Consider the following 70,996-nt stretch of genomic DNA (forward strand, 5'->3'; position numbering starts at 1 on the left):
TAAAAGATAAGAAAGCGCTAAGAGGTGCCCAATGCCCAGCAAAGCATAAGCATAACAGCAGCGAGTACACCAGAACTTTGCGATATCGGCGCAGGATGCCGGCGCATACTCGTACCGCGCTGCGGATGGGCTTGATAACTGCCTAATCGTAAACACGTGGTGCATTTCCTGCAAAGTTACTCACCGTTCTTTATAAATACCGGTTCGTCAGCCATTTTCTTCTTGGGCTCCTTGGACTCGCTTGAAATGCTGCTGGGCCCGCACGGTAGCAACTGCCGAGCGCGAGCACTTCTTCTTCACCCGATCGCCTCGTGCCGTGTGTCTCCGGCTCGTGATATGTAATAGGAAGCCTTGCAACTGAAATGAATAAACTAGCACATTTTTTCGCGCTTACTCTTTTATGCAGCGCTGCAGCAATATGCAAAATAGAAAAAAAAATTGGAGGCGACATTTAAGCTCCGGCTTAACGGTATGACGCGATAGCGTTAAGGGGTCAATAGCCCATATATGCGGAATTGGTCACTGTCTAGTTTACATTCGTAGATATCTGGGAGTCTTCATACCCCTGCTGGCCTCAAGATCTCTCAAAATTCGTGATTTTCTTTTTACCTCAGATTCCTATATATTTATGAGCCGCTTGAGTAAAACTGGATGAGTTTTTTCCTGCTTCGATCTGCACCAAACCGTGGCCAATCTCCCACTGTGGGTATGTGCCATCGTTCTTGAAACAACAACAACAACAACAACAACAACAACAACAACAACAACAACAACAACAACAACAACAACAACAACAACAACAACAACAACAACAACAACAACAACAACAACAACAACAACAACAACAACAACAACAACAACAACAACAACAACAACAACAACAACAACAACAACAACAACAACAACAACAACAACAACAACAACAACAACAACAACAACAACAACAACAACAACAACAACAACAACAACAACAACAACAACAACAACAACAACAACAACAACAACAACAACAACAACAACAACAACAACAACAACAACAACAACAACAACAACAACAACAACAACAACAACAACAACAACAACAACAACAACAACAACAACAACAACAACAACAACAACAACAACAACAACAACAACAACAACAACAACAACAACAACAACAACAACAACAACAACAACAACAACAACAACAACAACAACAACAACAACAACAACAACAACAACAACAACAACAACAACAACAACAACAACAACAACAACAACAACAACAACAACAACAACAACAACAACAACAACAACAACAACAACAACAACAACAACAACAACAACAACAACAACAACAACAACAACAACAACAACAACAACAACAACAACAACAACAACAACAACAACAACAACAACAACAACAACAACAACAACAACAACAACAACAACAACAACAACAACAACAACAACAACAACAACAACAACAACAACAACAACAACAACAACAACAACAACAACAACAACAACAACAACAACAACAACAACAACAACAACAACAACAACAACAACAACAACAACAACAACAACAACAACAACAACAACAACAACAACAACAACAACCTCTGCTGGCGTAGTGGTGCAGCGGTTAAGCGATGCGCCACTGCCCAGCGATGTCAGGTGCTGTCACCAGCGGTGGTGCTTGTGCGATCCGAATCGCACTTCCCGAGCAACTACTAGTGACCAATCAATAATTTAACTGCCACCAGGGTGACACTCAGGTACCCCGGCTCATTTTTTTTTTGCTTACAACCCCGCCGACGACGACGATGCCAGATTTTCTGCTGAACGGGAGCCTTGACGCTTTCGCGTTAAAATATTTCCCGGAAGGCAAATCTTTTCGGCGTGGAATTCCAGCTTCCGCATGCAGTGCAAAAGGGCGAGAAAGAAACGAAGTGCAAAAGACAGCGCTCGTCTTGTTTCTTTGTTCTTATCTCCTCGCCCATCCCGAATTTCTGCGCGGTATAATACCAGGCTTTCATTTCTTCCCTTTGTGGCCGGTGCCACAAAGGGAATGGTGTGCGAATTTTATTAAGAGAATATGGATGTCTTTCAACTCGTGCGATCTTCCACGTTGCCTCAGTTCCAGCTTCATTTCCTCATATTACTATCGCCGAATACCGTCCATAGAACTTGCGACGACACCGTTCAGGAGAACACGTATTGGGCCAGATATGTCGTAACTGATATTGTGCAGCATCTGTGTTAAATAAGTTTGGGCTTACAAATTATCGTAACTGCTCGGTAACAGTCACCTCCATCCGAAATATGTTCCTTTAGAGTGTTGTTTTTTATTTTTTTTGCTTGCCTGTGTATTGTGTGAATTGCTTTTGTTGTTTTTTGTTTAATCACTATAAGTACTTGGTTTCTTAGTTTTTAGTAATTATTTCGCTGTGAATGGCCTTCGAGTTTTTATTATAAGGAGCCATGACTGCTTACCGCTGTATTTGTCGTGCAATGTCCACTTGCCACCTAACCGCTAACCGAAGCTACATAGGGGTTGGGAGCTTTGTCAAGCCGCAATTGCGGCTTTTTTCCCTTCTCCTCAGCCATGTATCTGACTGCAAAATTAACGTTAAGCTTGACCTTAACTGACTAGAGCTATTTGGGAAGCATACAAATGCGACTGCGTGGCGGGATTGCAGCGGGCAGAACCGATGCCTCGTAATGCAAGTAGAGCTCATTTGCAGGATGCGCCAGTAGCTGCACTGACACTTGCGCGTTGTTGCTATTTCGTGGAATATCGGCGTCGGCAACGACATCAATAGTAGTCTGTAGGGGCTGCATGACGCGTTTTCTTATCCACAAGCTAGCAACGGTGACAGCCAGAGCCGAATATTCCCTTCAGAGTTTCTGGTGGCAAGGAAGGCGGTATTCCCCGCAACTTGGATGAAAGGCAGATCATTTATACCTAAATTTTCTTTATTTCGGCATCCTGGCTGCACTGCCACAGCAAATACGATTACGTGTAATTTCAAGGTCATTTCTATAGATCATTCAGTGACGGCTGCCGGCAGTGTACGTGTCAATTAAATTAGTGTGTGTGGCTAGCCACACGCTATCGGATCCGTGTGCCCAGGCGCGGTATCAGGAGCGCCTATTTAACGGTAAGGTAGCGATGATTACTTGATACTAATGAGCACAAGAACTGCTTGGCTAAAGTGCGACATGGCTACTTGGTTTAGCGTTGTTGTGCTCGCGCTCCCTTCCTGCTGTTGAGTTCGGCGAATTTGGGCATGGGGAGGATTCCCTGAAAACCACCGCGAAGTTGAATGAGCCCTCTGGAAGAAACGTGGCTGCAGGAATGTCGGAAGCAGCGACGACAATGGCACCCCCACGTGTTCGAGCATGCCATCGGGTCGACGAATAAAGTGTTGTCCTCTTCAGTCACGCTGGGGTTGAACAATTGCCCGAGAGCTGCGCCTTCGACAGAGGTTCCGCGTTCCGGTCATCAGTACAAGATCTTTCAACCCCTGCTGGGAGACAGCCCGCATTCCTGTGTCACGCAGGCGCCTTCCTGTTCCACATGGGCGCAGTCCGGACACACGTGCGCGCCCACCTGGAGGCCGCGTGGACGACAACGTGACCGGGTCCTGTTCCCTTTCCCTCGACCAAGCTGCGAGAGAACATCAGGACCGCCCCGCCGAGGGTGGTACCATCAGTGCCGTCGTTTGATTGGACATCATTCTTCGAACTGTATTCCCCAGCTAGGGATCTGGGGAATACGAAGAGTATTTAACGAGCTGCTGGTCTGGTACCAGAGGAGGGCCCCTCCCCCTTTCCTTAGAGATACCCTTTGCTGGGAGAGACTCCCGACTGCTAAGGAGCTCCCTTTACTGAGAGGAACTCTCAGTTGCCCTTACTTGTACATTATGTAAATAGTCTTTGCATAAAATTTTCCAAGTTTTCTTCCTCCGATCGTCCTCGTCTCTTCCCCGGCCCAGTCACGCTACCTGAATCCCAACAGCCTGCACGGGAGGGGGGGGGGGTGGGGGGGGGGGGGAAGGGGGGTGTCGATGGGTTACTTTACAAGCATTTCGCTCCATGCAGAGGAAAGAAGCAACAGTCCTGGGTTACGCGTATACCCATTGGGCAACTGGTGCGTACCCGGCGGCACTGGGCATCAAACACCGCGCCTCCCGAGTACAAGGACAATTAAGCCAATTAAGACAATTAAGCCATCACGGCTTTTTTCTCCTTCATATAATACTAAGCCACCACAGCTGTCAATTTTGAGTTACGATTAAGTGTGGTAAGAAATGCAGGTGACCAGCACACGGTACTTGGAAACATGAGAAAAATAACATTGATAAATGGTACGGCACGTTGCGTTACGTTACGGTACGGAACAGTACGGCATGGTATGGTAAGTTATGGTATGGTTGGTATGGTATGATATCGTATGAAACGGAATGAAATGGTATGATATGGTGTGGTATGGTATCGTATGGCATGATATGGAATGGTATGTTGGGATATGGTATGATATGGTATAGCGTGATGTGGTATGGTATGATGTTGTATGGTGCGGTATGAATGATATGCTACGACATGGTTTGTAATGGTTAACGACATTTAAGAATCCGAAGCCGTGCGTCGTCTACGATGGACGCCGCAGTGGACACCGCAGTGGAGATCATAATTACAATAATTAATATCGTCCATGGGTATTTTCTGAACGCGCAGACACACCTCGCACCCCAAAATTTTGAGTGCAGTCATGCCTTGGCTATATAGCCACTTTTGACTCCGAGCAAACCTGCCAATAGAGTGAGTTGCCCTAAACAACAAATCGCGACGAAAAATAAAAAGTATGTTATTAACTCTCGCTGATTAAGGAGTGCTTAAGAGCATAGCCGTGTGCAATGGGATGGAAATCACTATATTTTGGGAGCTCCAGGTGTATTATTCTGTCTGCCATTAAATTAAAGGAGGTAGGGAAAATTTGAAGCTCCTAGCGTTGCACGAGACATGTCTTTAAGACATCTCTTTTACTACGACTGCTCGCTGGACGTGGATTTAACTGTAGCATAAGCAGCACTTCTGCAATGAGCTTTCTTCAAGGCATTCATGCATTACGACAAACGGAAAGGGGGCGCAATAAATCATGGAATCAGAAAACAAAACAAAAAAGACGTTACTAAGTTACTGGTACTTTCCCGATGTCTGTGGCCAGAATCGGTGGTGTTGTCAGGACGCTTTTATTTAATGCATTAGAATTGCAAGGTTCTGTGGAAGCGGCAGAATGACTCGATACAGCTTTCCTTTTGCGGAGAACGCTACACTGGGCAGAAAGGTTCTGTAATTAAATTTGCACTAAGAGTTCGATGTCTGGAAGCAGTATTGAACGCTATCATATGTTTAAAAAACGAAAATACTGATTTCCGCAAAAATACTCTGATGTGGTTAAGTGGGCCTGTGCTTCAAAATGGCGGAGCAGTCATCATCCTACCAAAGCAAGCTGCATTGAGGCACCCTATGGGAAGCGGAAATGGCGAGCGCCTTCTGGCAGTCACCAGTAGCATATGGCCCACCGGACTACGAACGAACTTAGTAATTGCTGCCTCTACGAACTTAGTATGCTACTCTTGGATACAACGAACCTTAGTATGCCACCTCGCATACAACGAGTTTTGATACGTTTACCTCGGATATACCAAACCTAACTTTGCCACTTGGGAAAAAACGAACTGTCATGTTTGCCTCGCATATATAACGAACTTATGTGCGTTATCTTGAATATAACGAACCTAAGTGTACCACCTCGAATATAATCAACTCGAGTGTGTCAGCCTAGAATATAACGACGTTTGACTGCTAAAGCCTTTACACGATCCACATAGGATAGCTAAAAATAGTTTCTTTTCTTTCTCTTTCTAGCCTTTCCTAACGTATGTCTTCGGCTAAAACCCGCGATACACCAGTGGTGAATGGCCCTCACGTTCGGCCTTACCGTATTATCTATTTGGCTGGTGTCCTGCACTCAAAACGTAGGAGAAAAAAGATCTGGTTGTGACAGCCAAGGTTCTCTTCTTATCGCAGTCCATATTAACACGTCAAAGATACACGAGCCGCAGTGTGCTCGGTGAATTTTCGCGCTGTCTATTGTCCACACCGCGAGCTTCCATATTAATGATCTGTAAACACTCTGAAAAAGTTTGGTCCCGAGAAAAAGTGTCCATAATTCGAGTCATTCATTTAGCGAGGGCCGCATTAATGAGGCACGGCTGTACACGGCGAATGGCCTGATCGAACGACACAATAACCGGTATAAGCTCATTAACAAAACTTTTTCAGAGCTCCTGCGTTCTGTACCTAATAAGCTGAGAAGCGCTTCATACAGCACTGGTCGTACGAATGAACGTCGATTACAACTGCCTGAAACTCAGCGCAATTTTATCTCGAGATGGTACTAATTTAAGGCAACAGTTACGTCGAGTTAAATTATGCCTCACCCACCTATTTGTTGAGAGAGTGTGTGATGACATTCCTTTAAACTAGAGACTATATGAACAATACAATAACGAAAAAAAGAGAGCGGTTTCGGCGGGAAATGAGAATACAGAAAATCCGTTACGCAATTAAAATTTTCACTAGAGTTGCAGAGTTCGCAGGAATCTGAAGGCTTTGAAGAAAATAAAAGTGTTCTATCCAGTTGGTATTTGACCAGGGGGAGAAATGCTGCGTTTATATAAAAAAATGTTGCATTTCTTTAGAAGATGGATTTGGGCTGATCAAACCATGCTATATTCGTTTCCTTAAAGCGAAAACTTGATTTCTTGTGCGGATAAAAAATCAACATACATTTCCGCCAAGCCATTTTTCTGCTTCCAAATAATTTATGGCGTAGTATTTCTGAGCACCAGAAACCAACCGCCCGCGTCCTGGCCAGTCCCCCATAGCTGGTATGGGCCATTTTTAACTTCACTACAGCAGCCGTTGTCTTGATGAAAGCTCGTTGAGTTTGCTCTCCGGCAGTGCATAGTTATAAAATGGGGTCACTTGCCTTTCTTACGCATCGAATACAGATGCCGTTTGTGTGTTCGACGATAAAGAATAAGTTGACTTTTCCGCGACGAAACCACGCGCAGAGGCGATATTTGGTAAATAATCAATGCGGAAAGGCCAGCTCTTCGAGCTTTCAAATGCGGATTTTTGATTTCAGATATTTAAAACCGAATTGCCGATCAAGAAAATTTAAAAACCGGGCTCACCTTCGATGTTGAATAAAATTGAATTGAATTGAATGTTGGCGGTCTTCAATTCTGCAATATAATTTGTCTCCTAAACCGAAAATAAAAAAACTCATTTAACTTTAGTCAAATATTCGTCCAATTATATAGATGTGTCACGTACATAATGTCCGCCTTGCTGTACAATCCACTTGCAAAGACCACACCAACGTTCGTCTAACAGGTATTGAAATAAATATGTGTAAAATAAAAAATTGGCGGTGGTTTAGCTCTGGTTAAACCTGGAGTGACGCGATAGCTACAGCTGGGCGAGTGGAACTTGGTCACGTGACCAACCACGTGATCAGGCTCGAAATGCTACCGGAATGCAGCTATCGCTACAAAAAAACTACCCGATAGATCTTGAGTTGCGGTCTCTGATAATCATCATGTTAGGAGTCGTTTAACGCTTAAATTGATTCCAGTGACTTGGATTAACCTGAAGATAAGTTCAAAAAGTATGTTTTAGAGGCGAGAAAGCAGAATACAGGTACTGTCAGAGGTTCTCAGTACTTTTGTACGAACACTTACTCCACTAATGACGTCCTGCTCAAAATCTTCGAGAGAGCACAATTAGAGAGGAAGAGGAAAGAATGACAGTTTCTCCAAGCTGCTGTGCGTTTAAAATGGCAGCTGATTGTGAATTAATGCTTTTGCAGTGCACAAGCAAAGACCGGTAGGCCTAGCACATATTCAGTGGATAGCTACACTAAATTAGGATAAAATATCAATGTCGAATACGGTAGATAGTTACTTACGGTGAACAGTTATTTGATGGAACTGGTTATTATAGGCACAAGGCATTTATGGAGTTCTTGTGTGGTGCTTTTGGCTTTGTTCTCTGGAAAATTGCATTCTTGAAGGAGCATTTTTAGGAAGAAATTGCGTTTAACCCGACTTTTCAAGAAATATCCTGGCATATGGTGTGCATAGTAAGGCGCATTATGTTATTGCATGGTATCGTAAAGTATGGTGACACCAGCACCGGATGAACCCGGGTTTTACCCCATAACCAAGAGCCCTAGTTAAGTACTACACTCCAAATGCCGTTGAATATCTTCTGTGAAGTGTGTTTTCGCCCGGATATGCCTGGTGATTTATACTTCAAATGTATTTATGTAATTTGAACGTGCATGTGTATGTATGTGTGTGTGCGCGTCCGTGCATAGACTTTAATGTATTGGTACAATTTTAAGGCGTAAGCCTTACCGGCCACATTGAGCGAAAGCCCATACATGTGTGTGTGTGCGTGTGCGTGCGTGCGTGCGTGCAGGCATGCGTGTGCGGTGGTGCGTAGCATAGGCTATGTAGAGCCATGCACAGGTAGAATTGCCAGCTGCGTGGAATCTGTTAGATCGCGCCGCAGCACGCGGCGACAGCGTTCACAAAGTGAGCGGGTGGGCTTACGCCTTCTCACACGTAAGCAGTGTTAAGTGTCTCTGCCAACTTTTTTTTCCGTAACAAGAATATGGCTTCGTATATATTTATCTCGAAGTTATAAGTAGACATAGTGAGTGTCGGAGACGGAACACAACTAGAACGGGAAATTTAGCTGTGCATACAGCAGATGTCAGGCGTGCCGCTAAACAAAAACTGAATTTATACAGCAAGCCTCCATAAGAATTTCTGAAGATGTCAATTGGACGCAGATTTCACGTTGTGATAGTGCTCAGTAAATTATGATGTGCGTTAACATGCAGCGGTGGCCTAGTGTTCTGAACATTTCTCGTATGCAGAAGGTGCAGGGTTCGATTCCCAGTGCTGCCCGGTACCCATCGGTTTCAAGTCAGTACAAGCTTTTCCCTTGCTTGGTGCTCGACGCGTTCGTTTTTCGCGCTATTATCATGCTGTAATCAGGTTCCGTCTCGACTGAAGGCTCTTATATATATTGACCAGCATTCATAAATATAACGAGGAAAGGTCCGTTTACTGCAGGAAATCCCTTCACCGCTCCAGCCATTGAAAGCTAGAGTAGTTTCTGTCATGTGAAGCATGCAAACGCACGAAAGAACGTCAATGCCCCAGGCAATCACAAGAACCCTCCTCCCCCCTCCTTAAGAGAGAGGGGGAGCAAAGTTTATTGCAGTACCTTTATTGCCTGTGTTCATGGTAGCAGCGGAAAATATAGAGCCTAGAATATTGAATATGAAATACACAATACTGCACCAGGGGCCACTGTCGCCTTCACTACGTATCCCTTCCCTCATGCACAGCACTGGCTGGTGCAGAAAAGGAACCAAATAATCCAAGACCAAATCCATCGATAGGCCTGTCAAAGAACGCATAAGGGCCCATTCACACTTGAGAGTCGCAGAGGTCGCGCGACTGTTCTGGTCGAAAAGCGACAGTCGCAAACGGTCGCGTTGGTCGAAAAGTGACGGTCACGGGCCAGTCGCTCGCTGCTAGATTTTGCAGCCTCGCGACTGCGAGTCGCAAACCGCTGAACCAATCAGCGAGCGAGCCGAGCTTTCGGCAACGACGCCGCTCGCGGGCGCGCCAAGCTGCCGTAGTCGTCACTAAGCCTAGCCGGTTTCACATCGATGCCGCAGCTGAGGGTGTTTCGGAACTGACCAGCGCTGTAACCAAGATGCTACTTTCGTTACGGATTTATTGTGAACCCCGCCTCATGATAATATAAAAATATGCTCGATTTCTGCGACGCCTTCAGCAGCGGAGAAACAGACGCCAGGCGATCGAGCCGCTTTGGGCAACAGCAGCAAAGCAGCTATGAGAAGAAATTTGCTTGTATCCAGCTGGTCGGTATTGGCCAACGACCCTCAAAACTGATTCATTTTTGAATTTCGACTTCGCAGAGCATCGTATGAACGCGAACAAACAACATACTAGCGCATTTTTCTGACGCCTGCGGCCGGCATCCAGGCTGGCTGGCAGGCCGCTTGTACGGCCGCGGTACACATTTCCGCTATATCTTCCTCTCCGCTCAGGTCGTCGCAGCCAATCGCTAATATCGAGTGACCAGAGCTCTTTCGAGGGTCAAGCGCGAGCGCAGGAGACGCGGCCAAAGCAGACGAAACTCTCGAAAGCGCGCGAACGGCGTCATTCCCAAGAGTTCTCATTTCAAACGAGAAGGTCGCCTTTGCAAGTGTGAACATCGGTGTTGTCGAACTGCGGTGTAGTCGCACGCGACTGCTCGTCGCGCGACCTCTGCGACTCTCAAGTGTGAATGAGCCCTAAAGCGGTGCTTGGGGTGCATCGAGGCACCCTAGCGGTGCTTGAAGCGTCGCGCCATCTGTGGAGGGCTCGAGAAAACGTAGTTAGAGCCGGAAAATACCGGCAATTTGGATGAGCCCAGACACGGCCAACACAAAGTAGGGCTTGGATCAATCGATAACTGAGTCCGCTGTTAGCAGCCCCGCGGCAAGCAGCAGCGTTTCGATACAAAGCATAGTTGCACGCCTCTGTATTTCTCAGTCACTCTGAGATGGCGGTAGTTGTCCGTTTCGTGCACAGAAAGCTACAGTACGCTGGCTCAGCCCGCTAACTTGCGCAGCGTAGTAGCAGTTGTAATAGTGGTGGTAGTAGTTGTTGTATTAGGTGCATTAATACTAGCAGTAATAGTAATTGTAGCTCTTCTAATTGCCTTTGTTGCGGTATTATGCCTGGATTATGATGACCTCAGGCTTAATGGCACATGCCAACGCCGGCGGATGGGCCAGGGTGTAATGCCTGGATTGCTTTAGGTCTTTATTGCCATTTTTTTGCGCTGTGGTGCCACGTTCCAACTAACCGCGCGCGAAATATTTTAGAAATCACCGACATGTGCAAAAAACAAACTAGCAAGGAGCTAGGCTTTACGTTATGGCAGAGGGTTGAATTTACTTCGCGAGCTCGTTATTTATTTGTTGGATGAAAGAGCGCTTAAAAAGTAGCTTTGTTGGCGACATTCACGAAATCGACGCCACGCTGTAGCGGCGCCGCGAACTAGTCTAACAAGGATCGGTGCGCGGAGAAACGTGGTTTTCCTCCGTTGCCTGACAGTTTCGCTGGCACATTCAGGCGTTGTTGCCGAAGTTCTGCTGTAAATGTATTCCTTTAGAGCGCTGCTACATGAATGTCTCCAAGCTAACGAGATAAAAGAGCCGCCGGGGACCACTGCGTAATTTTTCTGGTGCCAACAATATAGAGAGGGCATGCAAACATGAGGTTACCCCGCTGCAGTGAAGCACTCGCAGTACCATGACCGCACAGTTCTTACCTGGTTGCCAGTCTATATATACAAAAAAGATGTGTTGTCTGGACTACAAGTTTTTTGCAAATGTGAAGCGCTATGTGTAAAAAAAAAAAACGGCGAAACACACGAGTAACAGGCTGTCCAAATTTTTAGGGAAATCTCCCCAAGGTGGAGTATTCGCAATAAGAGAGTAATTACTCATTGACAGCCACCCGAGCGAAGCCATACGGCTGCAAAGGAAGCTATACAGCTTCCTCACAGGCCCATTTCAAGTGCGGAGAGTTTCGTGCCATACTGCCTGTACGAAGGTGACATTATGGCTTCTTATACACAGAGGAGTGTGATGTAAATATATCATTCGAATTTCATATCATTCTGTTTATTGTTGCATTTCTATTGCCCTTTACTCGCTGTCGCTGGAATCAGTCGGATAGGTGGGTCGATGAAAATAATCGAATTGAATGAATGTCAAGGTATCATAGCGGCCTTATATCCATTACGTGCCTTCCTTTCACTGCATAAGTCTTGTTGCCATAGGTAGCATATATAAGAGGGTTCTCGCACAGCTTCCACCCTCACCGTTCGACCACGTTCCTACGTGGCACTCGCGGTAATACAGGACGTTCTGCGTCCACCGCTATCGACGAGGGTGGCGCTGGTGAACACTCTCAAGGTTCGGATACACTACAGATTAATACCCCCGTAAGCAGAAGATTGTACAGGCGTAGCTATAGCTCAAATTATTAACTCCCAGTATTATAACTCAGTATTATAAATCACATTTTTTTAACTCAGTATTATAACTCACATTATTATAACTCAGTATAATTAACTGCACATCTATCCGTGGTTTCTCCGTGGCGCAGTGTGAAATTAAGATTTTAGCCTATGCAGATGATGTCGCCCTCTTTTGTTCTGACAAAAAGAGTGTGCTTGAGGCATTGCATTTGACTGAACAGTTTTGCGAGGTATCGGGTGCGGCTCTTAATCTAGAAAAATCTAAGGGGTCTTGGTTGGGCCATTGGGGTACAACGCCAATCATTATGATGGCATAAGCTGGGACTGCGGGCCCCTTCACTACCTAGGGGTTCCTCCTCACCAAATTCGCAATAATGGCGCACACTGGGATTCTCAGATAGTCTCCATTAGGCGACAAACCCAGGCTTGGATTTGTAGGGAACTATCATTGCTTGCTCGGGCTCAAGTCTGCAACATTTTTTTATTTGCAAAACTTGCCTATGTGCTGCAGGTTGTCCACTGTGCGAGGAAGAAAGTGCAGGTAATGCACAGAATATCTGCTACAATCGTATGGCGTTCCCAATGGGAACCCATGCGTCGCGATAACCTATTTCTTTCTCTAGAGTCTGGTGGAATCGGCCTTGTTCACTTATTCGTGCATCAGCTTGTCTCGCGTTTTTTCTTTTTCAAATCTTCAAACCACCATTTTTTAGTAGCCGTGCTTATTAAGCGTCTCAGTGCTCATTTGCCTTTCCTATTCGAACCGACGGGACACACTCGCGAGGGGCCTTTATGGGGATTCCTTAAGTTGCTGACACCTTCATTTCCTTACTGTGCGCTTTTCTTTAGACTACATGTATGGCCTCTCCAGGAGGCAGATGACTCAGACACTTACAGAGTATGTTTTCCCTGTACCGTTGTATCGGCAAACTTTTCTGGAGTTCCATGGACGGTGAATTGTCGCCTGTGCAATACACCAGAGACAATCGACCATTGTTTTGTTCTGTGCATTGATGCTATCTTCTTCTACACATTTTACAACGAACAATTAAGAAGGACATGGACATCACACCCTGCAGTATTCGTTTTTTGCCCGCGGAGAAAACAGTGCTGTGCCATATCGTCAATTTATGTTGCTGGGACTATTTAGTCTCTGAAGGAGCCGCATGATGGACCGCCACGCCGAATCACCACGGTCGTCGAAATCTTTGTTTAGTGAACAATGCGCTTTGGTGCGGGGAGTATAAGCTGCCCTGCAAGAGCCGCCTAGCTGGCTCCCCTATCTGGATGCATGTTTGTGCCTCCCAGAGTTTTGATGTTTTGGAAGGAGGTAAGGTGCAGGGGTAAGGTGGCCTGCTGTTTTGTGGCGTAAGCGTGCTTAGGCTTTTCTTTTTGGCACTATTTCCATGCAATACAGAAAAAAAAGTCGCCGTAGCTGAGTTGGTAGATCACAGGACGCGAAATTACAAGGTCGTGGGTTCGGATCCTAACGGTGGCGTGTGGTTATTTTCTCTTCTGGTTTTATTAACTTCCCAGTGATGAAAAAAAATTTAAAAAGGCATCCCCCTATGATACTCGGTTTCGGTGACTGTTGGCTTCAGTCATCTATGGGACAAAGGCATTCGTGATAAGGTCTCTCACACCACCTAAAATTTAGATTTTTTTATATTTGTTTACTTTAGACCAAGCTTCCATTAAACGGGATTCGTTAGCGCATACTAATATTTATAAGGTCGGAGGTGTGCGGGAAGGAACTACTCGGTGTAAATATGTCTATGAACGAACATCTGTGCCAGACCTCGTAACAGAACCAATTTACTGTTAACACCATTAATAAATCGTTTTTGCCGACATGTGTTTTGTTGCAGTTAGACGATAATTGAACTGAAGTAATTATGCGGATTGAACCGAAGAAATTTTTTACATTTGGTTGATATGAAAAAGCAAAAACATAGTTACACAGACATAACTATTAACTACTCTCTTGTCATTGGAGCAAGCATTTCTGAATAAAGTTCCTTGCATCGCTTCAGCCTGTATGCTTCTGTGCTGCATTTAAACCACTGAGTGTAGTGAAAGCGTTTTTACCCACTCTACTAGAAACTGCAGTATGAACGAATAAGTCACGAAAAGTGGGCTGATACTGACCTGAAAGGCAAGTCTACTTTAAAAAAAACCCGAAGGACTACACTCGTGAATCAAGGCAAGGGCGCCGACACCAGCGTGACGAGTTTATTTCGACGCTGCATCTTGCATGCGCGGACTGTCAGACCAGACGCCCATCAGACGAAGCCTCCGAGGGAGAATATTTTGTTGTAGGCGAACGGCAGCGCCGATTTGGTGAAGAGCAGGCAGGACACCTTGTCTCCCTGCAGTCGCAAGTCTGCGGCGAAGTTGTACGCGCCCGGCTTGGCGCCCTCGGTCTGGAGTGGCACGACCAGCACGACGCCCTTGCTGGCGGCCGGCGGGAAGCCGTTCTGCGCTTCCAGCACAAGCATCTTGGCCACGTGTTTGTCCTCCGCGATCAGGTGCGTGAGGATGGCGGAGCCGTCGTGCAGCCTCTGCGCGAGCACGAAGCCGCACACGGCGTCGCGCTCCACCGCCACTCGACTGAAGCTCCCCTGGTCGGACGTCATCACCTGGGGGTGAAGCCCATTGATTCACGTGGTGCTGACTGCGCACTGGCGGATACTGACGCGCTGAAAGACAAGCTTGTTTACTTGGCCGAGCCTGTTCCCTGTGCCGCCAAAAGTAAATAGCTAGGTGGCGGCGATGGGGAACTGGCGCTGAAGTTTGCGGTGCCGATTGCAGCGCCTTAACACACTGCCTAGCGAGAATAGCAAGCACTTTTGGGTAGTACTATTAGTACTTTTCCGCGCCACCTTCAGGCGCTTATTGGCGTGAGCCTCCGCGCTCTGTCGAAGGCGCACGTGCCGTGCGTCAGCTATCTGGGCTACGCCGAGAGAAGCTAGGCAATGAATGCTGTCAGCCAAACGCGGGTATCTAATCGCGCAGAATGTGTTATCGCATTTGCAGCGGCCCAAGCGGCTGACAGAAGCAGTTTTGAGTCACCGAATGGAACAATTGCAGTGCAACCTTGGCAGCGCAGGTTCTCCATAGCAAAAAGCACACAAAGCGGGCATACCGGCCAGAAGGTTCGCCGTTCTTTGGGGTGCCCAATTTAAATGTGACAGTCGAGTTTTGCGATAAGGCATTCAATCGGTATCGATATTGCAACATCGCATAGAACGACCACTACCGTTCTAGAGGTCCCTGGTTATGTCTCGCGAAGCAAGAAACGCGATGACCTCGCTTGCCAGCGCCAACAAGCATTGCGCTTCTCGCTAACACACAGGATGAACATGTTTTTCTCATCGTTTCTGCTCGTTTCGTCACGCGTGCGGGAGATAACCCCATAGTTCTGGTGGAGGCGTCGTGCCTTCTTCAAAAACACCTTCAGGTCACTGATCTGGTCTACGCCTGTAGACGACTGCAGCTCGAGACTTTCCTGGGGGATTTTATGAGAGGGCACCGAGGACTACTATAAGTGCCATAGGCTTTGCCACCAATGCGGGGTTTTAATTTTTATCTGAGCGTCGGCATTTGCCGGCAGCAAGACTAGTCCCACCTGTCTAGCTCACAATCTCATCCTCAGCCTCTTTGCTATTAGAGAAAAATATGGAGTTATATAATCACACCTTGTAGATCTTCATCTTGCACAGCTGAATCGCGTTCGAGACAGCAGTAAATAAGAACGTGCTCGGACAGGGCCGCACATAAGTTTCCATATTAAAGGAAGCATAAAGGGAAATACTAATTCCAACTAAATCGACGGCTGGCAGATTGCAGATATGTCTTTTTTAACGTGAACAGAGCTTGAATACGCCAGAAAATGACGCAAAAACGAATCATGTGCTGTTGCGCTTCCAGAGAATTCAGGCAACAGCGCCTGGCCAAGGGAATTCATAGCGAGACTTGCGTGTCTCTTTCAGGTGCAGTATTTCGACGGAAGCATCGTAATAGAAGAAAAGGAGTGGGCTTGTTCTGCCGAGGCGCGCATATGTGAAGCATCGCTATCTTATGTCGCCCAGTCGGCCTGCAAGAAACCGTTGTGCGCAGCAACTTCAGAAGTGCCCGCCAAGCCCATGTTCACAGGACCATTAACGCGCTTTCCAAACAGTCAGTCCGCCACAAGCTGAGACATTAGCATGCAGTATGAACGATAATAAAAATTACGACAGCATTAACTGTTCCTAAATACTTCAAAAAAAAAAAAAAGAGCCGTCTGAACGGTGAGCCAAGCTGGTTTGTTTTTGTTTTGTTTTCGACGATAGCTGCGAGAGTTGCATGCTATGAAAACGACCTGACACCGCGGACGCTGCGCCGGTGTGAAATGAGCGAAGGACTCAAGAGCTTCATATGCGAGATTCCAAGCAACGCGCTCGGCCGTTTAGCGCAGAAAAAAAGAAAAGATTGAATTGCTACTTAAGGGTGATCAGTCCCACTAGCGGAGCTTCTTGTCTCCGTTAATATAACGCGATGGCATATACAGCTCGTTCGGTAGAAAATCAGTCGGCGTAGTCGGCAACGCGTGTCGGAAATAATCGGGGGCTGCGTGAAAAATCGTGTCATGGTAAATTGCGGTTCCAGGGGTTGATGATTGATCGCTGTGTGATAGGCGATGAAGAGTTAATGAAATCTTGTAATTATTTCGTTAATTAAGGAAATGAAAAAAGAAATTGGATAAAGGAGTGTTCAAAGGCAACAAAATGCTCGGAATGAAAAGCCAATGCGTATGATGCTAATTAAGAAAATTTATAGTGTGTAATTGATAAATCAATTATTTGAAACGATAGAAAAATAAAAATGCGTTCAAATGTGTCAAGCTGCTGAATACGGAAAGCTTAACCCACTACGCTGTCGAGTCATATCCTTCAGGCGGAGCTTAATGATAATAACAATAATTGGTTTTTGGGGAAAGGAAATGGCGCAGTATGTCTCATATATCGCTGGACAGCTGAAGCGCGCCGTAAGGGAAGGGGTAAAGGAGGGAGTGAAAGAAGAAACGAAGGAAAAGGTGCCGTAGTGGAGGGCTCCGGAATAATTTCGACCACCTGGGGATCTTTAACGTGCACTGGCATCGCACAGCACACGGGCGCCTTAGCGTTTTGCCTCCATAACGCTAAGGCGCCCGTGTGCTGTGCGATGTCAGTGCACGGAGCTTAATGCCGTCTCCAATTTTTCACGAGAAGCGTAGCATTAAGAGCTCAATTTCTACGTAGCTAAGAGCCGTGTTGTTAGAGCGAGAATATAGGAGCACTTATGAGCATTTTATGGCGCGTTTCTGATTCATCGAGAATACAGTACTGCGCTAGTTGTAGGTCTGTAAGATTCTTCACTCACAGAGAGGTAGTCAGTGCGCAGGGTTTTCATGACGCGCTCGTCGTAGGCGGCCACGTCCTTCAGGTTCTGCGGCGTGACAGGCTGGACTGTGACGCCGGGGACGCGGTAGACGAGGTAATTGGGCTCGACCACCGTGGCCACGGTCTTGACGAGCATCCAGGGCGAGCGCACGGGCAGCACCTCGGTGATCTTGCAGGCGCGCTCCATCTCGTCGGTGACGCGCGCGAACAGGTTCTTGTCGGGGTGCTTGTCGGCTGTGTCCTTGCACAGCTGGTAGATGCAGGGCCAGCTATCCGGCTGGTACATGCTCATGAGGCCCAGGTACAGGGCATCGTCGGAGAATTCAATGACTGCCAGTCTGGCTGTCACTTTGTCTGCACGGATGGAGTGAATGACAAGCTGCTTTTGCTACTGCGGCTGCTGATGTTTTTATTTTATTTGCGCAAAGACAGCTCGACCGAAGAGCGACATGGGTAACGTGCTTTTGTACTGCAGGAGGTAGGTTAAGCATTTCACCCCAAAAAAGCCGCGCAAGAGGCCGTAGGAAAGCTTGTTATTCAGTCATTTTAAAACCGAGCGAAGAAGACAGGACGTGAAGACGAGGCACAAGCAGGACCGCACAAAGCGCTGACTGAAATCAAGAACCAACTAGCCCAAATTCACGCCTTACTTCCGTACAAAGCTTGTAAACCTTGGAAAGTCGGACTCTCGGACCACTAGGCCAACACTGCGGTGCAATATCTGCGTATAAGATCATGCGAAAATAATTTGACATGTATGGAAGACAATGTGTCGTGGATTCTCGAGCTGGAAGAATTTGTTACTTTTACGATGCAGAAACCTTTTGGATAATAAAGCTGTGTTTAAGGCTCGTGCAACAGTTTCCCGAAATGTCAGCAGAGGTTTGAGTTAGCTAAAAAAATAAATTCGAAAATGGGAGGCGTGATAGCTGCCGCCGTAGCTCATCTGGAACGACACACTGTAGGCAACATGTAGAGGTCAACGGTTCGATCTCCACTGATGGCATGGGGTTCTTTCTTCGAATTTTATAAAACATATGCTTTCTTAAAGGATTACTAAATTACTTTCATTCACACGCAAAAGAATGTATATGTCTACTTTTTCACACATTTTCTGTTTGATTAGATCATTGACTTCTTTCGCGTGTATTGCATGGAGCGGCTCATTTCCCTCTTCCTGTCTGATTGGAGATCGGTACCGAGACCGTTAACGCGATGATGGCGTTTCAGCTGCATCACTGATGGCGTTCAAGTAACACACAAATTCTACGCTTGGAGGAGAACGCCCAATGCCACCGCATCTGCACGAGGACTGCCAGGATTTCAGCGGCCAGCCCGGCTACTAGCATGTCAGCCAATGGCTTGTGACACGCTGGCGGGGCGGAACCAGTGCCTTCAGTTACGTAGTTTCAAGGGACATCATTTTAAACAAGCTTGCGCGAAGAGCTAAGCGACAAGGAAGAGCTAGAAACGCGTCGGTTCCTTTTACCATTTTCGTCGACACACTTCTCGAATCCACCAGCGATCTTCTGGAAAAGCTCATGGTAGTTTTCAGGCAGGAGGCCCTCAGAGCAGCACACTCGCTCTGCCGTCGTCTGTGCTGTTTCCGATTCGCTGCTGGCAGCCGGGACATTTGTTTTGCTGCCACCAGCTGCCACAGACATGGCAACGCCAAACTGCGCTGCTGTTTCTTCACCTGCCAGGAGAGACCAATCGGTGGTCCTCTTCTTCGGCGGCAAAATGGCGGGAAAGCTCTCAGTGAAGTGCACGAGCAGCGGCAATGCAGAGGCTACCTGGTGGCCAGCTTGGAAACAAGGTTGTCTTTATCAAGGAATAACAATAAAGTTACAACCTATCTAGTAGACGAATGCAGACCGCATAATAAATAAGAGCCTTAATGCGTGTGAGCCCACTATAGGAGGCACGACTGACCATTATGTGGTGTTTCGAAATCATTTGGTCATAAACAGCCTCGTCGTCGTTTTCACTGTGATAAACTTCAATTCAATTCAATTCAAGTTTTATTTGCATCTATACATGTACAGATGACGGGAGTACAGACAAAAAGCCAAGTGAATTCGGCTTGACGGGGTCTGTACCTCCTACAGAAATGGCACTGTGCACAATAAAGAGAACACAAACATACAATACTGGATAAACGAGAAAAGACAGCATTAGTGAACATTACATTGTAAGGACGCAATGTAAGAGAGATGTATATTTATTCTAGGAAAAGGCAGAGGGATCTGCCTGGTGCATCATTAACTGACCCTCTACCGCACTGGGAAAGGGGAAGAGAAGAAGAAAGGGGCTTATGATGGATGACGATGTGGACATAGGAGTGATGCAAATAAACTCAAGAAGATCATGTGCGCGCCTAACTACAACCTTGAGTCGAGAGGGAGGGGGGGGGGGGGGAGTGGATGGACAGGAATTTTTTAAGGTTGGCAATCAGTCCAATGTCTTCCAGTTGGGTAATAAAAAACAACTGTTGTTCTGGGCAAGTCGTGCAACTCCTTGGCGCGAGGTGTACGTAACGCGTTACAAGTAACTGATTGCTTGTCATGAATTATATTTTTTGTAATTTTGTAATTAATCGATTACTCTTTACGATAACGATTACGCTAATCGATTACGATAACGTTCTGGGTAATTCAATCGCTTTTTCTGTAATTGATTACTGGTAGTAAGTTAATTTTTTTTTTGAAAAAAAGTTTTAATGAAGTGTAAAGCTTTGAGCACCTGAACTCACTGCAAAACACTGGTGCTGTAGCCAGGATGTTTCCTTTGTGACAGAACGACAACGACTGGCTTCGGAGAAGCATCGGGTGCAATCATGTCCGGACTACAACCGGGTCACCGCAGACTTCTAGGGCAGTTCTCGTCCGGAGTAATATCGCGTGACAGCTCTGTAGGGACAGCCCGTCCTGTCAGATGGCGCCGCAACTTACCTCCCGCTACCTGCCATTACCGGAGGCTTCCATGAAAGCATGGAGCTACAACGAAGGGCGGCACTGTAGAGTGGGATTGGAAACTAGCGTTGAAGCATTGCACAACTACGAGCTGGTAATCAAGGTGTTCATACGTTATAGTACCACCCTTCCCTACAGTGCATACATTGAGAAAGTGTACGCACTGTAGGGAAGGGTGGTTCTAGAAAGTGGGAAGATGATGAAGTGGCTCTAGATCAGAACGCCGTCCCTTCGCTTCTTCAGTTTTTTCCTGGTTTACGACATTATAATGAAACCACTGTTTCTTTTTTGGTGATGGTGATGGAAGTGGACGCTGTTGAACCTCTGTCCGGTCGGTCGGCCGCTGCCGCCCAGAGGAAACGTCTTGGCCTCCCGAATGACGAAAGTAGCCGGGACACCGTGGTGTACTCGGCTACCAGTGATGACTCTTCGGCTGACGACGGCTTCATCACAGTCGTAAGCAAGAAGGCCAAACGGAGACTGCGCCAATGTGAGGACTCGTCGTCGCCGAGCGCGTCCACGATCACTACGGAGCGAGGACCATCGGCACATACTGTCATATTTGTGCCAGAAGCTCCCACCGACCATCTCAACCACGTCAATAGGCAAGCCACATCTGCGTTCCTGGAGGCCCGCGTCCCGGAAGCAATTAAAGATGTGAGGGTGAATTGTTTTAGGAATGTCGTCGCCATTGATTTCATGGACCGAACGCGCTTGAGAGTTTGAGCAACGTCAGAACGCTCGGCGGCATCAGCGTTCGTTTCCATGTACTTCTAGGCAGTGGCACTACGGAAGGCGTCATTTACGACGTCGACGTAGCCAACCGCTACTCTGATCTGCCTGCCCATTTTGATTCAACCAGCTACCGACGGTGTAGCCATACTGCAAGCTCAGCCTCTTTGAAGGACAAAGTGCACCAAGTTGACCTTCCAAGGGGACTGCATTTCAACGTACGTGAAGGTTGGGCACTTTCGGCATGCAGTAAGGCCTTTCGTCCCGAATCCTCTAGAGTGCCGGAAATGCATGAAGATAGGACACGTGAGTAGTGTGTGCAATTTCCTCATCGTGTGCCCACGGTGTACTCAGCCACACAGCGGCAATTCTTGCCGGGCAACAGTCCTTACGAGTGCCAATTTCCGCGGTCCACATGACGCTGCTTCAAAAGATTGTCCTCGCCTGAAAAGGGAAAGGGCGATACTCAAACAAATGACAAGAGACAATTCCACACACAGAGCAGCTGCCGCTAAGGTGCGACGACGTCGTCGCCCTCATCACAGACCTTCTAAAAGTGTAGCGAGCATTGAAAAGGATCGTCGAAGAATTTCCGCAACTTGTCCTCCCCCTCCGCATGCTACTTTCAGGATTGGGAGCAATATGACTGTTGAGGCACAGACGGTTGTCGCAGACAGGCCTTGGCCATCCCTGCCTGAGCTACAAACACCCGCAGTGACCAAGCAGGTATTGCGTACTCAGAGTCCCGAGCCCATTGCTAATCAAGCACAAGTCACAACTCCGGCCCAAGACCGGGACCGGCAAGTGACTTGGCCATCGCGCCCGAAGCACCCAGCACCCACCCCAGCACCGCGCACCCAGTTTGTTGAGCCTGCTGCTGGTTGGGTAGTAGGTCAGAAACCGGACCAGGTCGCAGACGAGAAAGTGATTGCAATGCTGAAGCCAGTCGTGAATGCCATGCGTGTGCTGCTTTCCAGCATGCACACGCCAGCTACACAGAATGCATTGCAGATGCTGGATTTGTTGAATCCAGTGCTCGCAGCTGTCCAATAGCTGGCATAGCGCATCCTCCATCTTCATCCTTCCGAGAGGAAGTCCGATGCTTACGTTGTCATCAACATTGTCAGCCGCAACGGCAAGCAGCCTTTCTTGACACTGAAACGTCTGCGCTGCCTTGTGATGGAGGGCCGTCGATCTGTTCCACTCAGGTCGCAGCAGTCGGCAGCCCTCAAGGTGTGCAGGCTACAGCTGCGGCGGCCTGTGGCTTACAGCGCTTGTGTCATTGCCTGTAGTGCTTGCTACGGACCGCATTTCTCTACTTCTTATTCTTTTACGCCCCCCCCCCACCTCATCCCTCTCTCCCAGTGCAAGGTAGCCAACCGGAACATTTTACTGGTAAACCTCCCTGCCTTTCCTATACCTCTTCTCTCCCTCTTGAGAAAGTGTTCAGTGTAGCTGCTGATCTCTTCACGAGGAAATGTGAGGAAATTAGGGACAACTTTGAAAGGAAAAGAAAAACTTCCCTTGCAAATGGACGTGCTACAAAATATGCAGCAAGCCGCACTAGTTTATTGCAGTGCGAATAATGTTGTTTTATGGCAATAAATATTGGAAGGAAAATAAGGCAGTAGTAATCGACTACTTTTCTGTAATTGTTTCGTTACTTTTCTGGGGCTGTAATTCACCACTGTAATCAGTCATATTTCAGATGCAGTAATTGCAGTTGTAATCTCTTATATTCTGCAACACGTACAAGTCTGCTCCTAGGCCTTCCCAGCGACCTTCGTATTTTCAGCTAGTAGTCAGCACTTAATTCGTGCTCTTGAATTAACGTACTTTATAATTATTGCCTCAAATAGGTATTTTATAAGTATGGCCCCATTCATTGTCTTGTCCCCATTTCATGGTGCTGAAACTTAATCAACCACTCAGTCACCAGCTGCAGAGAGTACAGTCAGCAGTTCCGCTTGTTGAGAAAAGCTGGCACTTAATCTCTATGGATTTTGCAAATTCTTAGAGGCAACAGTGCACACCGTTGGTGGGCCAGTAGAAGAGCAGTCTGCAATTAACGGGGCTGCGGTTGGTTAGAATGCCACGCCGTGTGCTAGATTATTTATTTCATTATCAGTGACTTTTTAATTTCAATTAGGAAGTCATAATTATTTGAATTTGTGCCTAGGTATGTGTTATTTTCTAGGTACACTTCTGAGATGCTTACGATTCAACACCTATTAAAGATTGGCGGTGGTTTAGCTCTGGCTAAACCTGGAGTGACGCGATAGCAACAGCTGGCCGAGTGGAACTTGGTCACGTGACCAACCGCGTGACGAACCACGTGATCAGCCACGGCGCCGCACCGCCGGCAGCTGCTCCGCACCACGTTACCAACCACGTGACAGCGTGGCGGTGCAGCCACAGGGTGGCGGCGCCGCCACGCTGAATACTCGAAATACTACCGTAATGTTGCTATCGCTACAAAAAATCTGAGTCCGGGTGTCCGCGCTGTCCGCGGTAAAGCGAATACACCGAGGGCTCAGAAACTGAGAGGTCGACGAGTTGCCTTGACTACCAGCGCACGGTTTCCTTTACGTAGCTGGCAGATGGCAATAGAACTGTAAGAGCGGTACAAAACGATAGCTGTGCGGCGTTTCGAGAACAGTGAGGATGCGAGGGACTGCGCCACAGCTTGGCTGAAGCACATCTGCTCCGCATGTAAGTACTCGGCTAGCAATCTTATGAATGAAACGAAGACTTTGGATGTTATCATTTCTGGCTTACAGCGTATGTAATAAGTGGAAAGTCAGTTCGCCAGCGTGAGGAGGCTCCTCGAAGGGTCCTTAAGAGTAGCGTGTTTGGCACTTCCGAGAGGAGTAAAAGGAAGCGTATTGCTGCTTTGAAGGCCGCAATGCACCACACTTTAGCGCCAGTGCACCGACACTTGTTGGCGCGTTATGGAAGCAGCGTCATGGAATTCGAGGTCGTGCTGGAAAGAGGCAGGGAAGAAAAAAATCTGCGCCGGACCTCCTAGGCGTTAATGCCGGCTAAACTGCCAGATAAGATCCCATTAAGGAATGTTTCAGACAGGGAGAGACGATGCCTCAAGTGCTATTCGCCACGAGTTTACAGGAGGCATATATTCAGAGACCTAGATTGGGACCAATCGGGGATAAGAGTTAATAGGGAATACCTTTGTAATCTGCGATTCACTGATGACATTTACTTGCTAAGTGACTCAGAGGATGAAATGCAAATCATGATCAGTGACTTAGAAAGACAGAGAAAAACGCAGAAAACTGAAGTAATGTTCAACAGTGCCGGAAGGGAACAACAGTTTACGATAGGTTGCGAGGCGCTGGAAGCGGCAAGGGAATACATCGACTTAGGGCAGGTAGTGACCGTAGATCCGGACCATGAGAATGAATTAACTAGAAGGATGAAAATAGGGTGGAACGCATTTAGCCGGTACTCTCAGATCATTAACTGAAATTTACTAGCATCGCTCGAGAAAAAAAAATTAGCAGTGGTTTAGTTCGGCTATGTCAGTATATACGTAGCGTGAGATACGCTGAGCCGCTGAACATCAATTGCCGCTGAGCAGCAATTTCGCTCTCCTTGTCCATCGCTATACCACACTGGCAAACGCCCCGATACCTCTGCGCATGCGCACAAAATGAGAGGCGCTATCAAGCGGCTCCGGCGCAGCGTCAGACTTGGCTACTGCGCAACGGAGGCGCACAGCTGGGCACGCGCCAGCGCAAGTGCGTCTGCCTCAGCTATGAAGTCACCCCTCTGGAATGCGCAGACCGGCGAGGCGCGCGCGGCGGCGGCGTCTCCGGCGGGCCAGCTATGCGCCGTGTGACGTCACTGCTCCTCGCGCATGCGCAGCACGGCTCTCCAGGAGTCACGCGAAACTGCTCAACCTCGGCCAGTGTAGCTCACGCTACGAAATGTAAAACAGTTGTATCTAACCGGTAATCACCGATGCAGCAGAAACACTGAGGCTAACGGAAAGGATTGAACTCACATGGAAGTAGAGCGCAGAGAGCTACAGAACGGAAAATGATAAGTGTAACGTTAAGAGACAGAAAGAGAGCAGAGTGGATCAGGGAGAAAACGCGGGTAAATGACATCGTAGTCGAAATCAAAAAGAAATGGCTTAGGTAGGGCATGTAATGCGAAGGCAAGTTAAGCGATGGTCGTTAAGGGCAACGGAGGGATTCCAAGAGAAGACAAGCGCTGCAAAGGGTGGCAAAAAACTAGGCGGGCGCATCAGATTAGGAAGTTTGCGGGGATAAGGTGGCCGCAGCTGGCACATGATCGGATTTATTGTAGGGATATGGGAGAGGTCTTTACCCTTCAGTGCAAGTAGTCAGGTGGTGGTGATGCTGCTGTTGCTGCTGCTGGTGCTGCTGCTGATCATGAGTATGAGTCAAGCTCTTCTGCATTGCACTCTCCAGAGCTAAAAGTGTGGAGGGACTCCGCTTCACTAATGCAAACCATAACTTCACCTTTTCACATACCTGAATGAATGAAGATGCAGAATGAAAGGAGCAGGTTGTCATCTAATCGAAAAGGTTTTTAAGTTGTATCATGCAAAATGCCCTCGCACTTCATAGACAACCAGCGTAATGATTTCTTTAGTATATGTTAGTATATTTTTTACTCCATTCCAACATTTTCTGTGGTGCCGCACACACTATCCTAAACAATTTTAATTCTGCGATGAATTTCGTTATGTTTTGCTCCTTCGTTGTTCGAAACTGTGATACAGAACATTGTTCTTTGGTGCATGCCTAATGTAGGTTAGTCTGCTTTACTGTGGCGATGTATTACGCATACAGTTCTGGAAAAAATACTGTTAGTTATTCGACAGCTGTGACAAAGTTCGAATTTTCATTTGAAAAATTCCGGTTTTCATTTTCAGCACCAATAGGAGGAGGGATCCGCATTCCATGCTGTGGTGCGCAGTCTCGAAATCTGAACAGCTTATAATGCTATCTCTGCTATTGCCTACGCACTATCGGAACTTTGAGCTTGTTACCAGGTAGGGACAGCCTGTTAGTGCAAGAGGTAATAGAGAATACTATGCACCGCGGGGTAGTGGAAGCTAAATAGAAAAAAAGCTTGCATTTCTTGAAAGATAACAGCCCCACAGAGAATAGGATGCCGTAGACGTCGAAAGCAGGATACTATTTCACTGCGCAGCCTCTAATTAGAATATTCTTGGTTGGAAGTATGCTCCCTTTCTTCCTTTGGGTGGCGCTGCGTCCCCTGGCTTCACACCTAGCTATTTGGTGAAAATTGTTTCCTGCAGTAGGACTAGTTACCTATGTCGCTTATGCCAGAGAGCTTGCCACAGTAATATAAGCATACGCCAAAAGAACCTTCGAATATAGTCAGGCTGCGTTGTTCAGAAGAGGCAATGATCTAAACTGGCTCTAAACTGCTCTAATCTGCTCTAAACTGGCATTACTTAAGAGAACACACTTGTCCGATTTGTGATAAACGTCGCTGGGCAGAAATATCTCCCGGTTTACAAAGAAAACTCGACAAAATGGTAATATGCAACCTGATGTTTTGCAATGAAAACGACTTGTCCAGAAGCTCTCAGACAGAGCAGGACCATCTGAAGTGCCAGATGAAAGAATAAGGCACAAAAAGAAAAAGTTCCAAGCTGTCATTTATTGGGAGCGCTCTGGTGCTCAGGTTCGGTGGGAACCGACAACGTGCCGACAGCGCCGGGCACGCTGGGGGCCATCGGTGATGCCCCGAGACTTGCCTCCTCTTTTTTGAGAAGTTTGTGGCCTTTTTTGTGATGCTTATGCTTCTGTTCTTGCTGCTGCATACCTTCCGCGTTTACAGGCAGCTTCTCGCCATTTTTTAACTGGGCTTCCTTAACGGCAGGGTTAGGTTTACCTCCAGCAGCGGAGCCAGGCAATTCCGCTTTGGACGTCGAGGCTCTCGGCAGCTCCCTTGAAGACCCTGCACCTCTTTCTGCATCTGCCTTTTCGAGCCTCCAACGCTTTTCCTTCAGCACGGAGATGACGTCGGGTTGACGCCGTTGTTCGCCCGACTCAGTGGAGCCTGAAGGCTTCCGGTTAAGGGAAGGCTGGTCTTGGGCAAGTTTACTGGGCGGTCCTGCAGCAACAGCTGGCTTGTCTGGCGGTTTCTTCCCAACTTGTGACGTTATCTGCGGTTCGCTGTATGAAACTCTCTTGTGAACGCTTCCTCCCGTTGTCGTTTTTGTAGCGAAGGAGGATTTCCTCAATGTGGCCACGTCATCTGGCCCGACATTCTTTTTAGTTTTCGGCTGGCCCTGCGCATCTTTTGGCGCACGTGCTGAAGATTTCTGCGACAACGCCGTACCCCGCTTGTGTGCTGCGGTTCGGAGCGTGGCGGCCCTCCGCGAATGGCTGGCAACGGAAGCTCGTCGTGAAGCAGTTTCTGCGCTTTGGCCGACCTTTCTTTCGAGTTCGCCAGCCATAGACTTGTCCGGCGCTTGTGTATCCGCCACTGTCGGCGCTTTTATTCCGCTGGCCACATTTTCGGCAGTTTCTTTAGGAACGGTAGGAGCTTTGTGAGCAGCTGGCCAAATGTGTTTCGACTGTTTCTATGGAGTAAAAGAAAATGATTCTTTGTGTGAATAGTGCGCAACTTTTGAGTGACGCTAATGTTTGTTATTCAAAAGAATCTGTCGTAAACGTAGAACCATTTTCCACTCTGCAGGCGTTGCGACCTCCAGATTCTTCAAATCTGAATCCAGCACCGATGATGCTGCTACCACAAGCTACGGTTAACATGAAATATAAATTTGTAACGTGTAGGTAAGTAGATTTTATTAAGCCAGCAATGTTTATTTCTGATATTAAGTAAAAAAAGCGTCATTTGCCAAAAAGCACCAGCATGCACACGCAAAACCAGCCTTGAATAATGGACAATTAGGAGCATTTGCACCTAAGAGAATTACGAGAACTGAAAATGTGCACTTGCATCTACAGCGGTTTTCTCAATTTGCAAAATATATTTGGCTTAGAATAGTGTCCCGCCATTTGTATACACAGCGCGAGGGGATCCTCTGCCTGAAGCGCGAACAACTGGGCCTCATGTCAAAAATTTGCAATATAGCCGCCGTGGTGGCTCAGTGGTTATGGCACTCGGCTGCTGACCTGAAAGACACGTGTTCGATCCCGGCTGCGGCGGTAGAATTTCGATGGAGGCGAAATTCTAGAGGCCCGTGTACTGTGCGATGTCAGTGCACGTTAAAGAACCCCAGGTGGTCGAAATTTCCGGAGCCCTTCACTACGGCGTCCCTCATAGCCTCAGTTGCTTTGGGACGTTAAACCCCACAAAACCAAAAAATTGTAATAAAGGTTACAAGTGCGACAAACAACGAATGATACGAAAGATACTGGCGAAATTAAGTATTCATCATTTTACCTTTTTTCGTCCGCACGACGAATGCACGAAGTAATTTATCTTATCTTAAGGCTTCCGTTAATGCGTGCACGTTCGCACCCGTTGAATTACGAGAAGCACACCAAATATGTTAAATCAAGAATGGCAGTGAAATCAGTTATTCTAACACTTGCATTCGGGCTTGTTTAATATTGCAGGGTGCAAAAATTTGCAGAATGTAATCCGTTTACCTTTTCAGTGACATGCTTTGCTCTCTTGGGGCGAGGAAACTTGCCAGGTTCATTGCCTGCAGTCTTTCCCCCAGGAACTTGTGCAGCAGGGGATTGCTGTCCCGGCTTCGGCTTTTCGCTCGATGCAATGTTCTTCGCAAAACCTCCTGCAGAGGCTCCTTGCTCAACAGGCAGGGGCTGACCTTTCATTTTCAGTGGCTCACCAGGTCCGAAAAGCGCTTGCTGTCCTCGCAGCCCACCCACTGGTACATTAGCGCTTGCCCCTTTGCGATTTCTGATTTCCTTCGACCTGATTTCACTCGCCGTTTTCTGCCCTGCGCGCCCTGCTTTTTCGACGGCCGGTTCGTTGGAAGACTTTGACGAACCTCGTACCCGGATGAAGACGTCGCTATCCAGAACTTTATCTTCGGCAGCGGACGGGAGAGGTTTGTTCAGGAGCAACAACTCTTGGAGGCTGGGACGAGACTGCCTGGACCTCGTCTGCAACCCTCCTTGCTCTACTGCAACATCGACGTCCTTGCCGTCCACTCTATTTTTTGACAACTCGGCAGCAACTGCCTCACGGGGTTCTTGGGATTTAAAAGCGTCTGGACCTTCTCTGGTCACTGGTTGCTCGCATGGAAACTTCCTGTTTTTTATCGTCGCCTCTGGCAGCGGTTGCTGAGATTCCTGCGGCTTTTTGGTCAGCATGTTTGCCGCGTCCTTATTGAAAGACCCTAGAGGGGCGTCGTTGGGCGACTTTTTTTCTTGATTGGTTTTTGTTGAAGAGGCACCGACAACTTTGTCGCCGACTATTGGTTTTTCACTAGCAAGAACTTGTCGCTCAGCTTGTGCTTTTGAGCTTAACTCCTCATTGTGCCGGCGATTGTGGACTGCGTTGATTGGAGCGACCTGCACAGAGAGGAAAAAATAAACTTATTTTATTGAAAAATTGGCAGTTGGCTACTTCAGCATGGTCTTCGATTTGGATGTTGGACTGCTTCTTCCATAAAATTTTTATATGATTTTAAGCCCGCAATTTTATTCAACATCCACCACTTCGGTTTTGCTCAAAAATAGCCAATGAAACAATGACAACCTGCGGCCAGCACATCCCGCCTTGAGACGTCGCATTAAGTTTTCACGTACTCGAGTAAGTAAGCTGTACTTGTATCTATCATTGTTTAAATGCGAAACTTTTCAGCGAAACCAGAGATATGTAACACCATTTAAAAATTACAAGTGAAAGGTCCTCCTCACTTCATATCCTTCCTCCATGTCGCTAGTTGTTAAGGTGCCAGTTCAAAGCCCGGAAGTTGTTGCTGTTGCCATAGTGACATGGCTCATACCCACGCAGGGGGATTGCCCAGGGTTCATGAGGAGGACCAAAAGAGAGAAAAGTGGTAGAGGAAAGGCAGGGAGGTTAACCAGAAGAATGTTCCGGTTGGCTACCCTGCTCTGGGGGAGATAAACTGGTTGCAAGCTGATGCATGTTGTTAGTATAAGAAATCAAAGATTACGGTAAAGCTGGCTTCTTTTCTTTCCTTTCTCCCCGTAACGAAAAATGCCCTCACCACAAAAATAAGACTATATAAACACCATAGTAATTCTAAGACAGCATCTCGTTCTTGTCATTTTAAATAAAAGAGGCAGTGAAAAAGATAAAACTCAGCGAATGGACCATATTTTAGGCGTATTAATAAGCCGCACGAAATATGACAAACAACTGCGACTACGTAATGGCACCATTGCAAGCTTGCTTTCACACCGTTCACATCCAGCGCTCCTTATTTGTCGAATTATGTTTTTTTTTCTTTTCCTACTTGCGTATTTAGTAGCCAACTAAGTACAGCGTTTATCCAAGCTTTCCGTTTTTTTTTGCGTGTGCCAACAGAGATCTCTCCTGACGACTGAAATATGACGTCAACTTTATGTGGCTGCTTATGTGCCAATGTGTGTTGCGGAGTTTCTCTGTTAACGTGCTTACACATTACAGTCAGCAGATATCTTTAGAGTTCCCGCGCGCGATCACTAAAGCACTCCTATATAGGTACGGCCGAGTACCTTTTGGGGAATGTCGCTGGCTTCGGGGCTTAGTTGTGCTGGCGGCTCGACAGCGGCTGCGGCCGGAGTAAGGATGACGCCGGGAATCTGCGAACTCTCCTGGAAGGTGGGTACGCTCGGCGCTACTATCCGGGACACAGCAAAGGCTTGAGGACCAGACGTCCCTGTACCTTCCGCTTCCAGAAACAGTCGCCTCGGATCCTGTAAAATCATAAGGGAGCGAAAACTTCACGTCATGTTTGCAACTGTGCGGGTACGGGATGCTGGTTCGGTGTAATGGAAAGAAACAGGGCGAAAGCGGTGTGATTAAAGGAAATCATGCCAGCGCTGGCTGGCAACTGGAGTTTATTCCCAAACTTCGACTGTTTCTTTCCGTTACGTTAATTTACACTGTGGTCACGGCGCCCTTCGGCAAACAAAGTGTTCAGAGTATTAGCTTGGCTGACACGATAAGAATGGAGGGCTTAGGTTTTAAGTTCGCCGCTAAACGCACGTGTCGTAGCAGAACTTGCTGTTGGAATAGATGGTTTCATGTTTAGTTTTTATTTTAAAGGTTTCAGATAAAAAAAGATACATGACGCAACACGAAGGAAGATGACAGGTTGAAGGAGTGTCTTTGTCCTTCGTGTCTCGTATATTTTATTTATTTATTTATTTCAAATATCTGCAGCGCCCGAAGTCATTATTGAGGGAGGAGGGAAAATATATGTTTCCATGACGTTCACATAATAAAAAAAAGAATATATATTACCATACAAAAAAACCTTAACAATACCAGCAAAAATGGCAACCTTGCAAGCTGTTAAACACAACAGAGCCCGAAACGACGCTTGTTTGGCGTTAAATAATATTTTGTGGCAGTTAGGAGGGGGGTGCGCACCATTAAAATGAAAGTTGTATCGTAAATAAACGAGTGCCTTAGCCCTTGTTTTATCTCTTTGCTTTTAGCTTCACTCCTTGTGTTGTGCTTTTACACCGCCATATCGGAGATTTCGGCCGACCAGCAGAAGATGCCCATCGACACCATATATACAACCGGTTTTCTTTATCCAAGAAAGGCAAGAACTGTCGCATTAAGGCTACATTATATGCAAATCAGAAGATGAACGCGGAAGAGTCCCGAGCCTCTGCGACAGTTCCATCGTACTTTAGTCACTTTTCACGGCTCTACGGTTTTTTATTTTTTGCTCCTTTAGTGCATGTTTCGTTTGAATAGATATGCGTTTTCTGCAATGTATTTCCTAGTTTTGAGACAGCGCTTGTCCTATTTTTTTCTTCTGGCAAGTCGTACATCCAAGCTGTTGGGTAATTATGACACTTTGCTCTAAAATAGACTTAGCGGTAGTCAAGGGCAACATTAAAGTTCCCCGAAGCATTTTAACCCGACGATGCAGTGTGCACTTTAAAACATTACGCTTTAACTTTGTGCACAGACTTCCCTCTTACGTTAACTGCCGCTACCATAAAGAGCAGTTCAGAAGGCCGACCGATGGGCGGCAGTGGCTTATCAACAAGGTGCTGTGAAGAGGCAAAATAGCCACAAAGGACATTGCTACAGAATAGCTACTCGCCCGCCGACTTGCATATTCAGCATATCCAACAATGCAAGTGCCCGCGAGCGCGAGCAGCGATAACAATATCATTTTGTGTGTATATTGTCAGCGGACACGACACGTATACCTTGCCGCAGGCATCTACTGCTAAAACAAGCGAGTGCGACTCGAGCAGCTTGTCGCAGCTCATCGCATCCTTCATGTAGCGTCGCTTCGCTAATTGTGGTGTAAAAATGGAGCAGATGCTGCTAGGCTTGCACCCGAGTGTTGTCCCTAATAGTCAAACGCACCCGTCACTCTATAGGAACAGGCAGACATCCTCAGAAAAATTAAGACTAGAAATCACCTCACCCACTCATGCTCGGAAACTTCGGACAGAGTGATACATCATCATCATCATCATCATCATCATCATCATCATCATCATCATCATCATCATCATCATCATCATCATCATCATCCGCCTGACTACGTCCACTGCAGGGCAAAGGCCTCTTCCATGTCTCTCCAATTAACCCTGTCTTTTGCCAGCTGCGCCCACCGTATGCCAGCTAACTTCCGAATCTCATCCGCTCACCAAACTTACTGCCGCCCCCTGCTACACTTGTTTTCTCTTGGAATCCACTCCGTTACCCTTAAGGACCAGCGGTCTTGCCTTCGCCTTACAAGCCCTGCCCAAGCCCATTTCTTCCTCTTGATTTCGACTAGGATGTCATTAACCCGCGTTTGTTCCCTCACCCACTCTGCTCGCTTCTGGTCTCTTAACGTTACACCTATAATTTTTCGTTCCATACCTCGCTGCGTTGTCCTTAACTTCAGCTGAACCCTTTTCATTAGCTACCACGTTTCTGCCCCGTAGGTGATTACCGGTCAGGTACAGCTGTTGTATGCTTTTTTCTTGAGGTATATTGGTAAACTGCCATTCATGATCTGAGAGAACCTGCCATATGCGCTCCAACCCATTCTTATTCTTTTAGTCATTTCCATCTCATGATCCGGATCACCGGTCGCTACCTGCCCAAAGTAGACATATTATTTTACCACTTACAGCACCTCGCTACCGAGTGTGAACTGCTGTTCTTTTGCTAGACTGTTGAACATTACTTTGGTTTTCTGCATATTAATTTTGAGCCCCATCGTTCTGCACTGCCTGTCTAACTCATTAAGCATTGCAATTCATCTCCTGAATGACTCAGCAAGGCAATGTCATTAGCCAACTGCAGATTATTTAGGTACTCTCCATTAACTCTTATCCACAACTGTTCCCAATTCAGGCCTCGGAATACCTCCTGTAAACAGGCGGTGAATAGCACTGGCGAGATCGTGTCTCCCTGCCTGACGCCATTTCTTATCGGAATTTTGTTGCTGACTTGATGGAGGAGTGTGTAAAGCTCTTCTACATCCTGATTCCGCAATGCCTGCATGACTGCTGAGGTTTCCCCTGAGTCAAATGCTTTCTCGTAATCAATGAAGGCTATATATAGGGGTTGGTTATATTGTGCGGATTTCTCTATCACCTGATTGATAGTGTGAGTATGGTCTAATGTTGAATATCTTTTGCAAAAACCTGCCTAGTCATTTGGTTGATTAAAGTCTAAGGTTGTCCTGACTATTAGCGATTACCTTAGTAAATACCTTGTAGGCAACGGACAGTAAGCTGATCGGCCTACAATATTTGAAAATTTTGGCTATCTTTTCTTATGAATTAAGGTAATGTCAGCGTTGTTCTAAGGTTCTGGTGCGGTCGAGGTCATAAGGCATTGCGCATATAGGCTGGCTAGTTATTCTAGCACAATCTCGCCTCCGTCCAACAGATCTGCTGTTACCTGGCCCTCAGCAGCTGCTTTTCCTCTTTCCATTGCTCCTAAGGATTTCTTTACATCCTCTTTCGTTACTGGCGGGATGACGCATTGATGTTCGATACTGTCTCTCTCATTAACGTTAAAATTACAATGGCTACTGTATACATTTGTGTAGAACTCGTCGGCTACTTTAACTATCTTATCCATATTGCTAGTGACATTGCCCTCCTTGTCTCTTAACGCATACATTTGGTTTTTATTTACCTATGCTTAGTTTCCTCTTCACCGCTTTTACATTACCTACGTTCCTTAGAGCATGCTCAATTCTGTCCATGTTGAACTTCCTTATGTCGGCTACCCCTTGCACTTGTTTAATAACTTCGATAGCTCTGTTAGTTATATTTTGTCTCTAGGGCTATACGCCCTCATTATTTGGCGTTTCTTAATCAGATCTTTCGTCTCCTGAGATAGCTTGCTTGTATCCTGTCGAACCATACTACCACCTACTTCTATCGCTTGACTCCGTAATGGTAGAAGTGAGATACAGCCCACTGTCCCATCTCTCCGCAAGTCAGAGTAGCTATAGGAACATATTATATACTCATGTAACGTTCCAACTGCTTCTCTTTACTTCCCTTACCCTTCCCTTTCGTTTCGGAGTGCCTGTTGGCTTCGTCACTACGACCAGGCGGATGACTAACAGGCCCTAGCGAAGAAAGCGCTCTTTCAAGGGGCTCTGTTCCACCGGCCTCCAGAATCTCCCCCCCTCCCACCCCCACCTCTCCTATTAGTTCAGAGGTCTGCATAACGTAAAGAGATTAGTCACTGGAATTTTTCCAGCGACTCTAATACAGATAGCAGATTGGCGCCGTGTATACTTACGTCAAGGGCGGCCAAGGCCTGTTGCTGTGCCAGTCTGTCGCGCGCTGCGGACTGCCGCAGCGAACTCAGGCGTCGGGGAGCGTGCAGCGTGCCGGAAAGCGATGCCACTCCCATCTTGGCCCTGCGAGCGGCCAGGCTAGAGGTGCCCGTGCCCGGTTCGGCGTACTCTCGGTCAGTGACGAACGTCATTGCGCTGGCCATAAACTCTGTGCTGGACGACGAAGACGAGCTGCTGGCGTGCTTGGACTTCTTGGACGACCGGCGGAGAACCTACCGAAAGAAGGATTCAGTTGTCATGAAATGTGCATGAAAAAAAGTGGCAGCTTTTAATGCCGTTTAGCTAGTTCAGTCGACAGCGCTTATGTGCACCCACACGTTCAAATACTCTCTAAAGTTAGCGCACGCTAATATGGCGTTTAAGTATTTTTTTACTGTGTCCAGGAAGTAAATTTCACGTCCCTAAAACACTACTTGAATAAGGACTAAAACTAAAATAGAATTCAAAGCGGCGTCTAAATGTATACGGCACGACAGCAAGCGTGATGGCGACGATGGTGATAGTAAACGGGCGTTTTTTGCATTTCGGCTTCTCCAAAATGCATCTGTCGCTTCCAGGGATCTAACGCGAGTTTGAGCTTAACAACACACTCCAGAGCAACCTAGAGTTACTCTGGTTCACTTACCACTGCATCGCAAGTTCACAAAGTAGTCGCCGTGAGACACTGATTCATAGGGTGTATGCTCTCTGTGGGCGGCGGTTTGCAATTTACCTGCCTCGAACAAAATGCTCATGCTTTGAAAAGTCTACAGACGTTAATTTGAATTCGCTTAACTGAGACCTGCGATGACTTTGCGCAAAAGCTTCGGCCTTGTCAACTTGCAGTAAACTAAAGACTTGTCTTGTTACAAACTTTGGAAAATTAGAATTTTCGAGAGGGTGCTCATTCGCTACAAATGAACTCGCTTTGTCCACATGTCACGGAAGGCGAAGATCCTGAGCAAGAGGTTGAAGCCTTTGAAGCATTATCTCACTCCGATTAAGAGATGAGGAAAATGATATTCGCCGAACGACCAGAAAAAACGAACACCAATAACAAAAAGGTTGCGTATGGGATTGCCTGTCGTGCTGCTCGTGGCTTGTCGGAAGTGCCCCTTTTCTTGACGTCAGAGTCGAAGCCCTTGACCACGAGCGTCTGCCGGTAGACCATGGCGTCCTGCCAGCTAACCGGAACCCACGTTGGCAGCGGCATCAGGCAGCTGCTGACGGACTGCGCCGAAATGGTAGAAAGGAACGCGCCCTGAAAGTTTGTTCTTCGTACGAGAGAGTGAGGTAGAAAGGTAGGGCGAACTAGGTCTACTACGACGAGGCCACAAGGAAACTAATTAATTATAACATTGATGAAACACTTTTCGCCGAAGTTGGCAGTTTATTATTTCAATGGTGGGCTTGCAGCGGGCTGCAGCAGGATTAGTGCGCTGCAGCGCGAGTGCTGCAGGAATAAATTTTATGGACAAAATTTTTTGTTCGTGCAAGGCTCTGTCGGATGATCCCCTTCGTGACTGTCACTAATATGGCTACGGAGGCCCTCCACAGAAAACTCTCACCATGCACAGTATAAAGCCCCCTTTAGAGTTTCCTCAGCTCCCCCTCCCCCTGTTTCCCCCTTACATCTCCTCCGCCGTTGAGCTAGTTGAGAGCAGCTCGTGACGAATCACATGTAATTATGCGATAAACGGTGGGACCAAGGAAAACACGAAGAATTACACCATTTATAACTAAAGAGGGCGTTTAGCTCGATATTTTTTATGTTATAGGTGATTTTAACGCGAAATATAGAAGAAAGGGCACGACAGGCATCGTTGGAAAAGAGAATGATCAGTTTAAACAACACCGATATCGTGGTGTATGCTTTCCATTGCAAGCATGCGTCAAAGGAAGCATTTTCATCATAGTGCTCGCTGCATCATCAAGAGATTTCATTTTTGAGTGCAGATTTGGACACCAGAGTTCTTTTCGAGACGTAGTGAAGGAGAACACATACGCTGAATGTGAATTAGGAACGTTTATTACGCCACATGAGGTCCCCTGACCGCTTTAGACAACACTGAACTTCAGTTATTACACCACATTCAGGTTTCATTTTTTTTTTGAAAAATTCATCTTTCTTTTTATGTCCTAAATACCTCGAACATTCAGAAATACGTTTTAAAAAGAATTGTGTTCCTATCTTACTTATATTAGAAGTACCGTGCAGTTAGAGGTGATCGGTTCCACGTCAGCCGACCAACACCATTTCCTTCTAGTATGTAGAACACTTAATCCCCACCCCCCACCCCCCCCCCCCCCCAATTAAAAAAAAAAACGTGAAGGTGAATGACAGAACAGTGGGAGGGCCACCTAAGCGCATATATTTTGCTTGGTTTTCTCGCAAAAGGAGCCTCGTCAGAGCCTTTTATTCCGGTTAACTTGGACGAAAGTGCTCTCCGCGTTAGTTTCGCTGGTACGGCCACCCCCGACAATGAAAGCGGTATTATCTTTAGAGAAAGTAACTGCGCACAGTAGCGAGTACAGTGTTTTGCCTTGCAAGGAGGGCAAAGACTGCGATGATTTCGTCCTTCCCCCTTTTCCACTTGACATTATGGACGTCATAACCATCTTGACTTTATGGATGTCATAACCGTACCCCTCGCAAAACCTCCCTAATTTGGCAGTCCAGCGGTTAACAAGCTCTTGGCCTCCAAAACTTAAGGTGTCTATTAGGCTTGCTCACCAGATTTGTTTCATTCATGAAGACAATGGCGAACACTGGAATGCAGCTGAGTTCAACGAGATCAAACCACGTGATGATGCCGTAAATCCAAATCGGGTATTGACCCAACCCCGTCCAACGCTGAGAGGTAATCTTGGCTGAAAGCAGGGTCTGCAAGAAAACGGCGTACATTGGTTACGTGAGTTTCGGTAATCTCGTAAACAAGAGGAATCTCGTTGTCACTGTATTTTTGCAGAACGCGCATGCAACTGTTCTCAGGCTTACTGTGGGTGCACGAACGACAACAGAGGGTTTTAGAAGAGAGACACGTACTAGCATAGAAGTATACTGGCTTAGCGGACGACGCTATACATCTACGCTAGTAACGTCTCCGCTATGCTAAAAACCTGATATATTAATAATCAACGCTGTGCTGTGGTATTTATGCGAAAGCAGAGAACTAGAATATTTATTGTGAGGAACGTGGCACGTGCATATGTCTCTCTATTATCCCTACTTCAGGCTTATGTGTGGCAAATTCTGCTGCAGAGCAAAACCACCTTCAGAACAGTAAAGCCTGCGTACATTGCAGCACAAAATTTTGATTTACTGGCACTAAGTAAGCAAAGTAACACTGGTCGGATGAATTTATTTTCAGTAACCGAGAATAGATGATTTCGTACTTTGAAGTTCGATGGTACTTATAAAGCATGAGAAGTTTAACATTCCAGTAGTTGAGACCGGATTCACATCCACAAAAACTGCCTAAACAAAGCGGCTGGCCTGTTAGTACGCTGAAAAAATTTCGAATTGAGCACAGAACATCAGACGAGGACGACGCAAGACATGACTGAAAAACACTAACCGAACTTTTGTGCCCTCACAAACGTTGGAATCGCAGAGCGGAGGAGAAACATAAGGAACCAAGACGCTGAACTGTAAAGATTAGCTACAAAATAGCCACTAACTAACCACAAGTTTGCATTATGCAGAAAACAACGTTATCACTCTTCACAACTTCCATCATCCTTCAGTGGTATTCGGCGCTTAATTTCAAGACGCTGTTGCCAGTACAATGCCATGTCGCCTTGACCTCTGCTTTACTCGTGTGACATAATCATGTGCTACGATATGCGGTTAGTTAGCGCTTGCCAAACGTGTCTTCCGCCGTTCTCGTCTGGTATGTCTTGCTGAATCCCAGGATATGTTGCCAGCACAGAATCTTGACAGCGCATGTTCCGCTTTTTTCACATCGTACAATGAGACGCATATAGCACCTGCGGCATATTACGTAATATGCTGCCTTACTGCCTTAAATTTCAAACATTCTGTCTTTTCGCGTCGAATCGCTGTACTGTGTAGCAGCTTGTTGCATGCACCAAATGCAGAATTAATTTTAAAAAAAAACAGTGTCTAAAGTGACGTTGTTTATAGTCATAGTTTTTGAGGAATAAGGCAGCTTTTCTAAAGAAGCAGTGCTACTGCTGCGGGGAGAAGTTGCCAAAGGAAAATAACTTGTTAAGTGATAGCAGCCGTCAGCGTGTTTAAAGCATCAGCCCTGATAGGATTGCCCTCAGTTTAAGTTTATTCACCATTCTACGAAAGTGGCCTCAATTTTATGTTTTCCAATAGGTTGTTCATTCGCGGCTGGGTCTACTGCAAAGGCATACTTACAATTATCATCACCGGTATAATGGACGCCAAGCAGATCTTCACAAACACGCTACCTTCACGACCAGTCATCATCCGACAAACTATGTCGAATCGCCGTGCTCCTGCAGCCGAGAATAAGACACATGCTAGTTGTAGAATCCGCAGCTTTAACGCAACTAAGATCGCATTCACTCATTCAGAAAAGGAAAGAAAACTGAACTAAAATTTCTTCTACACGCTAATTAGCGCGAAGTGAAGGGGCAAAGTTTCTGGGTATAATCTGAGAGGAGAGAGGCAGGGTGAAAATTTGTGTACAACAAAAAGCAAGTTTCGCAACTTTTAAAGCTATTACATTCCAAGCCCCCCCCCCCCCCCCCCCCCCCGGACAAAGTCTAAAAAGCTAAATATATATTAAGCTATGTCCGGCGCTAATGTTAGCAATACATCACGGCGAAAGGCATTGAAAGAATGACTAACAACAACTTAATTGTCGCTTAAAATCAATGTAGATTATAAAAAGTCACCAAACTAATATCACCATTTTTGGGTGCTATTAAAGGGCTAGTACTATATAGTTCTGCCCCTATTATGTTTAGTATAGGTGCTAAGGCATTGGCTCACCTTCTCTACTGCATTTAACAATACTGTGCCAACCTTTGATGAGAAACGAACGCCTGCGTGATTGTTACGTAAGGATCTCCGCGGCGCAGGCCATGTAACTGCAGCTTAGCACCAAGTCTGAGTATTGACGGCTTGCATAGATTGAAGGAACGTACCATAGAACTGCAGGAACACGATGGACTCGAGGAAGAGCATGACGAAGCGCAGATTCTGGTCGTGATTGTGAACTATAATCGCGGCAATGTAGGCACCGCCCTGAAAAATACGTGCCGACTCTCAATGAGGAGAGGCCTACATCATAAATTTGCCGTGGCCTAGTTGGCCTAGTAGCTGCTGTAACAACATTACAATCAGTGTAATGTTGTTACAGCAGCTGGAGCAGCAAGAAATCTTATGCCTCAGTTGTAACTCAAAATTATGAAGCAAGAATTCATGCAAGTTTCATGACTCGGAGGAATCCGATAAGCGGACATTGGTTTCCGGCTATAGTCACACACATGATGCATGGAACCATGACTTGTGGCTTTTTGTTGGCCACGGCCGCAAACTTCTTTCAGACTGCCGATTGCCCTACTGAAAACTCATCCGCTGCCAAAGCATTCATTTTTTCGACATCACATGACCCCCTTCCTTCCACTGATTCACTGGCGAGTTGCCGCGACTAGATGCTTTTTATCCTGGCAGCATGATATCACCCTTCTTTTGATTATGATTATGAGTTATGATTTAGCATACTCTTATTATGGGGAGGTGAAAACTAACACCTATTTTCATAAAAGATTAGGTACGTACACGCACTTCGATCACCAAAAGTTTCTTGAAAAAAAAAAAAACGCTGGACTATCGCTAATATAATAGCGATAGGTATACAAGGAGCATTATTCGAGCTTTATGGCGTCCATTTTTGTCCGCTGTAGTAGTTGTTAGTTAGCTTTATGTACCTTAACTAGTACTTTCGCATTCTTCACAAGTCAGCGGTAATGAAAAAAGTATTTGCAGAGAGCTATATTGTCGGTGACCTGAAAGGATGTCCTGTTAGACTGTTCAAAAACAAGAAAGCTGCGCGAGCCATGAAGACACAGCGTTGGTCAGAGCACTCACGGGACTGCAAACGGCGACGCTGACCATTAGAAGACACACGCATATGAAGAAGTGTATCAGCGTCCGGTTCAACAAAATGAACGGGTGTCCAGCGGAGAGAACTTCGCTGACGATGTCCGGAACTATGAGCTGCAAAAATATAACATCAAAACGTATCGGACGTTGTACTGCGGAAACTTTCTCATTTCACTAAGAGAACAGTCGTCGCTTATTGCAATTTGCACTTCAGAGTACCTGCAGCGGAATACTTGCTCTACATCTAGTTCCACGTAATTGTCAATACCCACTCATACGACAGCCGCCTCAATCGTCAAGCTGTTCACAAAGACCATAAGGACAATAAATGTCTCGCAAATTCCTCAGAACCATATTTTCTCTATTCCGCTATTGATGAGTGCTGAAATCTTTCATTGCAAGCTTGTGCACAGGACTTCAATAAAAGCTTTCACTTCATGCTCAGAAAACGAACCATAAAATCGTCCGATGTCGAGGCCCGCGTTAAATAATCCTGCGTCGCTCATTCCGGCGCTCTTTCTCTCTGCCCAACTTACAAACTTCGGGAGCATCGTCGAGAGCAGCCAAAGGCAGTGGACATGGCTCCACAGTTGGTGGTACGGCACCAGGCTCATGGCTTGTGGCATGACGCTCACGACGAAGTCGGAGTCTGCGAGAACATTAGTAATAAATGCGGCAACTCGGACTACTGTGTGCGACAAGCCAGCTGGCATGTCACTGCCTCAATTATGCAGCTATCCTTCCAAGCGTAACGCTGTACAACCATAAAACAATTCAACTTTCACCTTCGATTTAACGAAGTAAAACCCCGCTGAGCAGATTTCCGTATATATATATATATATATATATATATATATATATATATATATATATATATATATATATATATATATATATATATATATATATATATATATATATATATATGTATGTGTGTGTGTGTGTGTGTGTGCGTGTGCGTGTGCGTGTGCGTGTGCGTGTGTGTGTGTGTGTGTGTGTGTGTGTGTGTGTGTGTGTGTGTGTGTGTGTGTGTGTGTGTGTGTGTGTGTGTGTGTGTGTGTGTGTGTGTGTGTGTGTGTGTGTGTGTGTGTGTGTGTGTAATTCGAAGCAGTATATATATACAGTATATAATTTGAAACTCGACGGACACACTGAGAAAAACATATAGGCGACGGCTTTACGGAGTGATCGCGCTCGCAGATTTTACAGCTGGCTCAGAAAGTGTGTATCCCGACAATGCGCTGGAACGCATGCACCAGCAAACATTTGATGGCAAGAAGCACCCCCTTCTTTGAGAAGTCAATTATATTCTTAAAGTCGCATTTTTCCTGTTGGCAGCCAGGTCTGAGCTTAAGGAGTTCCCGGGCATCTAGTTCCACGTCATTTTCAATGTCCCACTCATATGCCAGCCACCTTAACCATGAAGCTCTTCCCAAAGACCATAAGGACGAACTTGGACCATAAGCAACACTGCTATAAGCTTCGAAAGGTCAGAAAACGTTGTCTAGTCTACTTCACTCACCGATGCCGACAAGCATGCGGACATCGATGCCGACGCTCGAGGCCAGGTGACCAAGGAACATGAAGGTGATGGCTGTCCGAAGTCCCTTGGTTGCAGTGTCCGCGACAAGCACGAAGTTCACGTCCCTGTTTTGAACGAATTGGGTCGGTTAATGGCTGTCCAATTAGCTTGAGAGTGGGGCGCCACAATTGTCTCTTATTGAGCTAAAATGACGTGAGGCCGCACCGCAAGGATGTGTTTTGTTAAGCGAGATTCCTAGAGTCGCAATTACACCAGGTCGAGTCATTTCCAGTCAACGTCGAAATATGAGAAGGCATGATTCTTTTGCTACATCCTTTTATGATGAGAAGTGAGACGCTACATAATGCGTTCGGTAATATGACTGGTTTACTGATTCTGCGCTCGCAAAGAAACTTCACTGATTCTTCATGTGCAACGAAACCAGATGAAAGTTATTAAGGTGTCGTTAAATCGCGACTTCATGCTGAAAACGTTGTTACATTTACCATTGTTCGATAGAACTACCAAAGGCCAGAAAATGCAGCATAATGAAAACATGGAGGGAGTACAGCTCCGAAAAAAGTTAACAAGGCGACAACTGGGGCTAGTTGGTATTCCATAGCTGTAGTACAAATACGTTGTGTTTTACAATCATAACTCGAGACGTGCTTCGTCCAGTCGTGTCTAGTGTTAAGATTGTAAAACTCAGTGCATTTTTACTACAGCCGAGAAAGTTATTCTATACCTTTAAAGCACATTACTCTACAGTTCGTCATAAAATTCGCAGGAATTATTTGAAAGTGGTTCATCTTCCGGCGTTACAAGGAAAGCACTCTGACACTAAAGAGAGATGCACATTAGTGAACATCATCTCACCGCTGATACTCGTTCCTGAAGTCGTTGAACCGAACGATACCCAGGTACATGGAGCCGGTGACGCCAAAGCTCTCCAGGGACACGTACAGCGCGCTGCACCACATCTGAAAACAATGTTCATCATTCAAAAGCAGCTGTGGGAGCGACGACGTCGTCTCTTTTGTTTCGCACGGTTTGAACTGAAGTGAACTTGTTACATTTTCTGGAGAGAGCTTGCTCAAAAGGTTTCGGCAATATTGGCATAAATAGCTAATACGCTTTCTCAGGCGGACAGTGGGAGTATATGACGATGCTAATACTCTGTTGACTCAGTCACGGTGTACCATGCCAGGAGGTGAGGGATGGAGTGGGACGGGGGTGAAACGATTGAGTGAGAGTGACACTGTAGTGGGACACCCACGTCTTTCGAGCTCTTAGTCTGACGTCGCTCTGTACTGGGGAACTATTGCATTTCGTTCCCATCATAATTACAGCCCTGTGGTGCCCGCTCGCTGAAAAGATGACCTGTAGCTGCGCTCACTGGTTTAGTTAGACGCTCCTAAAAGCTATTGCCCGAATTATACCTTCGTCTCTAAAGCACATCTCAGTAACAAAGACTTTTGCTAATTGATCTACTCATTGAATACTAATTGACTAGAGGCAAGCTTTCCAGTTGTACTGCGGTTGTAGAGACTGAATCAAGCGGATTCGACAATGTTGGCTCCTACCTGCAGGCTGGCGGCGTGGCTCCAGTCGGCATAGAGCATCAGGCTCAGGCCGCCCATGGCACCTGGCAGGGTTGCGCCACGAACCAGCAGCAGGACGGTGGAGCTCACGTGGAGCCACACCATCGCGTTCAGGAACTGCGCTAGGAGTGATGTCATACGCTTTACACTATGGACCGTACATTCGAGGGAGATCCTGCTAAGTTCAGAACAAACGCTGCGCAAGCTAGCTTTGTGAGCGGTAGCATGAAAGAACAAGACTCCACCAGACGGGAGACAGCAGCGCTTAAGTTTGTTTTTTGATGTCAGGACGGCGCGAAAACAACAAGGACAAAAAAGGCACACGAACACAACTGTTGTGTTCGTGAGCCTCTTTTGTCCTTGTTGTTTTCGCGCCGTCCTGACATCTTCAAAAAGCTATGCACCAACTAGCCCAAACCAAAGTACTTCCTGAAGTTTGTCTTTTGTGGTGTGCGGGTCCTCGTCCTATAGTGTTATTTACGGTCAAGGTACTGCTTATCAAGATTACCCTACATTCTAAAACAAAGTGATTTCTCCAATCTCTCCCGCGTCTGTTTTAGGATCTGAGACAGCAATGAACACGCTAGAGAGAGTGAAGTATAGTTTGCAGGCTTGAAATTTCCTATTTGTAGAAACGTAGGGCAGGAACGTTGTGAATGTTAGACAGCCATCCGCGTGCTGCTTGTCTGTTTGTGAAAGCCAGAAGAGTGGCACGGCAACTGGGACTACAGCTCACTTCTAGGCTGCCGAAATTCGACACCGTATTTTCAGATTCAGCGTTTGAACGAAATTGTCAATGTTTTTGAGTAAGGATTTATTATGCCAAACTGTGAACAGCAGACATCGCCTTGCAGGAACTTGATGCAGTGAATTTTTGCTATATACTTAAGGACCAGGTACTTACGAGCTAGACGCTATCGGACATTCTTAGCTCAGAATGCTGACAATGAAACAGGACGGTGAAAATAGTGATGATAACGATGATCATGGCCATCCTCAACGCCATAAGTCAACCAGCACAAGTAATCGGCCCTATATTGGAAATGTATTGGCAAACGCCGGTCCTACAAAGGATACCAGAGTAAAACCACCCAATTGCAATGTTGGGCCGATTACCTGTGCTGCTTGGGGTCTCAGGCAGGATGGCGTGGTAGGCAGCTTCAGGCAAACACTACGATCGGACCAACAGTGGCCCAGACGAGCCTCGAAGAGTACGCACACGCTTGGCCGTGGTGAATCCCCGGTGAGCGAGGGCGAACACCAGCACCCATACGGCGGCCAACGAGAGAAACGGCTGGGCGCGGATGTCGCTGAGGGAGTGGAAGTCCTCCTCCACCCAGTCGGAGGGGCGTCGCCTGCAGGCACGGCATACAGTGACCTTTTCCAAGCTATAAGCGTTGAAAGCTGTAAGCCACTGTCATCCTATGGTCTCATCTCTGAGCTGTGCCTCTGTACGGGTCACACCTTCCTGAGGTGATAGGACATGAGGTGATAGGACATGAGGCATGGTAACGAAAAAGGAGAATCCTATATATGTTAGCGCGGATCAATTAAAGGGAGAATCTGGGGCCAAAAACACGTCAGTTCTAGTCGCACTTGTAGTCCAATTGTAGCTATTTTATTTATTTATTTATTTACTTATTTATTTATTTATTTATCTATTTATTTATTTATTTATTTATTTATTTGTTCAACGATTCCTGCAGCGGCCGGAGGCATTATTGCAGGGAGACGTAAAACAAAATTAAGCATTACAAGTGACATACTCAAATGATGGGACATTTCGAACAACGCGTGGAACAGATATACACACAAAAAAAACACGCACACACTGGCGTACATTGAATTATGCCGTCTTAGGATCAAATAAATTTTAAGAATAAATGCATGAAACACTTCCACAGATGTGCAGTCAGCCATCGAATCACGAAACCGAATCAAGCTGATAAATATATCCAATGCGCCGGCTCCGATCAACATCTCTTATGATCTTTGCACACAATGAGAGAATGCAGGCAGTCATCTGCCGGAAATGCGACGCCTGCGGTCATCTATATGGGGCAGGTGCGTGTTTAATTTGTCCAGCTTCCATGAAATTGTTACTTTTTTCTAGCGGTGACGCAGTTTGAAGCAATATTTTAATACGAAATGTTTTTGCTGAAAAACAATTTCCGTTCTTCCATCTCACCGATATTCAGAAGAGATTTGCGGCCCCCTCTGTCGTGTTTCTAATCAACTGCTGTAACAAAAATTGCATTGCTGATGAGAGAAGCTCGCTGAGCAAGCGAACACGCACTGCTGGTACGGCTGCAGGTAGTTGTACACTCCGTGCATACAGGCGTCCATATCGTGGCGGTACACCTCGGGTGGCACCAGCGCTACAGGCAGGTCTTCCCCTCCTGCTGCGCCCACGGCCGGCATGCCCTGGCTAAGCGCCTGCAGCCGGAACGCCTCCACGAGCCGAGCGCGGGTGATCCTGCACAGCGACTGCGCAGACGAGCGATACGAGCACATTGCTTCGTTCCGCTGACCAGCTCACACTTGTTGTACAGGCATTTCACTCAAAACACATCAATCCGACGTCAATTCAGAATGTCCCGAAGACTACTAATATGGCCGTCTTGAACTGCCTCGGAGACTTTCCAGGGTTTACAGTGTCCCCAACAAAGCAGAAAATGGATTCTAATTGCTCCTTCTCATACCCTACCCGTTTACTTTTCCTTGGCGTTTAACTGTCTGATGCACCTAATCTGCAACAAAAATACCAGCACGCACAGATACACTGAGTACCGACAACTACAGACGTGAATCATGGGGCCTTATGCCAGGCTGCGCAACTCCTATTCTCCATCTCCCATGTTCCTTGCAGCACTATGGAAGGTAGACACCGTCTCAGCCAATCAAAAGTTCGTCAAACATGTTCCTCCGCGCCTCGCTGTCTGCGTGTTGTCTGCTCCCGGCGCGCACAGATATGGTAAGAAGCGTATGCACCGCTAAACGAAATGATTTTGTGGGACGTTTCGCTATTTATGCTATTCGCACAGTTAATTCAGCGTAGGCAAACGGAGGCGCAACGATAAGCTCAGCCTAGTGCCGCAATCTGGTTGTTAGAGCAGGAACTAAATCTGCCAGCAAATGTAGGATTACAAGCGGCAGAATCGTGACCAGAAATAAAACAAAACCAGAGTTTATCGCTCATACGTTTTCTAATAGGCAAGATATGACGAAGGGAAAGCCCGGTGGCCCATTTATGGCCATTGGACGTACTGAAAACGGCAGTAACAACCCCAAATTCAGTCTGAAGAGAGGGATCCTGCTTCTATGGGCGCCGCAATTTTGCGCCCGCCCTTGTGCCCTTCTCCGTGTTTGTATTATTTTGCGCATTAGCTTTACTCAACGTTGTACGACCGACTCGCCCTACAACACGCACTCTTGGAACGACATTTTAGCAGTGCGACGCAAGCTGAACTCGGGAAATAGAGAGTTTTAGTATAGCGTCAGCATGATTGCGGACATGAGGGAAATAACGTCAGCCTCCCGCAAGCAGCTTATCCCCACGGAGTTTTTGCATAGAGTTCCGAACACGTTAAACGCTATCTACTTTAGATGGAGGTCATGGAGGCGAAAGGTGCCTTTTAAACGATCGCAACTGTCGCTAATTTTCCAAGATATTGTATTTCAGACTATTTTACAGCCAATTAATATATTAGCGTTTATTTCCGCCAGAAAAATGTCCAAGCAACTCCTCGGCAACTAAAATTCTATGAAATAAGAGATGTAAACGCTGCCGCCATCTTTTCAAGGCAATGCTTATATAGTACAAACCGCTCGAACAAGGATATTTTTCTTAACGTGACGTACAATGTACAAACATTTCTTGTAAATGTAACATAAAATATTCAAGTACATAAAACACCGTGACAAAGTATAAAATCTATTTTCGTTACGTTCCGGGCGGTTGTGTTACGTTTCGAGCAGCTGCAGACGGTTGCAGCGCAACTTGAGGCCCCATTTGGCCGAGAAGTGCCAGAATCGAGAGTGCACCTTAAAACCAGGCTAAATTGCAGCTTGATATTCGTCGTCAAACCAAGGTCAGTCATAGCGAAAGGCAGCAACAGCAGCAGTTACTAGTAAGCGTGCGTACCTGAGCCGCAACGACAGCGTATTCTGCTTTAACCAGCGGCTCTCACTTGGGAGGACGCCGCTATGTTTGCCCGGAAAGTGCGCAAAAGCCGCAACAGCCGCGACGGTTAAAAAATTGAAAATTGCTTTTTGAGGAAAGGAAATGGCGCAATATCTCTCTCACATCTCGGCGGACACCTGAACCGCGTGTTAAGGGAAGGGATAAAGGAGGGAGTGGGAGAATAAAGGAAGAAAGAGGTGCTGTAGTGGAGACCTCCGGAATAATTTAGACCACCTGGGGATCTTTAACGTGCACTGACATCGCACAGCACACGGGCGCCTTTGCATTTCGCCTCCATCGAAGCGCGGCCTCCGCGGTCGGGTTCGAACCCGGGTACTCCGGCTCAGTAGCCGAGCGCCCTAACCACTGAGCCACCGCGGCGGAGGCCGCAATGGCAGCGCTGGCTAACGCTATTCCCCGTTAGCGCTGTGAGCATCCGCACTCTGGACCCGTTATTTCGCCAAGCACGTAACACGCAATCTCGCCAACGCCGTTATGCAAAAACACACTAATAGCGTACGCAACGCAAGCGTACGGTAAAGCTCGGTTTGAAATAGCGTTTGGGACATTTACACAAAAAAACGCTATTTTTTGTTTAGCGTACGCTACCCCATATGCCCATTTTATACTGGCACTACATTCTGCTGCGTCAGAACGTCGGCCGCCGCGGTTATGGCGCTCTGCTACTGACCCGAAAGACGCGGGTTTGATCCCGGCCACGGCGGTCGAATTTCGATGGAGTCAAAGTTCTATAGGCCCGTGTACTGCGCGATGCCAGTGCACGTTAAAGAACTCCAGGTGGTCGACATTTCCGGAGCCCTTCACTGCGGCGTTCCTCGTAGCCCGAGTCGCTTTGGGACGTTAAACCCCCTATAAACCAGAACGTCGCCTCCAGCGGTCGACGAACGGGCCGCCTTCATACGTGCGCTGTAAAATTGATACAATTTTGGAATGTGCTTTGTTACGTTTCCATGAGAAAAAGAGAGAGGGGCTGGGTGCGCAGCACTCCTGCGTGGTACTCAGCCCCGAATAGCTCCTGCACGCAAATACCGTGGTGTTTTCAGATACATAGGGTTTGATATACAGCAGTGAACAGAGAAATATCATATTTTCAATTTTTTAAGTAAAAATCCAGAATATCGCGAATATAAACGACCTATCAGCTATTTCTGAATATATTATGATGTAATGATCCACTCTTCTTCAGTCAGGAATTGCTGGAAACGTAACTGTTTGCCTTCAGGTCGTTTTTCATTTTTTTCCTTTCATGGGCGCTTCGCATTGCATTAATTTTCAGTCTTGTAAATTATCATGAACTTGCTATCACATTTAACGGACATATTCTGAGCTCACATGCATTACTGCATATTTTGATAAGGAACAGGTGGAGCGTGAGGTTAACATAACGTTGTCAAGGCCACTCAAATTACAATTATCCGCGTCCACACCCATGGTGTGAAACACACTCCTTTCACTGGACTTCAGAGTAGCGCAGTCGATGCCATCGCAAGTATTGGAGATATGTTCAGAGGAGGTTTGGTTTTTCAATCAGGCAAGAACTACCAATAAAGTTGTTGAGAAAGACGTTATTTGCGCGAACCTGGAAACCTAAGAGGGACTGTTGTCGACGTTGCCGATGATGTAGCCCTGTTATCAGGCTCTACAGTAACGCAATTTACTGTCAGACGTCATATACAATGTGCTGCACTAACCGACAGGACCCCACCTCTAACCCTGCATATCTGTGAAAAAAATTGTTTGCAATATGAGGTAGGTAAAGGAACATCAGTTATGGATACTGCACGAATGGAAAAGTGTGATTTCACTAGACCAATCGAAGCTCCTGTCCTACGGGAGTTATGGAAATTATTGTATCCGTCGGTCCAACTGCAGTTCATATGGACCTAGTTACAGACTTCCAACGTTAAACCATAGAGGTCGGAACGTAATGACACGGGACTGATTCTCCGCTCGTGGAGTTTGTCTCCATGAGAAATTCAAGGTACCATGAGCGAAGATGTTCCTCAGGGCATTCTTGAAAAATTTATACTTACATATAGGCACGCAAGAATCTATAAGTTTGGATGCGTGTTTCAACACAATTACGACCCGAAGCACTCTTGTAAAATATTGGATGAATAAGCGGACGGTGGACCTTATGGAGTGGCTGAGCCGGGCTTCTGAGATTATTTCGATTGAATAAATTTGGATAAGCAGCGCGTCGCCAGAGGAATAGAAAAGAAGCCAGCAGCGCCGAGCAGAAAGACGAGCAGCTGCTGGAAATGTGAAGAAACATGGACTTGACGTTCACTGACAGCTTCGTGGAATCCATGCTTCAGCGGAGTGAAGAAGACATTGCCGGTCTTAAAATTGTTGCCTCAATTGTAACAAGGAAAACATATAATCGCCGATAGCTTCACGCAACGCAGATATCATACCAGCAAAAAATTTGGTGTGGGAACTAACTGTCGCTTAAAATTATAAGAATTGGTTGCTGTTGTGTAAAATATCTGCCATTGCCATCCAACTAACTCGTATGCAAATATTAGTGCGGTAAAAAAGTTAACTAAAAAAACGAATATATCTTTTTGTTCAGTACTTGCACGTTCTGTTCTGGACTCTGCTTTGCTTAGGAACGACTGCATTGGTGCATTGTGAAATCGGAAAACAACTATGAACACCCTTGTTCCATGCATTCCTATGTTCCGAACTCCTGTCTGTAGCCTCTTTCCCCCCATCTGTTCACAGCAGTGCCGCGCAGTCTTGCTTACGTTACAGACTGGTGCAGAACAGTATGCGTTAATGCTACGTTCAGTAGGTCTAACAGCCTATGAGGACGCGTTGTTGAAACTAACTTACCTTCGCCGAGAAAATTATTTAAGCACCGATATTGACAGGACAGTTCACCTGTAAATTTTATTGATATCTACGAAACGAACTTAGGCATGAGAGCAGGAGGGTCGGTCTGCGGGGGCACTCACGATTGCGTGCCTGGGCACGTAGCAGGTGCGGTTGGGTGCGAGCAACACGCCGTGCGAGCAGTCGTTCCAGGCAGCCTCCCTAGCCGAGCCGAGCAGGTAGAGCAGCTGGTCGGACACAGGCACGGAGTCGCCCACCATGTGCACAATCGCGTACAGGCTCATGGTGTAGCCGAGGCCTGCGAGAAGCAAGCGGTGACGAATGAGGTGTGCATGCTATTCCATAATTTTCCTAAGCTGCTTGTCGTTTAGCACAAGCTAGCTCAAAGCCGTGCAGAATCAACATGCCGCGTAGTGTACCTCAATCCTTCAAGAAGATTTGAGAAAGCTCATTACTTATGTATCCAGGAGCGTCTACGGATTAAGAGCACTAGTCCTCGACCTCCTGGACTCACCAGGATTAGAACAATCGTAGGCCTCAGGTCAAGGAGGATTATAATCTTGAAGATCTCAGGCTAGCAGGAGGGCTCTGAGGACTCTACGGGGTCCAGGACCGCTTGGCGCACACTTACAGCAAGCAGAGTTCGAAAGTTCGAAAACTATATTAAGAGTTGAAGCGCTGGCAGCTTGGTAGCAACGAAAACACAGTCAGCAGAACATTTTAGACTGAATAATTGGCACGAATCGGAACGGTGCTGAAACGGGGTGGCAGGTAAGATAGCATAAAAGCCTGCAATCAATAAACTTTTTTTTTCTTATGAAATCTGATCTTGACATTTCACCGTGGAGTAGTGATACTACGTGGGTCTACATGCTTCTCGGGCCTTTCAGTACATGAGGAAAACAGCAGTTGGGTGGTCACAGATTAATGCGCAGGTCCCACTTTATGCCCTGCGTATATTGCTGGCAGATCACCGCAAGTCCCTAAATGGTGCAGCGTCTTCCAACTTCTTCCAACCTTTCCTTAAAATTCAGCAATTGCTAAGGGTGTTTTCCTCATTTTGACAAGACCGGCTTCTTGTTCCCACAGAGCTAAGCTATGTAGGGAACTGGTAGAAGTGTACTTGATGAAGATGTGGACGAGTTTAAAGAAAACGCTGTGGCTGAGGAATATGCTGCTGTGAAAACTTATTGTTTCGTGGGACCGAGGAGTTCCGGTTTTATTGGTTTTAGCCTGGAACATTAGTTTCGTTTTTGACGTCACTGATGAATTTCGAAGAGGCATCCTGCTAGCCCAATGTTTAGGAGAATCCTCAATTGGAGTAAGACTTGTAATAAGGGTGTTATGACTTTCTTAGTAAGTACTATTTACTTTTTAATCTCTTGGTTGAAAATCAGTATTTACTCTCTTATTAGTGCAGCTGCTGTTAATTTGTTTTCGGCGCTGCTCAGCCCTATTAAAGCCACTTTAAAAGATGTGCTTTGGTGTTGGGAGGTTTTCAGGGTGAAAGCTTATGTGTTTGAGTGGTCTAAGTGATTAGTAGATGGTTCGTGCACCGACCGATGAAGAGCGGAACTGTGCTGAAGATGCCCCTGTTGCCGTCTCCAGCAAACTGGGCCAGGTTGCTCTCCAGGCGCATGATGGGGAACGCTACGACGCCCAGGAACGCAAGGTACGCCAGCAGGAACGGCACTGCATCGGGAAAGAATCGCGCTCGGTGCAACATGACCCAAAACAGCAAACAGCTCAAAAAATTGGTGTCTCACCACGACTTTGAGCGAACTTCTATACACACTGAGCTTGAATTGCTTTTAGAGGACTCCTAAACACCAGCCGAATGGGAGGAGGGGGGTAAGTCTAGGCTGCGTTCTCGTGACCTAGACCACGATGAAACCAGCCAACATCGAAACTTCTACAACGCGACGACACCACGGAAGTACACCATTCAGCATGGTCTTGATATCAGAGACGGCAGACAAGATGGAAAAAGCCACACTAATGCACAGGATACTAACAACGACGAGACAAAGACAACACCACTGCAGAGCTAGACTTGCAAATCCAGCTGCTAGGCCGCGTGGCGATGTTATTTCTACGTCTTATCCATCGTCCCTGAGCACTGTCTACGTCATGCGGGTGGCATAGCGCAAAATTCTGCATCCCCCCCCCCCCTTCCCCAGATGCGCGTCTCTGACCATGCTCATATCGGTCAGTTTTCTAGAAAGGGTGCATTCTTCACAGCAAAATAGTTGCAGTGTATTTGCTGAGAGCATGTGTAGCATCGGTGGCATTCTGTATATCAGCAAGAATTCTTTCTCATAAACTGTGCCCTTTTAAGAGGAGTACGCATATCCGCGCACCTTCCATATCATCGAAATGTCTACGGCGGGACGCTCACCTCCTCCGTAGACGATGAACATCATGGGAAACTGGCTCGCGTTGACGCTGCCGGTCGTCATGATGAAGAGGGTGGCCAGCTTGTGCGCCCGGCTCTGATAGTTCCTCAGGCTGTACCCCTAGAAGACGGTGGCGAAGAGTCCTCTAAGCACATCGCTATTAACAGCACTGTCATAATCACAAACCACACCATGCTTGCTCAGCCTCAAATTAATACCACCTATTGCCTCTGTAGCATTCGGCAATCGATCTTTCTGTCTGCCGTACCTTGCATTCCTTCCCTTCCCTTGGCCCTTCCTTTTTTTACTCCTGTTCACATTTCTCCAAACCATTTTCCCAATTTGTTGAGAACGTTTGCATTGCATTCTTATGATTCATGTGATCGGTCTAGTGAGAACGAGCAAGGCGCGCTAGCGGTGCAGGATATAGCTCTCGAGATGAGGGCGCTTTTATTAAGCGTCCTCAGAATTCGTTGCGCGTTAGAGTAATCTGAAAGACAGGTCATCAGTCATGCTCACTAACACAACAGAACAAATTAAAAAAAATTTCATGTCTACAGACTTATCATATAGAAAGTGGTGAAGGCCTAGCAGCGGAAAACCACTTAGCGGTAACGCCTTCTGAGCCCTTAAGGACTACGTCCCCGAGCCCCACGCGCGAGCCACTCGCAAAGTGGTTTTAGCAGGCCATTCAGCTAGCTTCGCATGCTAGCTAAGCGACATGACATCGCGGGCATGGGATGGAAAACACTGCGAACGCGGAGGTAGGCTTCAGTGGGGCCAGCCTCGAGGAGCGCTGTGCCATCGAACTGATAGCGAGGGCAGAGACCTAAGCCTACCTCCTGCTCCTCCTCGCTGGACGACGTCATGATGGGGCACGACGTGTGCGGGCACGAGGCTGCTGGAGCACGTCGTTTTGTCGAGGACGCTTGCGAAGAAAGCAGATGTGCCCTAGCCACCGCGGTGAAGAGGAACAGCTGGGGTCAGAGGCGTCCGCTTCTCGAAACGGTCGTTCTTCTTCTGGCAGCACGCGGGTGTCGGCACGCGCATATAGGGGCGCGTGCTAGGGTTTCTGCTTTTTCTTCGTTTGCCATTGTACCCGGCCGCGGCGGCTGCGTTTCGATGGAGGCGAAACGCAAGATGGGTGCGTGTGTTGTGCGATGTCAGCGCACGTCAAAGAGTCCCGGCTGCTCAAAATTATTCCTGAGCCCTCCACTATACGGCACCTCTTTATTCTTTCACTGCAACCTTCGCAATGCTACCCTGCACTGGGGAAGGAGGTGAGGGAAAAAAAACGGGGTATATCGGGTGACGAACAGAGCCTATGAGTATATCGGGTGTTAGAGCGAACACTTTCAAAAAGTTTCAAAAATAAGCCTTTTCAGGTAAAAATACGCCTTTTGCGGCGTAGTATTACCAGTGTTGGCGGACACTAGAAAAACGGTTAATCGTCTTAAGTAATAAGCTGGTGAACTAATTTTTGATAATGAACTTTTAACTAGTAGAGTTAGGCGCCCAGTTCCAATTAAAGATTTGTAGCAGGTCGTCAGTAATGACCATAACAGTTCTTAAAATTTCGAAAACGCGATTTCTAAGGCGCCCGTGTGCTGTGCGATGTCACTGTACGCTAAAGATGCCCAGGTGGTCGAAATTATTCCGGAGCCCTCCACTACGGCACCTCTTTCTTCCTTTCTTCTTTCACTCCCTCATTTATCCCTTCCCTTACGGCGCGGTTCAGGTGTCCAACGATATAAGAGACAGATACTGCGCCATTTCCTTTCCCCCAAAAAAACCAATTAATATTATTGGCGCTGTGGCCCTACAAATTTGGCTATTTCGAATAGTTACGTGCATTTGAGGGGTTGCATTCCCTTTATGCTTTCGAAAACGCATTTATTTTCGTACGATGTAGCCCAATTTTGTCCAGCCACAGTGGCGACGGTAATCGCAGGGCTGACAGGTAACGCAGTGTTGACCGGACCACATACCAAAAACATGGCTTAGGTTGAGAGAGCCCGGGACTACTCCGCCGGTACTCCATAACATCGACGGTTTTTGCATTCGGTCATGCAACGACCCCCTTCCTCAGTGTCCCGCAACTGCCCCTACGGCCCTGCGGCCGGCCTAAGACCGCTTCCCCGAGGCGCCGGCTTAGAGCCAGGCTATCTAAAGCCCCGCGCGGACCTGGTTTCTTCGGAACCAGAAACCGGGCACATCGGTAGCCAAACGTGCACACACCCGCGTGCGGCGGGAGGTAGCATGTATTTGAAAAATGTTTGAAATTTTTACAATGCTTCCGTGCCGGGTTTCGTGGGTCCAGCCTGATGATATAACCAGGCCTGCGTCCGCTCAGGCATCGGACCGCACGAGCGCAACTGGCCCTCAGAGTCGCGTAGGAGTCGCTGCCACTCCCATGGGGTTCGCATCCCCAGAGGATGGGTCCCGGCCATAGCCGTCCCCACCGATGGCGGCAGAGTCTAGTAGCCGAACCTACACCGACCCGAAACTGGTGGCAAGGGGGGGACACGAGCAGGTTGCACAGTCGGATTCCCCCCCCCCCCCCCCCCCACCCCGCCCCCCCACCCCAAGCGTTACCACAACGGAAACACCGAGTGAAATAATTAGTGTCAGGGACATAAATCCAGCCGCGACAATTTCACAGTAGCCGGAGGTATCGTAGCTTTTCAAAGACGGTCCAGACACTGTGCTCTATATAATTCATAATTGCTCTAAGAGAACAGTACAACCTGCAGTAGGGTCACGGTGTCACTGTAGCAAAGAAGAGTCGCTATACAGTGTGATTTTGTTCAGGCCGGCGCTCCTTTTCGAACCCTATAACCTACGTTGATGCTCAGTGCATACCGAAGCGGCTTCCACCATTTAGAACGGAGCTTTTCTGTGAGCACCGCTTGAGGAAATGAACACGTAGTCGGCAATGAAGCTCTTCTCACGAGATCTCAGGAAACTCTTCTCACGAGCAATGCGTTTTGTTTTTCATTTCTTTTAAGATTGGGAATCTTTTTGTGCAAGTGTCCTCTTGCACGAAGTTACTAAAGGGTATTTAGCATGTCGTTGCACTCATTGACCTCTACGTTAACATTCATGGCTGAACGTATTTTCGTGGCTTGCATGTCGTAGCAGTGTAATAGTTATGAAGCCTCATTAGAGCCTGCTCGCGTAAAGTAGAACTTTTGTTCTATAGTTAGTGACCCGCAGTCCAGAACTGTCATGTGGGTGGAATCATGTTAATCGATTCAACAAGAATGTTGGGCTAGCTGATGCTGGTTTACTGGCCGCGAAATCCACTAAGCCAGTACTGGGGTCAGACCATGAAAGTATAGTTGACAGAAATATATGGTGTTTATTGCGGGTCTGTAAGGAATCAACGGAGAAACACAGGCATCAGCCTGCAAGCATGGAGAATGCGGTGTCATTTTACGAACGCTCGCTTGCAGCCACTTATGCCACCAGCAACAGCATAAACGGTGCAACTGGCAGCTGTATCCGTCTCAGCACAGCAGACGTTCACCTGTCTCTACGTCTTATGTAATATCGGCAAAAAAAAGAAGGCTGTGGAATGCGAGTCTCCCAGAAAACATTTTTTTCGTCGCCATGGTGTCAAACGCAAAAATACATGCTGGTATGAGGTGACCGAAATACTCCATCCGCTGTTAACACCAGGCGAATTAGTCACTTGTTCGCCAACACCGTTAAACGTGCTGCCTACTGCGCATACGTCAAGGCTGTAAACGAAGTGTTCCAGTATATGTCAGGTCAAAGACAATAAGATAGAAGTTTCAGTGCTGTGAGCAAGAAGCCTGAAGGAGTTCAGAGTTCTCAGTGCCGCAGTTCTTGACTTCATCAGTAGCAGCGATCGTTTGTTTCCATTGCAGCATCTCACCGGACAAGTTTTCATCTAAATTCTCGGTCTTTAAAAGTATCGCTGCTCGGGCTAGTTTCCTTCTCATCACTTTTTGAGGGCCAACAGTGCTATTGGCCAAGCACAAGGAACTGGCGACCATCGCGTATGCTCGTTTCTACAGTGCGCCGTCCTATGTTTGTTAGGCCTCAAAGAAGTAACCCTTCAGTCTTAACGAAGTTCCAGGGGTTGCAGAGCTGAGGCATCATCTGCATGGTGTACCTGTTTATTCTTGATTCCGCGATAAAAACAGTGCCCAAAACCTTTCGCCCAACTCCTGGTAATAATTTACAGAGAGGCCTGTTTTTTGGCTTGCGTGCGATTTTAACGCTGAGAATCACGCCCGTTTGCCCTACTGAATTACGTGGACAACAGCAGCGCATGGCGTTGCGGAACAGAAGAAAATCCCTGTAAGGGGCACAGCAAGAAGAGGACGAGAAGCAACGTCGGTAGAAGAAGTTGTCCGCCTGAGAAGCAGGTTGTGCCATATTACTTGAGGAGAAGAAGAAGAAGAAGAAGAGAAGCAGGTATTCATTCAAATGAGGTGGCTGATTACTTAGCAAGGTCGGCTCTTGACGGGTCAGTGACACATCCCGTCCCGAATTTCAGCCTGCTGGCGATTTCCAGGTTTCAGCGGTTCCTACATATATCAGCCAGGTTACGAGATCCCTTACTAAATACCACTGACTATCAGCACTTAGCATATAATTGGAACGTCCGTTCGTGTAAATCCAGGCTGTGTGAGGTAACAATGACGCGGTTGCGGTGCAGGATTCCAAGTTTGAATTTATATCTACGCAGGTGTGGGTTGACACCGACGAACCTATGTGACGCATGTGGGAAAGTTGAATCTTTAGACCATTTTCTCCTCTACTGCCCAAAGTTCGCACTTCAGAGAAAGATTTACCTGGAGGACCCTCTCTCCAGGTTAGGGCTCCCTTTATCTTTGCCAGTATTATTATCGTTTGGTGCGAACGCCAAGGGATTTGCATTGGGTTCTATTTGTGGGTTACTCCACGATTACATAGTTGCAACTGGTAGGTTGATGTGCTAATTCTTTTAAAGTTCTACGAGCTCTACTTTTTCACCAAAATGCTGTCTGTTATTTAACTGTCAATATTGTTCTCTTGTTTTTATTCATTGATTTTTCAAAATTTACGATTGGTGCTACATTTTTGTCATCATCTTCCATGGAAACTTCTTTGTTTATTCAACTACACCTTGGCCAATCCCCTCCCCCCCCCCCCCCCCCCCCCCGCGTGGGTATGTGCCATATACCTGGGGTGAAGAAGAAGAAGAAGAAGAAGAAGAAGAAGAAGAGAAGCTGGCCACTTGCTGACCTCATGGACGTCAGTGCAGGTCAACCTGGAAAGGGGACTGACGAGAGGTGCGTGCGCTGGCAACGGAAGCAGAACACGGAACGTGGTGCGGAGCGCTGATAGCAGACTACTAGAATGTTCCATCCCTGCTGTGCCGAAAAGCGCGTGGAACACAGCTATGCCTAAAGCCTCGTCTCTGATCTCGCCGTCCATTGTAGCAGTTCAATCGGGAAAGGGTGCCGTGTAGGCTCTTCGCAGATGCGTATACGTACACTCAGTAAATATGATTATTATATTTGTTTTCGCTGAGCGACCATTGTGCTCGTACCAAGACCACGCCACCGAGAAGCCGGCAAAAAAGAAGGAACATAATAATTGCAGACGCATTTAGAAAGAATTCATATGAAGTAATTTTTCGAGGTAAGTCGTTAAAGGCAAGAACTAGCACCAGTGTGACCGCAGCGGCTACGCGAATTTGAACTTTGAACAGTTGAGAACGAAGCGGTTGCAAAGTTCGCGAGGTGGAGGATTTTTTGTAAAATCTACTGAACAAGGGAGCCGTAGCGTTCATTTGTTTTTGACATCGAAACATTTTTTGTTTTTGATCTTGGTCAGTGACCAGTGAACTTCAACCATCATTCCTGATCAGACGGCATGCCGTTAAACCATCGACTACAGCGTAAAAACTTCAGGCGTATTACGGCGACACGCGGCGATTCTTTATTATACAGTGTCCTGTTTCCATAGGTCGTAGCTAAAAAGCAGGATCTAATTTAGTTGCTCATATTCTCATGCCATACACAGCGACCACAAAAACGCGTCGGTTGATCAGAACTCTGGCAGAGTTCGTCCTCTTGAATCAGACGCCGAAAGTACGGACGGGTCGCCGGAGCAACCGGCACCTAATGCCACGAATGGAAAGCCGACATCGACCGCCGTCAGTGATCCCCAGGACGTTCCAGCCGATACGGCCCTGGAGAGCGCGCCAATGGATAGACACACCTCGGCAAGCCGACCTCATCAGGCTCCTGAACTGGACGAACGCGCTGCCTCGACGCAATATCCTCTTACGGCAGACACTACGCAATGGCCACCTGCCAGGCACTCGCATCTGTCGGATCAGGTGGGTGTAGAACAGTAAATTATACTATTTCAAATGTACCTCTGGGGCCATCTTTTGCTGAATAGAGCGGGTCGTTAGAGGCGAGGCAGTGTTACAGAGGGTTTCTAGGGGAAGATGCGGTGAAAAATAAGTAATTCTGAACATAATAACCCATTTCTTGATGTTCTTTATACACGGCTGACATGCTAATAAGTAGCATGTCTTCCAAGTTTATTCATGATGTGCGGAGTACGGAGTAGAAATTTAGGAAGTGGGGTGTTTTCCGGTGCAGGTTGTCTCGCGAGGTGCCGCTGGCAGTGCCAAAAAAACGTAATTTACAACACGCAGCACAGTTGCTAACAATCATATTTAAGTTTATTCCTGCCCTTTGTCGCCTGTTTAGGCGTTTTGGCGGGACAACCACAGAAACACAAAGACACAAAAAAACACCAGCAAATGCGGTATAATCGTGGTCTTGCAAGCCGTAATTCATAGGCAAGACAAAACTAACTCTGTGATTAGCGGAACTGATCAGACAGCCTTTATTCACTAATCTCTAGCCGTTATACTGCATCAGACCTTAGTTTTATTGCTGGTTACACCACTTGTCTTCATAGTTTAGCATATATGCGAGCAATAGCATTGTCGTCCTATGGTTGAAAAGCAAGAATAAGCCACAATAACTGAAAATACATGCCTCTAAGCAGTGTCGCAACCAAGAACGCCCTGCCTATGCATTAAGAGCTTTTAATTACTCAGGTAGCCATAGACTTTGCGACAATAACTGCGCTTTTCATTTTGTTATAAAATTACTTTGCTTGAACTTACGCGCAAATGCTGCCTTTCTAATCCTGGCTTTCTCCAGATGAACGTTCTTCCTCTCGTCATTGGCATGGAGGACACCTCTCCTGGCCGCAGCGGCTGCGTTTCGATGTAATAGGCGAAACGCAAAAGGCAGCCGTGTGCTATGCAATGAGAGTGCACACTAAAGATTCCTAGGTGCTCAGAATTATTCCAGAGCCCTCCACTACGACACCACTTTCTCCCTTTCTTCTTTCGCTCCCTCCTTTATCATTTCCCTTACTGCGCGGTGCGTGTGTCCACCGAGATGAGACAGTTACTGCGCCATTTCCGTTCCTCAAAAACAGTCTTAGTAGCTCAGTCTGATGTATGCTGAAGCGTCTTTTCTCGTCTACACAAGAGACAAACGCAGTACTATGTGCCCCATTCTTCGCCTTGCTTCTCCCGCAGCAAGAAAGGCCTGGGACCAGCTGTCGGAGCTCACCACACATACACGTCGAGGAACGCTCCGAGAACCGGGCCCTGCTTAGCTGCGGCTTCATCGGCACTGTTCTGGTGGTGGTCGCCCTTTTCCTGCTCGTCGTTCGTCGCGGGCACGACCAGCGTCACGAGACCCTGGTAGTCTGCGACACTGAGGACTGCGCGCAGCATGCCAAGTCTATCCTGGCCACGCTGAACGAGTCTGCAGACCCCTGCGTCGACTTCCACGCTCACGTCTGCGGTGGCGGTCGAATCGACTCCGTATCTGCTCCGCCTGACACGTTGGCACGCGCCTACAGCCGCGAGGTCATGAATACGCTTGGTAACCCTAAGGTGACGCATCGCACTGAATTTTGAAAATTAAAAAGTTTAGTCATTACCGTCCATCTTTCCTCGCCTCAGCCCAGCGACAGCTGGCTCAGCAGCTGAGCCTGAGGTCGTGAGGACAAATCCCGTCCGTAGTGGCCGCATCTCGATGGCGGCGAAATGAAGTTGAGGACACAGCAGGAAGCTATTGAAGGAAAAACAGCACGTACAACATAAGAAGGCAGGTAGAGAGAGAGAGAGTGGGTCAAGGAACAAAAGCCCCCTCAATGATATCCTAACATAAATTGACAAGAAATGAGGATGGGCCATACATGCAATGCGTTGAGATGACAAACGATGGTGTGTTAGGGCAGAGGTCATCAAACATTTCGGCCAGGTTGTCTGACCTGCTGAAGCACGGTAACTAGGTGATGGTGGGAACGCAGGGGTCAAGATGGGGTAGAGAGGTGCGTGGGTGCACATCCCTCTAGATAAAGGCTTGGTGGGTGGCGCTTCCGGGATGTGGAGAGCCTTCACAAGTCGCCATTTCGGGTGAGCAATACGAGTACTGCTAAGACAGTAAAACAGGTACAGCTATACTTACGCGCCTACGTACGAACAGGAAAGGTTCATTATTAAAACCCGATGCGATGCGCGCGTGATATCAGTCGTCGTGGTGGCGGTGGAGCAGGGGCATGACTGTTTGTGAGTATCGTGTCCCGCCGCTGACCGTATGTGACCCGCGACCCGCATTTTCGGGGCCCCTTTGTTAGGGAAACAGAGTGGATTTCAAGGGAAGGAAAACGGGTTAGCGGAGGGCCAACTGGTGGAATGGCATTAATAAGTCTGCGGCGATAAAATTTTCACAACTGGTGCGGGTCAGGTTTAATTTGAGGTCAGGGGGAGGTGCCTTCAAGGGGACACTGAGAAAAAAAGACTAAAGTTGGCTTGTAGCGAAGCGCGTTCTAATTACAAACAGACAATTCTCACCGAGAACAGAATTCTTGTAAGCTAAAAACAACCAAAAAACTAAATCATGTTGTCGCAATCTGCGGTTGATTTCGTTAGCAAAATGTGTGCATAGTCACCAAACTTTGAGCGCGGATCGCCGAGGTTACGCTACATCGCCATTCGCTTTAAAACGGCAGCAACCTGTCCTTTTCAGTAAGGACGTCACGAGTCTTAATCCACTGCTGGAAAGGTTTTATAAGCAGATTTTTCTCCGCGATAAATGCGTCTTTTGCTACCAGAAAAATACGTTCAGAAAGAACCAGAGAATCAATATATAGTTGGAACAATAATTTCACAACGCTTTCCTCAGTGGCTCTTTAAAGTGCGGTGGACATAGGCTGAAGAAGAAACGAAAATATGAACGTTTGCTGTGCGATGTCATTTATAGTTTCTTATATTTAGGGTGCTTTCTTTGCGGTAAATATTGGTTTACATTGCGTTTTTCTGGACACGAGTTATCCTAATTATGGATGCATATCTTTTAACGTAGGCCTTCTTGAATACAAAGCACATCTCTATGGCGGCAGTCAAGGCCTTCACTAATGTGGTCTACTGCATGAGTCGGAAAGAGGAAACTCCTCCTGTAAACATCTCGGAGTTCATGCAAGCCCGTGGCATTCCATGGCCTTTTGCCGATGCGAGTGCCGCCGGTGAACGGGGACCGCTCGCCGTGCTGAACGTCCTTCTGGACTTGGCCGTCAACTGGCGCGTGGGCCTCTGGTTCGAAGTCACCGTGTCTCAGACCGCGGGTGACGACAGCGCTGCCATCGTGGTGATAGGAGAGCCAGGACACCTGCCCTTGCTTCGTATGGAGCAGCTCGAAGACATCGAGGACGAGGCCTACTATTATTTAGCTCGGAACTTATCTCTGTTTCTCTCTGACGGAAGAGTCGTCCCGAACGATGCAGCTCTTGACGAGCTCCGTGTGGACGAAACGTCTTTTAGGAGGATCCTAGTACCCACGCAGAACGAGATCTATGGCGAGAAGTTCGATACTCTCCTATCCCTCAGCAACGTCTCGATGCTCTTCGAAAGCAGCTTATCCTCGCAGCAGTTGACCGGGCTCCTGAACAAGTACCTACATAGCGCTGTGAGCGTGAATTCTGGGTCCAAAGTGCTAATCCTGAATAGACAGCAATTCGGCCATATCGCCCGCCTGATGATCTCGCTTCCAAAGCGCAGACTCCTAAACGTCGTCGGGTGGACGTTCGCGTATACTTACGTCTGGTTCGCGAACGCTAACTTCAACTTCCTTTCAGCGAGTGTCGAAGACCTCAGCGCGTACGTCCAGTGTTTCATGGCGGCGCAGGAATCCTTCGGCATTGCACAGGCAGCGCCTCTGTTCCTAGACGCATTCGACGCTAACGAGAGGCAGAAAGTGGCCGCGCTCCTCAGCATGACTTCAGTGGCGCTGAGCGGATTCGTTCAGGCGTCGCCGAGAATAGCGGAGTCGACGAAAAAAGAGGCCGTGGCCAAAATCGCCTCCCTGTCGTCGAGCTGGCTGTGGCCGCCGGAGAAATATTTCCACGAGGATCCCCTCAGCGCGCTGTACGCCAACTTCTCCGATGAAGGCGAAACATACTTCGAGACTTGGCAGCAGACGAAGAAGGCCCTTCGTGCTGCATTGGCGAGTCCCCTCTACGGCAGTCTGATGACGTCTAGGTGAGGCTAAAAAAATGCTTTCATCTGTCCTTACCACTGGACCAAACGCTATCGGCAGTTCTATAGAAGGCAGTGGCAATGCGCTCATGCGAGTGAATTGTTTCCTGTGATTGCACAGAAGGCAGTTCCAAAATACCATTGCAGGAGAAACGCTGTCTGCAGTTTCACAGGAGGGAGTACCCACGTGCTAATGCAGGTAGTGCCAATAGGCTACTGAAGGTGAAGTGCTGTCTATGGTTCCAAAGAAGTTGGTACCAATACGCCACTGCAGGTGAAGCGCTGTCTGCAGGTCCTCAGAACGTAGTTCCCATATGCTAGTGCAGGTGTAGCACTGTCGAAAGTTCTGTTCCAAGCATGGTTGCGCCCATATATCTGTTGCAGATACCGATGGCGTTCAGGCAGTGTGCTGTACCTGTACGCGCTCAATGAACTCCGTCTCAGCCTGTCCGCGCTGTTCCCTCCATCGTATCTGCGCGAGGGTCGGCAGCCATGGCTTACGCGGGACTAGGCTTCCAGCTGGCGAGGGAGCTGGTGCGCACAGTGGACCTGCGCGGCCGTGGCCTGGACAGGGCGGGACGCCCCATCTGCTGGTGGAAGCCGAGCAAGAGCGGACCATCGCCTTGCAGGTTCTAGCAAGCGCCGCTGTGAATTGAAATTGCGGGAGCTGAACTTGGCTTAAATTGATCAGTTTTCTGAGACCATACCATTTCCTTACTTTTAAGAAAATGTTATCAGCTTTAAATGCACATTAAATGGGGGGCAGGAAGAGAGAGGAGTGTATTAGCGATTCATAACACCCTGAAGTTGAAATTAAGAAAAAAATGGACATGGACAGCGCATGTAGTGCGAAGGAACGGAACCGATGGTCTCTTATGGTAGCGAAGTGGATTGCAAGAGAACGTAGGTGTAGCAGACGTTGGCACGCATCAAATGGGAAAACGAGATTATGCGGGGGAGCCACAGCTGGCTTAAGGCAGGGCTGTTTGGAGATCATTTGAAAGGCATTTTTAAGCAGGCATTTTGGATCCTAGCGTTCCTGTAACGCTTGTAGATTTTAACAGCATGCGCAAATAGAATAGATCAGTAGTAAGTTCGCACCGTTCCTGTGTTTTCCTGTGCTTTTTTCTGTTCTCGTTCCCTTTAAAAAGACTAACATTCAGCTATAAACCAGCTAGTGCCCGAAGCAGTGTTCTCCGTCTGATATTATGTGCCGACTTTGCTTTCGCAGGTTGGACGGTGCCAAATCTGCCACGGAGCGCCGTCTGGTGGGCGACATCTTCGCCCTTGACGTCGCCGTGGAGGCCATGCGAAAAAGTTCGGAGATAGACCCGGATCGCTGGCTGAAGCAGCAGCTGAAGTCCCTCGAGAAGCTGTCGGCCACGCAGATTTTCTACATCAGTTACTGCAACCACTACTGTGGTGAGCCAGAAGGACGGCTGGCTTGTAACCTTGCCATGAAAGGGTCCGAGTTCGAAGGCGCTTTCAACTGCAAGCCAAAGCTACGGACTGCGCCCACTTGCCTGTTCGTGTAAACGGAGAGAAGAACTTAGACTGCAGTGGTTTTTCATTGGACGCTAGGCTTACACAGCCTTTTATTTCTCATCTTGCATGTTTCCAGTGAACCGTAAGTCCCGCTTCATTCTTCATAACCTGTTTCTGGTCTCGCTAAAGCTGGCCTTGGAATGGAGACAACAGCTTCAAGAACGATTATCCATAGCTGCATCTCTTTTCGTATTCGGTTGTACTTCCACTACATCGCGGTTAGATATCGCTCAACATCTCTTTTCGTATTCGGTTGTACTTCCACTACATCGCGGTTAGATATCGCTCAATGCTCTTTTGGACCTTGCACTAGAGGCTACCAGAAGTGAAAGTATATTGCGCCATTATCGCTGCACATTGAGACAATGACCATATAGCAGGCTTCATCTCCTGCTCACAAAGGAACGAGCAAAAGGGATGTTTGGTGCCCTGAAATACCGTGGTGTAGTTACGCCCAGCCGTGTTAGAGACTAGTCAGAAAGAGCTTTCTGAATATACGTTTAGTTATGAGCTCTTTCTAGACCTCTTGGAGTGAACACTCCTTGCCTGGAGCGTTCTGTACTATGCTTGTAGTGATATCAATACAGATGATATATGGGTGCCTGCGTGTCCGTTCACAACTCCATGCTCAGTGTTCATTTTTGCTTTTGCTATAGTGCGATAGTTCGCAGTCTAAAAGTCTAGAGGGAGGGGAGGGGGGGGGCTAGAAGTTGGCGAAGGCCCTCTTTGCTGTATGTATTCCCTTCCCTTCCGTGGTGCCACGCCGAAGCACCTTTTTTAGGATGAGGGAAGGATCTGGAGTTGGCGATATTGTCGACAGCTTGTTGCTTCCTCGGCACTCGTCACACTGTCCACATTTCGAGCTTGTTTGCTTAAACGTGAACCTTTTTGCTCTATGTAGTGATGTAGCGTTTCCTGCTATTACTGTCGTCACTTCTTCGCATCAGGAAGGAGTGTGTTGACGCCTTCCTATTTTCTCCACCGCAATTTTCTTCTTTTTCAGTGCGTGCCAGATATTCCTCAAACCTCTTAGTCCTACTTTACAGTTGCAGCTGTAAGTGGGAGTACCTACGATATAAACGGCATCACAATCGTACTTGCCAACTGAAAAGTGCTGCGTTCACCTTCTGGCCATCGCGTGAATTGCACTGCGTCAGTTTCAATTCACGTAGCGATTATCGTATTATGTCATTCGAGCAGTAACGAATTCAGCTATCACGGACTACGAGAGCACAAAGCTTTGTGTGTGCAGACGCGAAATATGTTTAGTTCGAATCTTGGCCAGTACAAGTCATTGTGTTTATCTGTTTTGTATAGAGATATTCGTATTCTCAAAATCAGCAATAAATTTCTGGACGAGAACTGAAGCTACGAAATGCTTGGCTTTGCAGAGACTGCCGTAGCACAACCGCTTTAGCGACAAGGAATAGGAACCCTGACTTGCGGCTGAAATCTATGCCAGATCAGCAGTACGTCCTTGAAGCATGCGCCTTATACAGTGAGATAAATGACGATGCCGCAGATGTTTTACCAGCTCCTATATATACTCGTTCGTATAAAACAGACACTTTCGCCTCGGTGTCTCTTGAGTTCCTTCCTGCTTTCCGCATCGCAGCTGCACAGCGCGTATGGACCAGGCTGCCGGTTCCGTATAGCGGTCTCTACCTTTTCCGCTTGAAAGCATTTTACGCGGTAGCGTAAGGAGCTCATTCTGCTGAGAACCTGGCGTCGGCCGTCGTCCCGCGACAGCCGGAAAAGAATCCCAGAATATAGAAGATCAGAATATAAGAGTAATTTAATAAAGAATAGCCGGCATCGGGGTTCGAATCCAGGCCCCCCGCATTCCAGGCACCTAGTGAACGCGTTGCGGTGTGCATGACATGGTAACGTGTGTTTGTGTACTGATGGTATAGTAATTAAAAAGAAAAAGTCACACACACACACACACACACACATATATATATATATATATATATATATATATATATATATATATATATATATATATATATATATATATATATATATATATATATATATATATATATATATATATATATATATATATATAGTATACAAAGATAAACGTATTTGGTTGCTAGAGGCAAAAATTCAAAGTTGAAAACGCTTCATTTAGCCATAGATTTATTTTGAGTCGACGTTTCGGACAGAGCCTGTCCTTTCTCAAGACTGAAGTTACAGGGGTCTTCTTCCTCTTCTTAAGGAGTTGGCACTGGCACACATGTACGACACATGAACAAAAGAAACAAACGGTGGCAAAGAATACTAGAAAAGATACAGATAGAAAGGGAAAAAAGGGGGAACAAATAAAAAAGAAAAACGTGTTGTACCCCGCCGCCCCCCCCCCCCCCCCCCCCGAAGCCGCGGGGAGCCGACCCCGGACCAGGGAGACAAAAAAAAAGAAAACACGGAGCGGGAGAGGATAATGGCTACCCATCAAGGCAACAGAGCGGCGGCGTGTAAGGTGGACAGGAGCAGACGGTGGCGGGATCGCCCTACACACAAAAGTTAAAGACGCGTGCACTCGCGTGCCCCGTACACAAAGAGTAAACAAATAAGCAGAATAAAATGCAGACCGGGTCGGAGCTTCCGTCATCTTGAACCACTTCGGCAGCCAGAGCCAAGGCCGAATCAGCGGCGCCGTGAGCTTAACTAAACACACGTGCACTGTGCATGAAAACACCCAGACACACAGCAGTAAAACATCCGAGCTCATGCCAGTGTCGTGTGGCGGCTAAATGACAATGGCGGGAGCATTTAAGCGAGTAAGGTGTACAGAAACAGACGGTGGCGGAATTGTCCAACATATATAAATTGGAGATGCTTGCACTCGCGTGACCTGGCCAGAAAAAGTAAACAAATAAACAAAATAAAATGCAGACAGGACAGGAGACTTCCGTCATCTGGAACCATTTCCGCAGCCCGAGTCAAGGTAGAATCAGCGGCGCCGTGAGCTTAACTACACACACGTGCACTGTGCCTGAAAACACCCACAAAAGAAAAAAAGTGGAAAAACATCCGAGTTCGGCCAAGTGTGGTGTGGGAGGTAAATGTGAATGGCGTGAGCAATTAGGCAAGGGTTCTTAAATTGCACCCCGTCGTCAAGGTAATCGAACTGGGAAGATAGGGGCAGGATGGGGTAGGGAATGAAGAAATGTGTGGTTCAAGTGGTTCAAGATGACGGAAGCTCCGACCCTGTCTGCATTTTATTCTGTTTATTTGTTTACTCTTTGTGTACGGGGCACGCGAGTGCACGCGTCTTTAACTTTTGTGTGTAGGGCGATCCCGCCACCGTCTGCTCCTGTCCACCTTACACGCCGCCGCTCTGTTGCCTTGATGGGTAGCCATTATCCTCTCCCGCTCCGTGTTTTCCTTTTTTTTTGTTTCCCTCGTCCGGGGTCGGCTCCCCGCGGCTTCGGGGTGGGCGGCGGGGTACAACACGTTTTTCTTTTTTATTTGTTCCCCCTTTTTTTCCCTTTCTATCTGTATCTTTTCTAGTATTCTTTGCCACCGTTTGTTTCTTTTGTTCATGTGTCGTACATGTGTGCCAGTGCCAACTCCTTAAGAAGAGGAAGAAGACCCCTGTAACTTCAGTCTTGAGAAAGGACAGGCTCTGTCCGAAACGTCGACTCAAAATAAATCTATGGCTAAATGAAGCGTTTTCAACTTTGAATATATATATATATATATATATATATATATATATATATATATATATATATATATATATATATATATATATATATATATATATATATATATATATATATATATATATATATATATATATATATATATATATATATATATATATATATATGCTGATTAGGCATCAGAATTGCGCTGATTGAAGAGACTGTGTTGTGGTGCGCATGCGAGCGTGCGCGCGCGCGTGTGTGTGTGTGTGCGCGCGTGCGTGCGTGCGTGTGTGCGTGTGCGTGTGTGTGTGTGTGCATGCGTGCGTGTGTGTGTGTGTGTGTATGTGCGTGTGTGTGTGTGTGTGTGTTATATCGTGCAATGTAACCTAGGTAGTTACCGATGTGTATGAGTATGTAGTCGCATAGTATATCGTGCAATGTAGCCTATTGGTGATTGGTAATCGGTAATTTTGATTGCAATCGATGACCGTGATCAGTAATGTGATTGTAGATTCGTAATAAGTGAGAAATGAGAAAGAAAATAATAAAATCAAAAAATAGAGGGGAAGGCGCTATCGTATCTACTCTTAAGGCGAAGCTTAAGGTTTGTTTAGGGTCTTGTTTAGGATCCAAGGTTTGTTTAGGATCTTACACCAAGGGTAGATACTTTCTGTTTATTAAAGATTTGCTTAAAGATGTTCTTTATTATATAAATTCCTCCCAGACTCCGTCGCGGGTATCGTTATGTATTTAGGGGCGTTGTCTTGTCATAACGTTATGACCGCAAATCGCTTGCATCGAAAAGCACAACCTCGAACTGATAGCAGGAGCTCTTAACTGCGTAGGAGTGCCCTGCTTCTCTTGTCTTTTGTTGGCATGTTTCTTGCGAGAAAATGGGCAAACCTGCACTCAGGAGCCGCTTTTAGTGGGTGGCAACATAATCGCAGTAGTCAAGGTACACCGACATGACTATATATATATATATATATATATATATATATATATATATATATATATATATATATATATATATATATATATATATATATATATATATATATATTGCATACACTCAATCGCCGAAGCATTGGGGAGGGGAGTGTGTTACAAGAAGCAAAATACAACGTACAACACGGCATAAATGCAGTACAAAAAAATACGAATAGGTATCGCGATATGTCAAAAAGCGAGGAAGAGAAAATATAAATGCAATAAAAATAAATGAAAACTAAAACAG

General features: G+C 46.9%; 4 protein-coding genes across 4 annotated transcripts in view; all 4 read right to left on the minus strand.

Annotated features, from left to right (window-relative positions):
* LOC144123291 (uncharacterized) overlaps positions 1-306 on the minus strand; it is an 11,023-nt gene extending 10,717 nt beyond the window's left edge. Inside the window, exon 1 of the mRNA XM_077656143.1 lies at positions 185-306. Coding sequence (XP_077512269.1) covers positions 185-215 — 31 coding nt within the window. The 5' untranslated portion in view covers positions 216-306. The remainder of the gene's footprint in view (positions 1-184) is intronic.
* Positions 307-14,435: 14,129 nt separating this feature from the next.
* On the minus strand, positions 14,436-19,366 carry LOC144123292 (uncharacterized). The gene is made up of 3 exons (XM_077656145.1): positions 19,117-19,366; positions 17,608-17,981; positions 14,436-14,843 (listed from the first exon to the last, which is right to left on the minus strand). Exons 1-3 carry the CDS (start codon positions 19,289-19,291, stop codon positions 14,487-14,489), a joined length of 906 nt encoding a protein of 301 aa, XP_077512271.1. The 5' UTR covers positions 19,292-19,366; the 3' UTR covers positions 14,436-14,486.
* Positions 19,367-27,008: 7,642 nt separating this feature from the next.
* On the minus strand, positions 27,009-43,899 carry LOC144124109 (uncharacterized). The gene is made up of 12 exons (XM_077656771.1): positions 43,796-43,899; positions 42,920-43,044; positions 41,934-42,046; positions 41,383-41,511; positions 40,437-40,536; positions 39,682-39,782; positions 38,029-38,178; positions 36,376-36,525; positions 35,258-35,527; positions 31,021-31,221; positions 28,978-29,868; positions 27,009-27,941 (listed from the first exon to the last, which is right to left on the minus strand). The coding sequence occupies exons 1-12, from the start codon at positions 43,897-43,899 to the stop codon at positions 27,009-27,011; spliced, it is 3,267 nt and encodes a 1,088-aa protein (XP_077512897.1).
* A 573-nt stretch (positions 43,900-44,472) lies between these two features.
* On the minus strand, positions 44,473-54,940 carry LOC144124110 (sodium- and chloride-dependent neutral and basic amino acid transporter B(0+)-like). The gene is made up of 7 exons (XM_077656772.1): positions 54,798-54,940; positions 53,961-54,078; positions 53,123-53,254; positions 51,685-51,860; positions 46,817-47,007; positions 45,740-45,875; positions 44,473-44,637 (listed from the first exon to the last, which is right to left on the minus strand). Exons 1-7 carry the CDS (start codon positions 54,825-54,827, stop codon positions 44,473-44,475), a joined length of 948 nt encoding a protein of 315 aa, XP_077512898.1. The 5' UTR covers positions 54,828-54,940.
* Between the last annotated feature and the right edge of the window lie 16,056 nt (positions 54,941-70,996).

The sequence above is a fragment of the Amblyomma americanum genome, chromosome 3 (assembly GCF_052857255.1).
Source record: "Amblyomma americanum isolate KBUSLIRL-KWMA chromosome 3, ASM5285725v1, whole genome shotgun sequence".
NCBI classification, from domain to species: domain Eukaryota; kingdom Metazoa; phylum Arthropoda; class Arachnida; order Ixodida; family Ixodidae; genus Amblyomma; species Amblyomma americanum.

What these genes read in the sequence shown, in the direction of transcription:
- LOC144123292 (XM_077656145.1), bottom strand. Translation starts at nt 19,291, where the DNA reads ATGTCTGTGGCAGCTGGTGGCAGCAAAACAAATGTCCCGGCTGCCAGC. An exon ending in GAAGTGTGTCGACGAAAATG is followed by an intron (nt 17,982 to 19,116) that starts GTAAAAGGAACC and finishes CCATCCGTGCAG; the next exon opens with ACAAAGTGACAGCCAGACTG. An exon ending in TGCGCACTGACTACCTCTCT is followed by an intron (nt 14,844 to 17,607) that starts GTGAGTGAAGAA and finishes CTTCACCCCCAG; the next exon opens with GTGATGACGTCCGACCAGGG.
- LOC144124109 (XM_077656771.1), bottom strand. Translation starts at nt 43,899, where the DNA reads ATGTGGTGCAGCGCGCTGTACGTGTCCCTGGAGAGCTTTGGCGTCACC. An exon ending in TCATGAATGAAACAAATCTG is followed by an intron (nt 36,526 to 38,028) that starts GTGAGCAAGCCT and finishes ATTTCGGCGCAG; the next exon opens with TCCGTCAGCAGCTGCCTGAT. An exon ending in CCAGCGACATTCCCCAAAAG is followed by an intron (nt 29,869 to 31,020) that starts GTACTCGGCCGT and finishes CTCTCTGTGCAG; the next exon opens with GTCGCTCCAATCAACGCAGT.
- LOC144124110 (XM_077656772.1), bottom strand. Translation starts at nt 54,827, where the DNA reads ATGACGTCGTCCAGCGAGGAGGAGCAGGAG. An exon ending in CCAGCGAGGAGGAGCAGGAG is followed by an intron (nt 54,079 to 54,797) that starts GTAGGCTTAGGT and finishes ACCGTCTTCTAG; the next exon opens with GGGTACAGCCTGAGGAACTA. An exon ending in CACAGTTCCGCTCTTCATCG is followed by an intron (nt 51,861 to 53,122) that starts GTCGGTGCACGA and finishes TGCTTCTCGCAG; the next exon opens with GCCTCGGCTACACCATGAGC.